The 66,124-nt window shown below is 61.4% G+C and overlaps 1 protein-coding gene across 1 annotated transcript; it reads right to left on the reverse strand.

Annotated features, from left to right (window-relative positions):
* Positions 1 to 16,085: 16,085 nt before the first annotated feature.
* On the reverse strand, positions 16,086 to 60,580 carry PLXNA1 (plexin A1). The gene is made up of 31 exons (XM_032412068.1): positions 59,153 to 60,580; positions 57,088 to 57,270; positions 45,378 to 45,518; positions 44,324 to 44,424; positions 43,865 to 43,988; positions 43,626 to 43,779; positions 43,216 to 43,315; positions 41,631 to 41,745; positions 39,038 to 39,238; positions 37,050 to 37,146; positions 36,775 to 36,968; positions 36,519 to 36,670; positions 36,305 to 36,425; positions 35,876 to 36,012; positions 34,838 to 35,005; positions 34,288 to 34,381; positions 33,905 to 34,144; positions 33,678 to 33,821; positions 33,106 to 33,340; positions 30,454 to 30,596; positions 28,519 to 28,775; positions 28,165 to 28,231; positions 25,347 to 25,493; positions 25,079 to 25,238; positions 24,194 to 24,297; positions 23,827 to 23,923; positions 23,288 to 23,478; positions 22,925 to 23,094; positions 21,170 to 21,382; positions 20,938 to 21,088; positions 16,086 to 19,135 (listed from the first exon to the last, which is right to left on the reverse strand). The coding sequence occupies exons 1-31, from the start codon at positions 60,551 to 60,553 to the stop codon at positions 19,040 to 19,042; spliced, it is 5,898 nt and encodes a 1,965-aa protein (XP_032267959.1). The 5' UTR covers positions 60,554 to 60,580; the 3' UTR covers positions 16,086 to 19,039.
* Between the last annotated feature and the right edge of the window lie 5,544 nt (positions 60,581 to 66,124).

Raw genomic sequence — 66,124 nt, forward strand, 5'->3', positions numbered from 1 at the left:
ACAGAGAGAGACACAGCGAGAGAGGGAACACAAGCAGGGGGAGTGGGAGAGGGAGAAGCAGGCTTCCCACCGAGCAGGGAGCCCGATGTGGGGCTCGATCCCAGGACCCTGGGATCACGACCTGAGCCGAAGGCAGACGCTTAATGGCTGAGCCACCCAGGCGCCCCGTAAATACATACTTTAAAGTATAAATGTAAAATACAATATTTTTGGACACACAGGGTCTCAACAATTTTGCCTCCTCCGTATATAGGTATGAAGGAACCTGCCAGAGAACACATTCAGTCTACACGTGGGCACCAACCAGGGAAGAAAGAGGCATCGGGACCCCCATTATAAGGATTGGGACCCAGGACTGAGGCGAAGGGGATTTCCAGGCCATGAGGAAAGGGAGAGACCACAGCTACAGCGAGACTAACCATCCAGGCTCTAGGGGGATGTCATCAAGAAAAAATTTAAATCAGTGGGTTACTACTATGTTTGGATAATAATAATAATTACTAACTCCCCCCCCTCCAAAAAAATAAGGACGATCCCAGGGAAGAAATGGCATAAGAAAAAAACAGGATTGCGGTATACCATGTGACTGAGCTATGAACAATATTCACACAACCAGAACAATATAAACGCTAGACATTGATTTAACCAAAACTTGTGATATCACCACACAGTGGGCCATGGAGAGGGGAAGGAGGGGGAATGCACAGCCTGATCTCATAAAGATGAAGTTCAGTGGATAATGCCTAATGTTCACATGCATAAAATTTGTAGAAAGTCCTGTTACTGAAGCAGATGATGATGCGGGACAAAAAAGGCATCTAAAAGGGTTGAAATAGTTACCTCAGGGGTGTAGATTTGGGTAGGACAGGGGACAAAATTTCTGTTTCGAGCTTGAGAATGCCACAACCTGAATTTTTAAGCTATACACATTTTATGGCATTAAGAACTAAGTACAGAAAAAAGTCTCTGTTCACAATGCAATAAAACTAGATAATAATATTGAGGCCCTGTGTCTGGGAATTTTAAAGCTCTTTCCTAAGCAACATTTGGATCAAAGGTGAAATCAAAATCCAAATTTGGAATATCCAGCACTAAGAACACTACATGGGGGCTAGTGTTCCTCAAAGGAAAATTCATAGCCTTAAATATTTATATTAATAAACAAGATGCAATGAAAATAATTGAACTCAATACACCCACAATCCTGATACCAATTTCATTGTTGTGTTTTGTTAACACACCACCAAGCAATTGTCATCAGGGCCTTGGAAGGGCAGGAAAAGGCAGACCTTAAACAGGAAGCAGGGCGCGTCTGTACACAGGGCCAGTTTCGCTGGGCATGGGGCAGGAGGAGGGGGCATCATTTCTCTACCTGGGAGTGTACAAAGATGCTCCCCCACTTCCTGCCCCTGGCTGATCCAACGGCAGAGAACAGGCATCCTAAGTGGTGGAGGAAGACGTCTGGTCCAGCAGTGGGCACCAGCCCCGCACTGCCCCCACCCTGCCAGCAGGTGGCCTGGGCCACACGGCTCCTGAGCAGGGGTGTGCCCTGAGCCCTGGCTGTGAAGGCGGGGGCGGGGGGGAGGAGAGGGAACCTCAACCTTTCAGCTCTGAAACGGAAGCCCAGCAGACCAGGAGGGGAGCGGGCCAGCCAGCGGCAGGCAGGTCTGTCCCAGGCAGCCAGGGAAAGGAGAGCAATGAGCACCCCTAGCCATCCCACCCCCACCCCACCCCCGCCGGCCACCATGCAGGCCCGGGAGGACAGCTTTGGGCAGGGACTCGGAAACACTAGAGGAGGGGAGGGTGCCTTTGGACGCCAGCTGTCTCCCACAGCCCCTGACCCAGCTTGGAATGTCCGGCCGCCCTGACCTGGGGCGTCCTGGGGAGACATCCACCTGCTCGCCCCTGGGAAAGCAAGCTTTTAGCACACACGTACATTCATTCGGGGATAGTCTCCCAAACATGAGCAGAAAACAGCCTCTTGATTCTACACGTGCACAATTGGCCACATGGCCCCACAGGCTGGGAAGGATGGGGCGCAGTGTGGACGCCTCGGCTCTGCAAGGCCCAGGGCTGCTCGTCCTGGGGGCGGTCCGGGGACAGAGCAGGGCTGCCTGCCCCAGCCGGCACAGGTGGGCTGAGCGCCCCTGCGCCCAGAGGGGACACAGCCACAGTCCGCACGTAACAAGCACCACAGATGGGGCAACCTGAACAACAGACATCGATTTCCTCTCCGTTCTGGAGGCTGAAGTCTGCGATCAGGTGTCGGCGGGGTTGGTTTCCTCTGAGGCCCCTCTCCTGGACCTGCAGATGGTGGTCTTCTCCCTGCGATCTCACGTGGTCGTCCTTCTGTGTCGTGTCCTGGTCTCCCTCCTTCTAAGGACACCAGTCAGGTTGGACCAGGCCCCACACCCATATGATCTCATTTCAATTTAATGGCCGCTTTAAAATCCTATCTACAAACAGTCACATTCTGAGGTACAAGGCGAGGCGTTAGGACTTCAACAGGTGAATTTGGGGGCCCATTCAGCCCATAACACTGCTGCTCAACCGGGATTGCCAGATGTAGTGAATAAAAACACAGGACACCCCATCACATCTGAATTTCAGATAAGCAACAAAAAATGTCCTGTGGTTTATCTGAAGTTCAAACGTAACTGGGTATCCTATATTTTATCTGATAACCCCGTGCTTAACAAACCACTCAAAACTCCAGGGCTGAAAATCACGAGCATTCATGGCTGCCCACGGGCCCAGAGTCAGCCGTACGGGTCGGCCAGCTCCAGGCGGGGCTTGGGGGGCCCTGGCCGGGGTGGCAGGCCTCTCTCCCACGTGATCTCTCGGGCCCCGGCAGGGTGGCCACGGGTTTTCTCTCCATCCATGAGAAAGTGAACCCTGCAGGGCATCTTGAGGCCCAGGTTCCAAAGTGCACATGGCCACCCAGCAGCCACACTCAGAGGGGCAGACTGAGTCGCCAGGAGGCCCAGGTTTCCAGGGTGGGGAAGCAGACGCCCACATCCTCTCGGGAGGGGCGGCACGGGCATGGCAGGGAGCTGAGAGGTGGGGACGGTTTCACAGTCAGTCTACCTCGGCAGCCTTGGAGCCCCCGCCCCTGGGCCCACGGTGACTTCTGCACAGGCATGGATGGAGTTTGGACTCAGAGCTCTGGGGGCAAGTCAGGGTGGAGAGCCACAGACTCAGGGCAGGGGAGGAATGGCCCCCAGGGTAGGGAAGCACCGGATTTCTTCGCGGCATAGAGATTCTGCGCGAGGATGGGAGAAGTTACCCATCATAACTAACGATGGGGTCCCGCAAAGCCCCGGGAACAGGCGGTGGGAACAGCTCACCCTGCCTCAGAAAGACCGTCCGGCCATGGTGCTGAGGGGAGCAGGCCCGAACACCTGCAGGAGAGGCGATGCCGATGCGCCTGGCTGAGACAGGTGAGGGCATCCACCTGACAGCGGGGGCCGTGCATGTGCAGAGACCAGGAGTTCCTTCCACACCCGTTCGTGTATTCAACTGCTGTGCGCTGCGGCCCCGCTGTGTGCCAGGCACTGTTCAGATGCAGAAGGTGCAGCAGGGACCGAGACAGACAAAATCCCTGCCCTTACAAGGCAGCGAGAAAGGTATATAAATGGTGGTGACACATGCTTTGGAGAAAAAGTAAGCAGAGCAGAGATAGAGACAGCTTTGGGAAAAGGGCCCTGTGCGTGGGGTGGTTGGGAGGGCCTCACTGAGCAGGTGGCACCCAACGACAGGGATGGGCAATGCAGACTAGCCAGCTTTAGAATTACTAGACCATGCTATTCAGTTTCTAGAATTCGGGGGTCGTGAGCAGGGGACCCCCCCACCCGCCAGGGTGACACACTATCCGTTCCTCACACTGGGCCCATCCCAAAGGATCTTTGAGCCCCTCCTGCAAAGAGCTTGGGGAAATTTCTTCTGCTGACTCTAATCCAGCCCTCGGTGGGAAGCATTTCCAGAGTCAGTTGCTATGGGAAGTATTTTAACTGGCAGGAATTGAAAAGTCAAGAGTGACTGCCTATCAGCCTTCAAGGACCCCCCACCCGGGAGGTTTAATGGGCCCTTATGGGGCCTGCCAGGAACTCACCCCTGGAATGAAGGGGCTCTGCAGCTCTGTAGCTGCGTCCTAATCCAGGCTTACCGTCCTTCGTGCCCTTTGCCCTGATGTCTGAGCAGGCTCCCCTAGCTGTCCACTGATCTGGGGGGGTGGAGGCAGAAGGGGACAGTCTCGACTAGTGGGCAATTAAGGGAGGAACACTCTGGCCTCTCACCTGCTCGTGGCCACAGCAGCTCTGGGCAGAGGCCCCTGCCACAGCTATAGGGCCCCGGGCTGCAGACAGAAATAGGGGCTTCTACAGGTGACCCAGAGCCACGGAACTGTTGGAAACGCCCCAAGATTTTCAGAAAGGCCAGCAAGGAGCCCTGATGGTGTGTAAGGAACTGTCAGAGGCTGGGGCAGGGACGGGGGCAGTAACATCACTCGACCACATTCTACACCCTGGTTCAGATCACCCACAGAAGTAACCACGATCTGCCAGATGGCCAGGCTCCAAGGGGGAGCCACTGGGGAGTCCTCTTGCCTCCCCCACAAGGCTCCATGAGTGGGTGGGAGGTTAGCAAGAGCAAGGGAAGGAAGAGTGAACTGGAAACACCTGGGTGGGGTGCAGACCCTCACCCCATGGAAGCATGAGCCCCATCCCCAACAGCTTCATCAGAGGTGTTGGGGTCAGAGTTTATGGGACTCAGGCAAAGGGCAGAATGCAGCTCACAATATGGTGGTCAGTGGCTGGGGGCCCTGTCCCTGAGCCGGCTTGTTGCGCAAAACAGGAACCACTCCAGGGATTTCCAGGGGACGGTGTTGAACAAGGGGAATGAAGCCCTTGCTCCATCCCTAGAAAGGCTGAAATGGGGCCCTCACTGGAAGCGTCATTATCCAGAACATTCTGCTGTAACTGACGCAAGGATCAGGAAGACATTGGATCTAAAAGCCAGAACACCAAAGATGAAAAGCTGATCCTAAAAATAGCCAGAAAGAAAGAACACCACCTTCAAGGAAAGACCAGTGAACTGATGGCCAACCTTCGATGAGTAATGATGGAGGCTATAAAACAATGAGTTAAATCTCCGAAGTGCTGAGAGACAATAACTCAGCAGAATTGTGTACTTGGCAAAACCACCTTTCAAGAAAGAGGGTGGAATGAAATAAAGATAATTTCAGAAGAAAAAAGAGAATTTTTAACGTCATTGCACAGACAGCAAAAGAACAAAAAGACAAATCGTGCCTTATGAAAATTAAAAACTTTTGTGCATCAAAGACCACTATCAACAGAGTAATGGTGATCCACAGAACGGGAGAAAATATCTGCAAATCACATATCTGATAAGGGACTGACTGATATTCAGAACGTACAGAGAACCACTAAAATCAAGAACAAAAATCAAACAACCCACATCAAAAATGCGCAAAGGACCTGAACAGACATTTAAACAGATATACAAATGACCAATTGGCACATGAGAAGATTCTCAACATCACTCATCATCAGGGAAATGCAAATCAACATCCCTGTGAGCGATCACCTCATTGCGAGGCTACTGTCAGAAGGAAGAAACAACACCCCAGAAAACACGAAGTGTGACCAAGGTTATGGAGGAATTGGAATCCTCATGCTTTGATGCTGGGAATGGAAAATGGTGTGGCCGCAGTAGAGAATACTCCGGCAGTTCCTCAAAGAGTTAGACACTGAGTTACCACCTGACTCAGCAGTCGTGACCCTATACTCCCAGGTATATAGTCAAGAGAAATGAAAACATCTGTCCACACGAAAACGGGTACACAAAGGGTCACAGCAGCATGACACACAATACCAAAGAGTGGAAACAAGCCAAGTGTACATCAACTGGGGAATGGATAGTTTGCGGTCTATCCATGCAATGGAATATGATTCAGCCATGAAAAGGAACGAGGGGCAGACCCATGCTACAACACAGATGAACTCTAGAAATGTAATGTGGAGGGAAAACAGCCGGGCACAAAAAGCCACATATTGCACGATTCCACTTATATGAAATGTCTAGAATAGACATCTCTGGAGACAGACAGTAGATGAGTAGTGCCAGAAGCTGGGGAGCAATGCAGGGAGCAGGAGATGGACGCAAAGGGGTGTAGGGTTTCTTCTGAGCTGATGAAAATGTTCTAAAATTGACTACAGTGACGGCCATACAATGGGTGAATATACAAAAAAGCATTGAATTGTACACCCTAAATGGGTGAATTGTACGGTATGTGACTTAAGCTCACTGAAGCCATTTAGAAAACAAAAAATGGAGTGTTTCCTTACTTCCCCAGTTCTCACCCCAAATTCACATGTGCTTCCCCTACACAGGGCCACCTTGTACAGTTGTGCAGGTTGTGCAGTGCACAACTCCATGGGGCACCGTTAGCATAGACTGCATACATAGACTCAAGCCATCCATCACACACTCAGAAAATCAAGAACCGCTCTGGTTAGCAGAAATCATTCTGCTTAGAGAACTCTTTAGAAGCAATTGACATTGGGCGCCTGGGTGGCTCAGTTGGTTGGGCGACTGCCTTCGGCTCAGGTCATGATCCTGGAGTCCCTGGATCGAGTGCCGCATCGGGCTCCCTGCTCGGCAGGGAGTCTGCTTCTCCCTCTGACCCTCCCCCCTCTCATGTGCTCTCTCTCTCTCATTCTCTCTGTCTCAAATAAATAAATAAAATCTTTAAAAAAAAAAAAAAAAAGAAGCAATTGACATTAAGACAGACAACACACACACACACACACAAAGAGCATATTCTTTTATCCCTAGAAAATTAGTCTAATCCCACTCTGTCCAATGGAACTATGATGTGAGCCAGAAATGTAATTTAAAATTCTCTAGTGGCCATATTTTAAAAAGTTAGAAGGCACAAGTAAAATTAAATTTAATAACATATTTTACTTAACCCTGTCTATCCAATATATTATCACTTCAACATATAATCCATGTAAGCAATTTTAATGAGATATTTCACAGCAAGTGTGTACTCTACTCACGGCCCGTCTCCGCTCTGACTATAGCCACGTTTAGAGCCCTCGGTAGCCACATGTGACCAGGGGCTATCACATCAAACCGCACAGCTCTAAATTGCAATAGCAGATGGATTTGAGCAAAACCAGGAAAAAAGAATTTGTTGGCTAATGTCACCAAAGGCCAGAGTAGATTAGTCTTCAGGCATAGCTGGATCAGGAATTTCATCTCTCTCTCCCTTCTCGTCCCTGCCCTCTGTCCTCTGCCCTCACCCCCTCTTCCTCTCTCCTCTCCATCTCTATCTCTTCCACCTCTACCTCTCTCTCCTGTGTCTATCATGTCTTGTCTCTACACTCCTCTGAGTTGGCTTCACATTTAGGCAGGCTCATGAAGTGCCCTCCCCACACACCCCTAACCCGCTCTTGGTTAACCTCCTCACCCCATGTCAAAGAGCACTTTCTCTTTTCAACAGTTTCAGGGGGGGGGGAAATGGTCCCTGCTCAGGTGACATGCTTAGCCTGACAGGAGGAAGGAGATGCCCTGATTGGCTGATAGGTGTCATGTGTCAGTTGGGGGGCTGTGGCCAGGCCCACTGATATATCTGCACTGAGGATGAAGCACTTCCCGAGACTAAGGACTGGAGGCGACGGGCAAAGCCCTCACATCTCCGCTCTGCATGCCAGCCTGGCGTGGTCTCTAGGGTTGAAAATGCACACAGCTCTGCTCAGGTATTTTTGTTAATGTAGCTTCTTCATTGTCTGTATCTTATCTAATCTTTCTCCCAAGCTTCCACCCTACTGGGAAGCAGGAACAAAACCTTAAATTAAAAAAAAAAATCTCAATTTAATGATATTTAAACAATCTCTTTTGTTTTAATACAGTCTCTTTTGGAAAAGTGTTAAATCTGGGTCCCAGTTCACCTTCCCAACAGGGCTCTTCCTCCCTTTTCTTCCTTCTCCCCAAGATGGCACTGGGGTCTAAGGCAAAGCTTATAGGGCTTCCTGACACTAGGGAAGGGAAGTCAGTTCTTCTGCCGGCCTCCAGTGGAAGTGCTTCGCCCATGCAGGGCCACCTCGGGCAGTTGTACAGGTTGTGCACTGCACAACTCCATGAGCACCATTAGCATAGACTACAGTGTATGCAATTATTTCTGGAGTTGTGTGGGCAGCAGCCCTGCTCCCACTCACCTCTGCTTCTCAGCCTCAGTCCTCAATGAATGCCTCAGCTTTTGGACATGAGCTGCTCCTCTGTGGAGACTCTGGATGCTACTCTGCTTCCCCACCCCACCCCAGCAGCTTTCTCTTCCTGACTCCTGATTTCCCGGCTTCCAATGCTGCCCATGGTGGCAGGAGTAACTGAGTCCTCTCTGCATCACGACTTTGCTTGTGGCCCGTGAGGCAGCTGAAGGGGCTTTGGAATGACCCTTCCCTGATGCCCATTGCCTCACGATGGCCTCGTACAGTAAGTGGGTACTGCGGCCGCACGTAATGTGAGATTCCTTTGTTCGGGGTGAGGAGGTTCACAGGATATGAAAACACGCCTGCGTGTATCTCCAACACACTCCCTGTGACTCTTACACAAGCTTCATGATACAATCCTGCTGCCACCCTGGCAGGGCCCGAGGGACGTGTTCTCCCATTGTACGGATGAGGAACCTGAGGCTGCCCTGATCACGCACGTGGCATCAAGGCCAGACCCAGGATTCCAGGCCAGGAAGAGCTCTTCCCCTCTCGCAGACTGATCATTTAAAGAGGAATTTGTGCTTGAAACCTGTTTTCAGGTCATTTGTTCCAGCAAGAGAAGAGCGGCCTTTCCAGCTCTCTTCCTTGGACTAAGTACTGCTTGTGTGTTCTACCCTCCATTGTTTCAGGCCCTGAGAATATGCAAAGAATGACAGGAATGCCACACACCTGCCTTTGTAATGTCAGAGAGACCAGGCCCCCTGGGAGCTATCGTCCTACTCAGGAGCAGGTACCCGGGGTGGGCATGCTCCTCGTCCCTGGGAGAGCCCTGGGGGGGTCCTGGTGGGGGGGTAGCATGGAAGCCAGAGGAAGGAGGGGGAAAAGCTCTCGGGCCACTGAGTGGAGCCGCTGCAGGAGCAGGGACACCCTGGCACCGGGCCAGCCTGCAGGTCTGCTAAGGCTGGGCATCTAAACGGTGTGGGACGGGCACCCTAGGTGCTATGGGACAGTTTCGGGCAGGGCAGACCTGACATTCGATGAGCCTGAGGCGTCCTCCCAGGCAACGTTCAGTCGGGACAAGGAGCAGGGCCAGAGAGGGAACTTCGTACAAGGGGCGAGGCGGAGGGCGCAGGAGGCAGAATCCCCTGGCTGGAGGGGTTGCGGGCTGGGGGCTGAGCTGCTGGTGGTGCCCAGCTGGGGGGCGCCCACCCTGGGGAGAAGCAGAGTCTTCCCTGCTCCTACCCCAGCCCCGGCCAGGGCAGCCGGCCAGGGACCTGGGAAGCAGAATTCGCAGGCTCCCCGAGGAGCTGGGGCGGGGCTCGGTCCTGGAGGCTCCCAGAGCTGCACCTGCACCTGCGGGAGGCCTGGCTTGCACTTACTAGCTTCTCAGTTGGGGCTTTCTGTGGACAGCTACTACTCTAGGAGTTCATATTATTTTTACTCTCATTGTATTACTTTTACAGTCACCTTCTACTTATGGCAAGCGACCTTGGTCATCCACTTAGGATTGTGCCATCAAGTTTCGATTTCAACAACTTCTTCAGGTTAAAACAGGAAGAGCGTATTTAAAGAAAATTTCCAGGGATGCCTGGGTGGCTCAGTTGGTTAAGCGTCTACATTTGGCTCAGATCATGATCTCAGGGTCCTGGAATCGAGTCCGCACAGGGCTCCCTGCTCAGTGGGGAGTCTGCTTCTCCTTCTCCCTCTGCCCCTCCCTCCGCTACTGCTTGCTCTCCCTCTCTCTCTCTCTCTCAAATAAATGAAATCTTTAAAAAAAAAATTCCAGGTGGATGGAAGGACTGAGCACACAGCCAAGGTGAAGGGAGCCCCTGAGGCAGTGGGACGCCTGGGGGCCACGACAGGAGAGGGCAGGCTGAGGCTGGGCTCCTGATCAACGCCAGTGTCACTGTACCCTCCCGGCAGGTGCTCTGGGAAGCGAGGGGCCCTGCTGGCCTGGAACCCCAACCCTGACCTATCAAGCTTCCAGATCAAGAACTGGTTTATGGCCACAAGGGGCAAGGGAGCGTGGCACACCTGCCCCACACCCACACTGCCTCAAAGGCCCCGCTTCTCCCCAAGAAATGGCTTTAAGACAGACGGAGCGCCTGTCGACAGAGCTGAAGGGGATGTGAAACCAAGCGGGTTCCTGGAGGTCCTCATTCAAACAAACCATCTGTGAAGACGCAGCTTTGAGACAATTGAGGAAATTTGAATATGCAAATACTAATTTTGTTAGTGTGATAATGACACGATGGTTATATAAAGAAAAAAATGTATATTTTTTTAACATTCCTTTATTTATTTCAGAGAGAGAGGGAGCATGAGCAGGAGGGGCAGAGGGAGAGAGCGAATCCCAAGCAGGCTCCCCACAGCCCGGAGCCTGACGCAGGGCTCTGGGGCTCCGTCTCATAACCCTGAGACCATGACCTGAGCCAAAACCAAGAGGCAGGGCGCCTGGGTGGCTCAGTTGGTTGAGCGACTGCCTTCAGCTCAGGTCATGGTCCTGGAGTCCCGGGATCGAGGCCAGCACTGCAGGCTCCCTGCTCGGCGGGGAGTCTGCTTCTCCCTCTGACCCTCCCCCACCTTGTGCTCTCTTTCTCATTCTCTCTCAAATAAATACATAAAATCTCCAAAAAAAAAGAAAAAACAAGAGGCAGACGCTTAACCGACTTCGCCACCCGGGTGCCCCTATCTTCATCTATTAAAAAAGCAAAGAAAGGCTCATGAACAAAGAAGAGAGAGGTTTTGAAAGCTGGGCTGGGAGAGGCTTCACCTGCCAGTGAGGAAGTGGAGCTGGGGCTGGAGGAACTGGCCGCGTCCCAGCGCTGGCCTGCGGGACCCAGAGACGCGGGGCCTAACCTCCCGAGTCCTGCGCTGTGCCTGGGCCAGGCGGCTGGGGGCAGAGGCCTTGGAGCTGCCCCCCAGCCCGGCCTGCCTGCCGTCGGAGACCCGGCTCAGCGGGGCAGACTTGCCCACAGACGGCAGTGTGCTGCGGGGCAGGAGCTGGGGCCTCTGCAGGTGGAGGTAAGGCAGGCTGCGGGACATCTGCGGGGAGGTGAGAGGTTCTGCCATGGCAGCTGTGAGCGGCCCCAGGGGGAGGTGTCCAGAGGGCAGTCAGATGAGGACAGAGGTGTGAGGCCACCAGCACTGCCACTGAGGGAGCAGATGGGACCACCAAGCCCCAAAGACAGAGTTCTCCAGCTCCAGAACATTCTGTGGCCCTCCTAGCCACACAGTAAACCTCAGACTCTTTTTAAAAATTGTTTTCTATAAATAAAATCTTAAAAAAAGAAAACAAAGGGACACCCGGGTGGCTCAGTCAGTTAAGCGTCTGCCTTCGGCTCAGGTCATGATCCCAGAGTCCTGGTATCGAGTCCCACATCGGGCTCCTTGCTCAGCGGGAAGCCTGCTTCTTCCTCTGCCTGCCACACCCCCTGCTTGTGCTCCCTCTCTCTCTCCAACAAATAAATTAATTAATTAAATTGTTTTCTATTATTTTTAAATATGGACAAATACACATAACATAAAATTTACCGTAACCATTTTAAGTGCACAGTTCAGCGGCACTAAGTACATTCACACTGCTGTGCAACCATCCCCACCGTCTGTCTCCAGAACGTTCTCATCTCCTCAGACAGAAACTCTGCCCCCATTGAACAGCTCCCCACTGCCCTCCAGCCACCCCCCCCCCCAGCCACCATGCTATCTTCTGTGTCTGCACACTTGACGGCTCGCCGCACCTCGTAGAACGGGAAGGACACAGTACGTCGATGGCCACCTGGGCAGCTTCCCCTTTTAGCTGCTGTGAGTGTGTGTGCAAATACCTCTTCGAGTCCCTGCTTTCAGTTCACCTGCGTGTCTACCCAGAAGTGGAACGCTGGATTCTACGGTAGCTTATGTTTAACTTTTTAAGGACGCTCCAGAACATTCTCTACCATGGCTGCACCACCTTCCCTTCCCACCAGCACAGCACTAGAGTTCCCATTTCTCCACACCCTCGCCAACACTTGGAGGCTCAGATTCTTCTAAGCTCCTGCTTCAACTTCACGTGATGGACCTGTGGACAGATGATTGGACAGCTGTAGAAAAAGGAGGGGTGGATTGCCACTGGAAGGGGATGGATGGAGACGGATGGTGTCAATGGGGTAGACTGGTAGGTGGGTAGGATGGGGGGGCAGAGGTGGACCTGTAGAGGGTGTGTGTATGGGTGAGTGGGGGGGAAGATTGGGTGGAAGGGGGTCGATGGGGTGGAGGAGAGATGACATCACTCAGGCTGGAGTAGCCCAGGATGGGCCACCCCCATCCCCAGCCCCGGGGGCCCGCACTCCAGCCCTCTTTCAAAAGTACTTCTGAGTTAGGGACTAGAATGCACTATCATCCAATGTGTGATTGGGGTAGATCACCCCTCATGGCCAGAGATGTGTAACTGCCTCCCTGTCACTCCCCCCAGGCCTGGCCCCATCTGTCACCTGGCAGGGTTCCCTGGTATCATGGGCAGCCTCAGGCCAGATGTCCCCCTCAACCAAGGTCACATGGGCAGCAGAAGCTGGGGGGCAGGCAGGACTCAGGCATTTTTAAGTGCATTTCAAGTGGGCAGTCAGCAGTTAATTATGGGCCCCCTGGGAAGAGACTGGATAATCATAGAAATGCCCTAGGCACTTCTGACAATCCATCCCCTCAGGTGTCCTGCACACAGACATAGCCGGAACTTACAAACTACATGAGACTTCCTCCTTCTCAAATGCACAGTTCTCTACAGTTTGCTAACCCCTGAGGTGCAAAGGGACTGACTCCTCTTCCCACTGGGCATGGGACCTGAGTCTGGCCAATCAGAGCACCTCGTCCTTTAGGCCAGAATGATCAGTTCAAGTAGAGACATGTGTGCTAAAGTTGGCTAATGAAATCCTTACCTGGACATGTGCTGACCAAAGGTGTTGCTAGGTTGGTAAGTCTACAGCTGCTGGCAGCCATTGGTGCCTCCCACTTGGGAAGAGCCTGCCTGAGAATGAAGCCATACAGATGATAGAGAAGAAAGACAGATGCCTCAAGACCTCATGGAGCTCCTGGATCCAGCCGTGCCTGAAGCCAGACACACCTTTGGAGTTTTCTATTACATGAGCCAACCAGTTCCCTTTCATTGCTCAAGCCAGTTTAGGTTAGGTTAAGTTTAGGTTAAATTATTTATAATGGAGAGGGCCACCCAGAAGAAAAATATGCTGTGTTATTTGAGTGGTTTTCAGCTGGAAGCAGCAATGATGGCTGGAAAGTTGATTTCTCAAACTAACTAATAAGACCCCAAGTGAGTTGATAGTCTGAGTTTGAATTCTGGCTCTGGCACTGACAGCTCCGTGTCCGCGGGCGAGTGATTGATCTCACCTCTCTTTGTCCCCAGGTCCTCCTCTGGGTAGCAATGCTACCGGTTTATATCAGCCAGTGTAGTCTGGGCTGTCCTGCAGAAACAGCAGTTTCCCCAGATGCCCAGCTCCAGCACAACTGAGCTTGTTTTGTGCTCAAGCCCTGCACCCAATGCAGGCTGGCTAGAGGTTCTGCTCTCCAGAATCCTCACTGCAGGACAACTAGATGCCCAACCTAGAAGTGCCCCAAGCCACTTCACTGACCATCCAATGATCTCCACAAGCCACACGGCCCCACCCTGTCCATTTTCAGGAAGGCCACACATCCCCATGAAGCAAAACCATCTGATATGCTCCTGGGTGTCCAGGAAGGCCCCAAAGGGGCACAATGGGGCCAAGGCCCCTTGGGGACATCTGCAGGAACCTCCCAAGTGGACTCTGGCCTCCTCCAGCTTCTGATTCTCTAGCCCAGTGCCTGCCAAGTGCAAACCAGAGCTTCACCCTTCTGCCATCCACAGACAGCCCCATTGACATGCCCTGCTCAGTGCAGCCGGCAAGCCCTGGTATTAATAGCTGATGGTTTTAATACCCTGGATGAGCCAATGTGTGCGGCAATCAGAAGGCCCTTGCCTCCCCCCCCCCCCGGCACCGTGCTCACTGTGTAATTACGTGTGATCATGGCGCAGTGAGCGCTGATTGCAACTCAGAGGCCATCGCCTACTTTCGGGCTGGTGGGGCTGGAGCCCCCGGCGGCCTAACGAGGGTAATTGAGGCAGGGATGATTGTGCCGGAAAGCTGGAGGGGACTGAGCCATGAGAACAGGCCACGTCACACCCCAAACGGGACGCATTTGCTAAATTTGTTTCCGATGCAATTTCATGGTGATTACACTGATTTCTCTTTAGTAATTGAGCCTGGCGCTGAGCTCAGTGCCTGCAGCCCGGCTGTCAGGACAGGCCCATTTTGGAGCAGGAGGTATTGATTATGATTTATGGACCACTGTCAGAGCCCTCAGAAAGGAAAGACAGTGCAGGAAGGCAGGCGGAGAGAGCTGCCGGGGCTCTCTGGGAAACTCCCTCCTGATATGCTGTGGCCGGATTTCGATCTGGCTCTGTCACTTCCCACTGTGTGGCTTTGGGCAGCACCTGTGTGCCCCCCAGCTCTCCAACTGTTGGGGATAAGAACCCCTACCCATAGAGGTCCAAACCAGTCCATCCACCAGCCACGCTTGGACAGTGGCTGAGCTACAAGTGGTCCATCGGCAGGTATGTCCTTTGGGGACGTGTCCCACCTGTCCCACCCAGAGACAGGCCTGCCGCATCCAAAATCACCACCGCTGATGCCATGCCTACCCTCTGGGTCAGCAACAGCCATCCCTATTGGCTCTGGAGGAGACGGGCCTCGAGACGGGGCCGCTGGGCAGAGCCACGCGCCAACAGAGACTGCACAACACCGTTTTCGTCGGAAGAGTACTGGCCCAGATCTTCCTGGGATGGGAGAGCGTGTCTGGGCTGCAAAGGCCAACATTCCCCACTGGGTTCCTCAGCTGCGGGGCTCCCAACAAAAAGAACGCTCCTGGCTGAGAGAGTCTGGTAAACGCGGCTCTGGGCCCTCGCTGTCCAAGGTGGCCCGAAGGCCCTGGGGCGGCCAGGCCCCTCCTGGCTCTCTGGAGCACGATCTGCATTTTGACAAGCCCCCCCCCCCCCCCGGAACCAGCACTCCAAGCCGGGTGTTCCTGACCCTGCTGCCCAGGAGAACCTCTGACAAGTAGCGTGTGGGGTCCCTGAGAGGCTCACGCCTTGGTGGCTTTCAGTCTCACTGACGGTTCCTGAGTGCCTCCAAGGTCCCCAGACCCCCTAGCACAGCGCTCCCGCCCCAGGGCAGCAAACCCCCGGGGCCTGGCGAAGCGGCGGTGGCCAAGAGCCTGCTCTTGCAGGCAGTTCTGGGGTGACGCGGCTGTGCTGGTGTGAACCCCACTGGGAGCCGTCAGCACCCAGCTCGGCAGGCAAGGGGCCCGGTGCCAAGCAGGAGACGCGCTGGAGTGTAGGGTGCACCTGCCGGGCTGTGGGCCCTGCCCCAGACCCCTCCCAGCAACGAACACTCAGAGCCAAGAGATTTAGCAAAAATGTTTAATCTCTCTTTAATGTGTGTGTGTATTTACAAGTACTAAATCTGAAGAACAGTAAAATAGGAAATAGCCGTGTATTTACATGATCCGCGGGCCGAGCACCCGTCAGCCACGCTGCTCCTGCGGGAGAGCGACCTCCGGGCGGGCGGCTCGGGCCGGCCGAGTGATCACTCTTCTTTTGGGTGGGGGCTCTGTGGCGTTAAAGGACAGCTAATTGTGGGCTTCGTCTTAAAAATATCTTTCTCTCTCTCTAAATATATCTATTCTAGTTTGTGTAGCACCAACGACGTGAGCCATCAGATCCAGAACTGGGGAACCGGGGGGGGGGGGGGGGCCCCCCCAAGGGCAAACCAGGGGGGGGGGGGGGGAGGTTTGGGGCCCTCCGTCTGGGGCACCCCAGGTCCCTCTTCCACAGCCCCCAGCCCCGGCTCCTCGGGCCCTGGGTCAGGGAATACAGGGCAAGCTCGAGGTATATGGAGAGACCAGGCTCCCAGAGCAAGGTGTGAGCTGTCTGGGGGCACTCCTGAGACCGTGCGGATGGGGGCAGGGCGGGGAGGGGCGGGAAGGCCGGGCAGGGGGGTGGGGAGGAGTGGCCTGTAGCAGGGCAGGCAATAGCAGCAGTGTCTGGGACAGGCTGGGAGCCCTTGCAGCCCACACTGAGGCCTGGATTCCCCAAGCCCTGGGATGGCAGAGGGGCGCCCACCGCCGTTGCTCAGAGCAGGGCTTCAGTTCCAGGCTCCTGCCAGGCCGCCGTGCCAGTGTTGGAGCTTGGGGTGGGAGCCCCTGGCAGGAGGGTGCGCAGAGGCGTCAGTAGGGTGCTACAGGGTTGGGAGGGCCGTGGGAAGTAGTGACGAGGGGGCAGAGCCTGACTGCACGACCCAGCAGGAAGGCAGGCGCGCGGGATCTGCTGCAGGGGTGAGGCAGGCCGAAGACCAGCTCCACAGGCTTGCATGTAAACAGGTACTGCTAAAGTGCTTGGCCTCCCTCTGCCACCACTGCCCTGCCCGCCCACCATCCAAGTGACAAGGGCATGGGGAGGGCCCCGCCCTGGAACCTGTCGCCTCGCAGAGGCAGGCACAGGGGGCTCGGCTCTGCAGGGACCAGGGAGGGCAGAGGAAGGGGCCGGAACTAGATTCTGAAGAGGAGGGACACAGGGGCCGAGGAACCCCAACCTGACCTCACAGAACTGGAAGAACAGGGGCTTCACATAGAAGCCGGCATCCTGGGAAGACTTTCAGGGAGAATGAGGCTTGCCCCCAGGCGCGGCCAGACATCAGAGGGGAGGCAGGGGTGCACCCGGGGACGAGAATCCAGGCCAAGGCGAGCCGTTACCAAAAGACAGCCAGATTTCTAGCCAGACCGGCCTCAGCTGGGCTGCCCAGGGACGAGTCTACAGGGGCTGCGCTGGGGCCGGGGGCGGCCTGAGCTCCAGCGGGGCACCCACAGCCGCAGGAGGCCCGAGCCCTGCCCGGTGCCCATGGGTCCCCCGTCCGGCCCGTGCCAGGAGCTTCCTGCACCAGGAGTGCTCCGACTTCACGGAGCTCCCTCACGGGAGGAAGCGGCCCCTGACCTCATCTCCAGGGTGTGGCTCACGCTGCTTAGGAGGGGGGACCCCAAGACGGGCAGGCCGTGGGCGCAGGGCCGGCCACAGTTAGCTGTCCCTTAAAGTCCGTGGGAATCTTGAGTACCGTCGAAAAAGTGAACTTGAAAAGGGGCCGGGCCGCTTGTTTGTTCTCACAAGTGACTGATTAATTTAAAAACATAAAAAAAGGGGTCTAACAACCTCTAGTATTCAACACTTGCAGTTTTAAAAAGATCAAGTCAGACTAAACGCTAGCACGGTCATGCAGGAATCCACGGCCCCGCGCCCTGGACACTCTCGAGGGGCCAGCGAGAAGGTTTCTCCTTTGTACGTCAACAAACGAAAACAGGATGACCCGCAGGTCGAGGGGCAGAGGCCTTGGGGGAGCGCCACCGGGGGAAGCCCTGGCCACTTCCTCCACGACCATTTGGTATTGCTTTCCCACTGCCTTAATTTCCTTATTCTACATTGTAAAATTTCTCCTCTTCCAGTTAACTATACAGGACCCCACTGGGGCTGGAGACTGAGGCTAGAGCCACATATATATATATATATGTACAGAGTTCTTTTAATTAAAAATGTGTTCTTTCTTGCTCACTGAGGGCGGATGGGCAGAGCCAACCTCCAGGCCCTCTGGTCACTGCGTCCTACTCCCAGGGGCCCTGCCACAGCCCCAGCTGCCCACCAGAGTGCTCCCCTAAAACAACCAAAACAAGTCCCCCAGATGTCCCACCGCGCTGCAGAGATGCCAGACCAGAAGCCGCTGAAGGTGGATGTGGAGAGCAGGGGACACAGAGGGGGGACGAGGGAGGAGGGTGGCCGGGGGCTGCTTCCAAGACCCGCGCGGCCCGAGAGCACAGCCCGCCCAGGGGCTGGTGCCGGGAGCGGCACTGTGGGGGAATAAATAACGGGAACGTGCGCTCATGACCCGGAGCCCCAGGCCCCAGTGGCTCCCAGAGGCGCAGCCCTGAGGACAGGAAAGGAGTCACCGAGTCCTTCTGGAAGTCACGTGGGGGTGTTGGGCGAACCGTTCTGCAGCCCCTCCACAGGAGGGAGCTGGGGCCTGTCTGGGCGAGGTTGACGTGGCGCTCCGGCCTCGGCCGCGGCCGCGGAGAGCACGCGGTGAATCGGAGGATGGTGGTGGTGGTGCAGCAGCGAGCGTGGGGGTGCCAGACGCGGCGGGCGGGCAGCGGCAGGCGGGCCGGCTTCAGCTCCCCTCGGCTGGGCCCGGGGCATTCGGCCTCCCCCGCCCAGGGCTGCCATCCAGGGCCCGGGCCTCACACTCCGCCCAGGACGCCGGGAACGGCTGGTGCCCTCCTAGCCCCTCGTCCTGGCCCTTCTGACCCTGGCATCACAGCCTCAAGGAGACGGACCAGGCCGGCCACCCCTTTCCCGGAGGGCTCCAGCCTTACCCGCAGGTCCTCAGCGGCACCGTCTCCTCCCCAGGAGCCCCTGGTCACAGCCGGGCTCCCCCCGCGCCATGGTGAGCAGCTCTGGGCACGGGCGGCACTGCAGGCACGGTCCCCCACACCAAGAAGAACCGGGACCCCCGCCAGGCAGGAAGAGGAGGGGGAGGGCCGGGAGGACGCTGGACCGCACGCTGGCCCCCAAGCGCCCTGGCACGAGGCACAGTTGGGGCGAGGCTGCCTCCGGGGCCTCCCAGCTCCGGCTGCCAGACGGAGGCCGCGCCTGCGGGCCCTGTCGCTCAGCTCCCGCTGGGCGGTGACGGCCGAGTGTCTCAGCTGCTCAGGGCCATTGTGTCCACCACCTGCTCCAGCTTGCTCCGGAGCCGCTGCCGCCGCGCCTGCTCATCCTTCTCCAGGGCAGTCAGGATCTACGGGGGTAGGCGGGGGCGTCAGTGGGCCTGGCCAGGGCCACCTGCTCCCGTGGGGCGGGTACAAGAAAGCTCGGGGTGGGGAGCGGGAGGGGTGCCCAGGGAGCATGTCACACGGCCACCACCAGCGGGGACTCCGGAGTCTGCACTAGGCTCCACTCCTTCCATTTCAGCTGAGGAGCCTGGGTTGAGCCTGGACCCCCAAGACCCCAGTGTAGAGAATGAGTCCCCCAGGTCACCATGCCTACCCTGTCCCCCAAACCGGGCTTTCATCACAGCCAGCCCTTGGGGCCCTCTCAGCGCAGGTCTGTCAGAGCGGGGCCTGGCCTCACGGGGCACAGACACCACCCCCTCACAGCCTGCTCTGCACCCCAGCTCTGCCTGAGGCACCGAGCACTCGCTGGGCCCTCTGCTTGCCCACACTCCTGTGTCCTACTGGCCGTCAGCCCACCAGAGCGCAGCCCCGCCGCCACCTCCCTGCACCCAAGCCCCCCCCCAACCACCGCCCGTTTCTCTGCACCCAATTACAGCAGAGCTCCTCAGAAAGGACTGCTAGCTCCCCTCTGCTTTCCCTCGGGGGCCTAAAGAAGGCGGGCTTCAGTCCCCACCCTGTAGGTCACTCATCCTCCTCCACACTCGGCCATCTACCGTGGCCTGTCCCTGGCTCTCAGTCCCAAGGCTCTGCCTGTCCCCTCCCGGCTCTGGACTCACCTCTGGGGCTGCCTCCTCCATTCATGGATGCCTCCTTCTCTTGGCTGCCAACCCCACACTCGGGCCTAGAGCCTGAGACTCTCCTGCTCTCAGATCTGTCCCCTCACACTTGAAGAGCTGGACCCCTCACCCCTCAGACCCCTGCCTCCTGCAGCCTGCCTCACACTTCCTGTCACTCAGCCACAGGTCTGGAGTCAGGCCCACAGCCAATCCGATAGGCAAGACCCAGCCCCTGAACCCACGTCCCAGCAGCACGGCCGCAGCCTTGCTGGTCTCTGCCTCCCTCTTGTCCCCTGCTATCTGGCAGTCCAATCACGGCTCTAAACCTTGAAGGCCCATCTCACTCAGGGAACAGCCCAAGTTCCCCGAGGCCTGCACACCGAGGGATGAACCCTGCCTCAGCCTTTCCTACTCCTCCCCCATGGCCGGCTGATTCAGCCTCCCCGCCTCCGCCGTCCTGCAACAGGGCCCACTCTGGCCTCAGGGCCCTGGCACTGGCCAGGCCCATTCTGCTGCTCCAGCCCTTTGTGCCCTATCCAATCCAGCCTGTAAGTCCATCCTCCCTCCCCGGACAGCTCAGGGAGCGCCAGCTCGGCACAGACACCTGGGAGGCCTCCTGAAGCCTCACTCCAAGTCAGCAGGGGAAGGTGCTAAAGGTTGAGGAAAGGCCTGGTACTCTGCCCTGGAGACATCCACCCAGGCTAATAAACACTGTAATGGGCCCTCAGGGCACAGGCACTCACTGACCCACAGTCTCCACCTTGGAAAGACACTGCCGTCCACTCCCCCACGCCCCACAATGACCAGAAGCACAATCCCTGACCTAGTGCAGCCCAGCCCGACCCTGCCAGGCCTGGCAGGGAGTCAAGACAGCATTCCCTCCCTGTCCCAGTGAGCAAGGTGGCCAGTCGGGGTGCAGAGTGGAAAAGGCAAGAGCCCCGCCAGCCCTGAGATGTGGGGAGGGGCTGGTGGGACAGGGGTAGCTGAAGGGGCTTTAACGGAGGATGCCTGCTTGGCAGCATCTGGCAGGGGTCTGAGCTGGGCAGGTGTGGGACAAGGGGCTCTGGGTGAGGGCCAGCACACATGCTCACCTCATCCTTGTACTTGGTGATGTAGGAGTAGATCTCGTGCAAGGCGCTCATGCTGTTGAACTGGCTCAGGTGCAGCCGCGACTGCTCGGCCAGGTAGGCGCTCATGTCCTGGTCGCTGATGGCAGGCATCTTGGCGATGTCAGCATAGTACCTGCAGACGGCGGCAGGTGGGCCGTGAGTGGCGTCCTGGCCCCTCGCCTGCCTGCCCGCCCGCCCCCCTGGCGCTGCCTACCTCTCCACCCAGCTCTTGTAGTTGGGGATGTCCTTGGCATAGAGCAGCTTGTTGGAGGGTGAGTCCTTGCCCAGCTTGTGCTCAGACGTGGAGCAGGAGTCCATGAAGGTCTGGGCCACCACTGACAAGCAAGCGTCCGTGATGCTGCTCTTGTGTATGTCGAACACAAACTGCGGGTTCTTGATCACGTTCACCCAGAAGCGCAGGGGTAAGCTGCGGGCGGGTGGGCCCAGGTGCACGGTCAGACAGGGCCTCAGCATCCCTTCCCGATGGTGTGGGAAGGGGCCGGCCAGAAGGCCTCCAGCCCTCCTGGCTCTGACCTTCACATTGGTCACGGATTTCCACGGAGGTGGGGAAACTGAGGCCCAGAGAGAGCCAGGACTCTTGGTGAGTGCATCCCACCCCCCAGTGCCTCCAGGAGGGCAGCCCTCCCCTCAGAGGCACACATGGGTGAGACGTACAGACCCAGAAGTGCTCCCTCACCTTTGGGTGCCCAATGCACATGGCCACAGTCCTCCTAGGCCTGCATGCCTGCTCACATCAAGGGTCACACACACCCGGGTTGGCTCACCCCCACGGAAGGCACACACTCATGCAGGCACACCAGGGGGCTGGCTCACACCTAAGCAGGCTCCCCTCCAGGGGAAGGCTCACCCCCAAGACAGGGCACACCTGGCCTGGCTCACCCCTTCTCCTACCCAGATGGGCCCTGGAAGCAAGACCAGGAAGGGGTCTAGGAGACACAGCCCCACAGATAGCTGACTTCTTCATCCAAGATGCCACCTCTAGGACAGCCCTCAGCTAGGGTATGCACTAGCCACTAGCCATGTGTGCCACTTTACAGAATTAAATGAAGGTAAAAATCCAGATTTTGGGTTGTACCAGTCCTCTGTCAAATGCTCAGTAGTCATACATGGCTGCCAGCCACTGCTCTGAACAGCACAGATCTAGAACATTCCGCCATCACAGAAAATTCCCCTGGACGATGCAAACCTGCATGGCGCTGCCCTCTCTCCACTGCCCCATGGAACCCTCTTAAGGAGCACAGGTGGAGCTGGAGGCCCAGGGTGGGTCCCAGCCAGGGCCAGGGCTGCATCCCAGGCTTGGGAAGCTTGTAGAGGTCAAAGTCCTAGGAGGGCTAAGGTCACCAGGGAACAAGGGAGGAAGATGCCAGAGGCCAAAGGCACAGGAGCTTCTGTAAGAGGGCGAATGGTGCCGAGGGCCCAGGGTCAGGCTCAGAGAGACAAAAGCCAGACTGGGTGGTGGCTGCTGGCCCCGTAGGGGGAGGGGGGAGGGCTTCAGGAGCACTGGCTCTCACTGTCCTCACTGCAGCCGGCGAGAATGGGCCCATCCCACTGAGCCGACTGCTCACACGCAAGCCCACACTCACACACTTGCACACAGCCACGCACACCCAAAGACACTCATGAATCCACAGGCACGGGCACACACACGTATTCACCTCCCACACCTAAGGCAGGTCCCACAGGTTGGAGCAGAGGACAGGCCCACACCCTGGGCGGGGAGGCATCAGATGCCCCCGAGATGGGTGAGTCAGGGAGGCGCACCCGCCGAGGGGCTGGCCTCAGCTCGGAGGCAGTGAACCCAGGGGGGCCTCTCTCCTCACCCGGGCAAACCCGTCCCTGGGGGCCAGCCTCCCGTGGCCCCACAGCCCCCAGCCCTCCGCGGCTGGGCCCCTAGTGCCCTTGTTCCCTTCCCTGGGGCACCCGCCACGCCCCATCCTCCCGAACCCACCAGTTGCTCTTCCACGTGTGGCGCACGTCTGAGTCGTGTATCTGGTGCTGGTCAGCCTGCTCATCCAGGAAGTCAAACATGTACTTAATGGCCAACGGCAGGGCTGAGCCCCGGTGCGCCGTGCTGAAGATGGTCTCGAACAAATCATCCACAAACTTCTGCAGTGTACCCTGCAGGCAGGCGAGGGCAGAGGTCCAGGGGGGCCGCCAGGCTGCCCCCCTCGCCTCCTGGGTGGCCTGGGCAGCTAGTTGCCACAGGATAAGGGTGAGGATGAGGGGTTTGCTCTGAGCTCTGCTTTCTGAGGCCCAGGCCTGGCCGTCCCCCCCGCCCCCACATGCATACCACCTGCCCACCAGCGCCTACTTTGGTGGCCAGCAGCCGCGTCAGATAGATCTCGGAGACCATCTTGCTGCCTCGGTCGCCCTCCCGCTGGTCCAGGTGGTCATGATTCTTCACCAGGTGCCACAGCTTGGTGCCACTCTCCAGGTCGGGCGTGATCATGGGGGTGCGTGAGCGCAGGCTGTCGGGGCTGCTGGCTGTGCGCAGCATGCTCTCTGTGGGCACCCTGCTCGTCAGTGGGGGGCCCTCCATGCCTAGCACCCAATGCCCACCCTGGTGCTGGCCAGGTGGCCTTGGCAGCTCCCGTCTGAGGCTGTTTCCTCATCGGAAAACTGGAATCAACAGCCCCGCCACCCTGGGTTGTTGGGGACAGACAGACATCCGGGAGATGGCAGAAAGGACTACTACATAATGTCTGGGGAAAGGGAGCCTCCACATTTGAGGGAAAAGCCATTTCCAAGTGACAAGCCACGAAGAAGCCCCCTCCCAGCCTGCAGCAGGGAGCACCGGGGAGGCGTCCCATCCAGGCCTGTGGGCCCTGCCGTCCCCATCTAGCCCCTCACCGTATCTGCTGAGAGACTTGGTGAAGGTGGATGAGTTGGAGATGTTGTAGGCGGACGTCTGCTTGGGCACCAGGGCCACCGAGGACCCGTCCGTCACCTGCGGGCAGAGGGCCAGGAGATGTGTGACCCATCATCAGGGGCCCAAAGGACACCCCCTCCTGGTCTGAGCCTGGAGGCCAGTCATCTCACCACTCTGAGCCTCAGTTTCCCCAGCAGTGCCCCTGCAGAGCTGTGTGGGGCCCCTGTATCCTCTTCTCCTTGAGATCCGCTGCTCAGAGCCCAAGGGGCCTGGACACTGGCACTGCCCTGGGGCCCCAAGAGGAGAGGCCCAAGCTGTGGCCGGAGGGTCAGGAAGTCTGGGGGTTACCTGGTAGTGAGCCAGCGTGTTCAGCCTCTTCCAGTCGTTGTCAATCTTGGTGGTAACATCCTCATCCTGCAGAATGATGCGCGCCATGCGGCCCTGGCGCCACTCTAGGGGAAAGGGGAGTGCTGGAGGGGCGGGCCACCCAGGCAGGTGCCACCCACCCACCGCTCCCTCCCCCTGATCCTGGCCTCTCATAGCAGGAGGGAAAGGACAGGCCCCAAGGGGGCAGGGCATCCTGTGGACACTTAGTGAGAGGCCCGGAACAGCAGGATAAAGGAGAGACAAGGCTCCTCCCCTCCTCGAAGCTCCCATCCTGGCTCTGAGCAGGACGCATGCACCCCTGCAGGTAAGCCCCGCGTCCCTGCTGCTGCCCACGCCCCCTCCGGCAGCCCTCCACCTGTTGCAGCTGCTCCACCGGGGGCAGCCCGGCCCTCCCGCAGTATGCCCTGCCTTCCAGAGCTCTAGGCCCTCCTCCTCAGGCTGGCATTTGAGGCCAGCATGGTGCCCCACCCCGCTTCTCCAGCCCAGCTACCACACAAGCCCCGGGCCCTATACCTCCCCCGCCTGCTCGGGCCCTTCTAGCTCTGCAGCCGCCCCTGTCTGGCTCATGAGCCAGAGCGGCCCCCTGCCCCAGCTCCGACAAGCCTACCCCCTCCTCGGTGCCCGGGCACCCACCACCTGAAGGGCAGCAGCCTCTGAGTGGACTTCACGCTTCTTCCCCCCGCCCTGGCCGGGAGCAGCTTTCCAGAGCCCAGCCCAGACCACATCCCTTCCCACAGACCCCCACATGGCCTGCAGCACCCTCAGACCAGCACCGTGTCCAGCTCACTGCCTGTGGCCTCAGGCCCCTGGCACACGCAGCCCACTTCCCCGAGCGGTCAGGCTCACCCAGGTCCATGTCCCCAGCCTTCGGCCGCTGGGAGTAGGGCACACCCTTGTACACGGCATCCAGCAGCTTCTCCTTAACCTGCGTCACCGTGTCACAGTTCAGCCCCTTCACTGGCACCTCGGGTGCATTCTCGTTCTCGGGGTTCACACAGTTCAGCGTCTGCAGGCAGGGCGGGGTGCGGCGTCAAGCCCCACCTCTCCAGGCGCGCGCTGTGCAGGGGTGCACGGAGAGGGCGGGGCTGCACGGGACCGCTGTGCTTGCGCTCACCAGTGTCTTATAGTCGATCTGCTGCCGGATGAGCTTGTCCTCACTCAGGGAGTAGCGGGCCTCGCCCGTGATGGCGTCGATGGGGCCCTTCTCCATCTGCTGCTTGATGGCGCAGTAGAGCATGAAGAGGGGCTCCCCCGCGCACTCCTGCAGCAGGCAGGTGGGCGTCAGCTGTGTCCAGGACACCCAGGGGCTGCCGCCTCCACCCTCCGCAACCCGCTTCTGGTGCAGCCGTGTGCACGCTTCTCACAACGAGAGAGAAGCAACTTTTCCAAATTCTTTTTAGCAAACAAGCAGAACCCTGGTTCTAGAGCCCCAAGAAGACGGTGCAAGAAAATAAATAGGTTAAACAACAGACCAGCTGCCCCTGTGAACTTCGAAGTGAAAATCCTAGTGTGGCCTCAACCAGGAGCACACAGAGAAAAATGCCATGTGGCCAAGCCGGGTTTATGCCAAATAAGACCAAGGCCGGTGGACTCCTCCCTGAAGCCTCCCCCAGGTCAGGCCTCAGCGGGCCCACCACCCCAGCCCCCAGCCCCCAGCCCCCTGCCTGTGCTCCAGCACCCCGCTCTCCAGAGTCTGACCTGAGCAGCCAGCATGGCACCCAGGCTCCCGGGCCCACCCCACGGCCCGAGGCACGGCGGACCCGGTGCCGCACAGCACTGTGTCTGACGGTAATGGGCTGGATGTCAGAGGCCCACCCAGCTGGGACCCAGCCCTGCAGGCAGAGGACCGCCCCTCCTTCCAACACCTGAGAGCACAAGGCCAATGCAACCATGGGTGCAGACACACTGACCCGGAGCAGCGACTCTCCAGCACCGTGGGACACAGGAGCCCGTGGCCAAGACAACGTGAGGTGGGCCCCCGGCACTCAGCAAGTCTGCTTTGCCCCTGCCTCTGACCACTTGCCCTCTGGCTCCCCACACTGCAGCCACCAAGGCCATCTCCTACTCCTCCACCAACCAAGCATGTCCCCACCTCAGGGCCTTTGCACCTGCTTGTCCCTACAACCAGAAATTTCTCCCTCAGGTCCCAACTGTGGATAGAAACAGCCCAGGCCAGTCTCTGGTATCCCCCCTCACAGCGGGTATGGGCAGGTAGTCCCAGCATGGCCACCTCCCCCCCTCGTGGCCCTGGGCCATCTCCTCCTGCCCAGCATGTTCCCTCACGTGCACGGTGAGGGGGCAAATAAGAATTGGAAGGAGTGCTCTGAGTAAATGCGGCCTCCCTCTGCCTCTCCCTCTGCTCACTACCCCCCATGTCACCACCCTTCACAAAGCAGGCCCCACCCGAGAGCCCACAGCACAGCCCTCAGACAGCACCATACCCACACAGCCTGTCCACCTGCCGTGTCCTGTGTTGCGCTCACACCGTGCACACACCCAACCCAGGTTCTCAGACCAGGCATCAAAATGAGTCCTCTTTCTCTGGGCGTGCAGAATCAGGGCCAGACAGGGAGGAACAGAGACAGGGCTTGACACCAGTCCTCGCTTCTCTTGGCTTATGGAACACCGTTTTATGAGCACGTACGTGCCCCCTGCACGGTCTGCACAGAATTGCATTTCTACAAGAAAGGCTCGAGTCTGTCACTGGCCACCAGTTTTGTGCAATGACAATGTTGTTTACGGGGCATTTGTCATGTGCCCAGGATTCTGAGACTCTGCCACTGCTCCCTCCCGCTGCGGCCCCCACCGGACCAGCCCCGCCCGGCTCCCCCGGGACCCCTTGCTGGAGCTTGCACACACCTCAGGGGCCTGTTTCCCTCGGGCTGGCTAACTCCTTCCCTTCCCTCACACCTCTGCTCAAGTCCCTCATCCCCTTGATTCCCTGCCCCTTCTCACCTGCCCTCGCATCCCAGCATCCCATCCACGCCTCTCTCCCCAGTCAGGGCGAGACTCTGCCCTAGGCACCTCCAAGAGTCCACCGCTATCCCCAACTCAGTGAGGACTCCGGCAACTAAGGTCCATGACCAAGAAGCAACCACAGTAAAACTGAGCCCCAGGCCACCTGCGCCAGCCCCCACCCATGGCCACTGGGCTCCACTGCCTATGACCTTGGCCATCTGTAGGGCATCAACCAGATGCCAGAGACCAGGTGGGAGCACACTCGAACCATACACACTGGGTTATGCTGCCCAGCCCCCCCAGCTGGACTGCGGGCTTATCTGCCAAGCCTTCAGATCTTAAGGGAAGCAGACGTTTGGCTCTGAATCATCTCATTTCTAAAGGGCAAGTAACCAGTCTCACTACTTACACCCCCCAAAAAATCCACCTGGACCCGTATCTAGCGTCCACCCTATTCTGAAGCTGGCCATGGGTCTCCAGGGCTCATCTTCTGAGGGTGGAGGCCTGTCCAGACAATAGAGGAGGCCCAGGCAGCCACCATCTCCCCACAACAGGGGCCAGCAGCAGCTCCCAAGAGCCTCCCCAGGCTGGCCAGCACTGGGTGCTGGACACAGAGAAGTCCCTGCCCAGATGTCCCCTCCATCCCTGGCTCTGGGCCATGGGCTCAGCTACTGAGACGTGGGCCTGGGTCCAAACTCCAGCTTAGCCAGATGCTCACTGCCGCGCTGGGGTGTCCACCCCTGCCTCGGGGCTGGGTGAGGCATGGTCAGCCTCCAGGAAGAGGAAGAGGAAAGAGGTTAACGGCACACATGTCCTAGGGGAGTTCCTGCTGAGACCCAGTCCCCAGCCGAGCCCCTCTGGGCTGAAACCCCCCCCCCCCACCTGCCCGTGCCTCTCTCTTCTATTTCCCTTGAGCCCATCCACCTGCCTGATACCCCACCTCCGATGTTCCCTCCTCCTCAGCAGCCACCTACCTTCAGGAATTTATACAAAAGGAAGGTGAACCAGTTGGTCAGCATCTTCTCCGCCACTGACTCGGTCCTGGGGGCACGACACGAGGGGGGTGGCTTGACTCCACCGCCATGCCTGCCCACTGTGCCCACCCCACTCCCACCTGGGGCGCTGAAGGTCAGGCCCTGCAAGGCACCGCAGCCATCAGGCGGCTGGGGGCTGCCATGGAGACCCCAGCCCTTGGCCCCAGAGCCAGGCCTCTGAGCGGGACAACTCTGGCTTGGCATCAATGGGCGCCAGGTGCGGCATGCCCTGGGGTGGGGGCCCTCGTGCCCGATGTGCCAGCTAGGGTCTGCAGGTCGGAAGTCCAGGCTCACCGCCGCAGCAGCAGCTTGGGGTGGTTCTTGCTCTCTAGGTTCTTCTCGATGAGGTCAGACAGCAGCTGCTTGAGCACCCCCGTGGCATACTCCATCTCGCCCTGCAGCGCCGTCATGATGAGCGAGGCCACATTCCCACGGTCTCGCATGGAGAAGCTGCGCTGGGCCTCCAGCGTGCGGATGAAGGTCAGCAGGAAGTGCTTCTTGGTGAGCAGCTGCCCAAACAGCGTCAGTGACTTCTCCACGTTGGCCTGCACCTGGGGGAGGGGCAGCCCACAGGCGCACTCAGACCCAGAGGGGCACCCAGCCCCCACATGAGAGGCAGGAGGGGAAGGCTGAGGGCAGGGCCAGAGAGGAGGCCTTGAAGGCAGGGGACATGTTGCCCTAACAGGTCCCTGGGCCTCAACTGTCCTTGGTAGAATGGATGTGTCCAGGCAGCTACTTGAGAAGCCCACCACAGGCAGGGATGGGGCAGACCAGTGTCACTGGGAGGTGCAGAACGAGAGCCACCCTCTTTGCAGCCAGACCCTGGGACCACCACCTCCTGAAGCCTTACTCTGGTAGCTAGAAGGAAGCCAAACTCAATGCCCCATCTGCTGGGCACCAGCACAGAACGTCCATGGTCTCACTCTGTACTCACAACAGAAATCACCTTCCCCACTCCACAGAGAACAATAAAGTATCCCCCCTCACAGTGGGTATGGGCAGGTAGTCCCAGCATGGCCACCTCCCTCCTCGTGGCCCTGGGCCATCTCCTCCTGCCCAGCATGTTCCCTCACGTGCACGGTGAGGGGGCAAACAAAAATCAGAAGGAGGAGTGCTCTGAGTAAATGTGGCCTCCTGCTCCCTCTGCTCACTACCACATGACATGGAAGTGGGGAGAAGGAGTGGAATGCAGGCATGGCTGGCTCCAGGGCCCCTACTCTCTCTCTTATGCACACCAAGGCTTGTCAAAACAAGAGATTCCCCACCAGGCCATGCCAGAGGCTGCCAGTTCCACTGCTCCCAGCCCAGGCAGACAGGTGACAAGACCCAAGTAGAACACAGTCACAATTAAGAGAGCAGTCAGATGGGCATAGCAGACGGCCACATCAGGAAAGAGATGTGATAAAGCATGTGGAGCCCTTGACGTGGCAGCCATCCCCAGGATGAGGAGCTGATGAGCAGCCCAAGGCAGCCGTGGGCCTGAGCCAGAGTGACAGGAAGGCCCATTCCAGCAGAGTTCAAGAGGGACTGTCCCACTGAGAGAGCTGCAACAGGGAGGGGCCCCCCCCCCCACATCCAAAGTGTGCAAAGATGGGATGCCCTCAGCTGGACGGCATGAACGAACTGACTTGCTGAGCCCCTGTCTGTTTCTAGCTAGGCACTGGGCTCCTGGCCTGCCGCTGGGGGCTCCTAGAGGACTTCAAGGCCGGCCCTCTTCCTCTCAGCAAGCTCATGCCAATAGCCTGAGGATGGCCAACACCTCCACAAAACCAAAGCCCAGCTCCATGAGGGCCACCATGCTGCATCAGCCACACACTCACCCCAAACAGCCATGCAAACTCCAGCTGAGCCCCACACCTCCCAGTCTGCACGGCAGTAGCCCACTGCCCAGTGAGGCTCAGCATCCAGAGCCAGCCAGGAGACAGGCCAGGCGAACGTGCACAGGCGGTAAACGACGCACGCGGGGCCTCAGTAAAATAGAGGCAGGCCCCAATGAGCCCAGGCTCCAGCCCAGGTGGCTGGCTGGGATGAAGCCCAGCCCCGACCCCAGGCCCCCACCAGGCCCATCTCCCTGCCACTGCAGAAGCACTACAGGGAGCCGAGGGCCCTGCCTCCCAGGGCCCCTCCCAACATGTCTGGGCCATCCCCCAGGGGCCTCAGGCTGCCCGACAGTAACCAGGAGCCCCAGCAGTGGGCAGAGGTCCCAGTGAGCCCCAGCCGACAGCCCACCTCCATCTCCTTGAGCACTGGATGGTCCTCGATCCCGGGGAAGAGCACCCGCATGGCGTACGTCCGGTAGTCGAGGAATGGGATGCCGGCACCATCCAGGTCATTGGTCAGCTCATGGATGTCCGTCTGCAGCTCTGCAAAGGCTGCAGCCAGACGAGGTGTCAAGACAGGTGCCCCCCCAGCCCCCAGTCCCAGCACCCCCAGCCCTCCCACCCTCAGGGCCAGGCTCCAACTCTGGCTCTGCAGCTCGCTGGCTGGGTAACCTTAAGGAAACTGCTCAGTTCTCCCAGTGCTAACACATGGACAAAAACTCTGTCCCTCTGATGTGTCCCAGGATGCACCAGACAACAGCAAAGAGGGTTCTGCGCCCGAGGCCGGGCTGAGAGGGGCTTCCTGCATCTAACGCTGGCACCGGGGGGCAAGGAAACTACGGGTGCCGGCTCCCTCCACCACCCTGGGGCGCACACTGCCCGCCCCGGCTCCCCTGAACCCTCCACTGTGACAACCACCACACGCAGAGCTCAGACCAGCGGGCCCTCTCCACTGCCCACCCTGCTCAGGGCAGCTCTGCTTCTTTCGGAAACAAAGCCAGGCAGGGAAGGGGCAGGCCTCAACGGAACATTCCAGAGCTGGGAGGTGTCCGCCCTGCAGCGGCCCGAGGGAGGCACTATGTGATCAGGAGCCAGAGGAACGCGAGGCGGGCTCTGGGGGATGGCTGGCAGGTTTAATTAAGAGCAGGAGCCTTTGCCTCCTGGGCACCGCTGCCAGGCGTCTGGTTATCGCCGCCTGGCCGGCCCCGCAGCACCCGCCGGCCTCTGCCCCCCACACTGCGCTGGCAGATAAAGGCACCCTGTGTGCTGGCCGCGGCACACGGCTGTCCTCATCCCGAGGTTCTCCCTGCCCACGGAGCTCCCCATCTAGGCCACCTGACTCCCACCCAAGCCTCACACACCTGCCTGTGTCCCATGGGGTGGGTGGGTCGGTCCAGGACCTTTCAGTTCTCAGACCGGCAAGGGTCCTGACTAAACGGGACACTGTAGTCCCGGTGGAGTCACCAACAGCCCAACGCCCGGCCTGCTGCAGGCACGAGGCCCCCATGCAGCAGTCACCCCCAGGGCCTCACACCCCGCCTCCCCCTCAGCTCCCTTTCCTCATGCCCCAAACAGGAACACTCCCACCACCTGCCTCCCAGAGCTGTGGCCAGCATTCGCAAAACGTCTGAGGTTGCTCTTGGCACCTAAGACAGGTCCTTCACCTGTCAACTACCACTAGTGTGGCTCCGTCCACCCCTTGCGACCGCCCCCATTTCCCCAATGAGGCCGTAAGCCGGGGGCCACGAGGAGACGGGGGCCATCCCAGGCTGGCCCCGTGCCCGGGTCACCCAGCCCTGCAGTACCACCTCACACCAGCCAGAGAAGTTAACCAGGTCAGAGGATGGCCATCACAGGCCAAGGCTGCTGTCTGCCGCCTAGAGCCTGCAGCACACACGGCAGCTGAACCCACCCCCTCAAGTGGCCAGCGTGCAGCCCAGGGCCTCCATCCTAGGCCACCAGGGCTCCACGCGGGCCCTGACCTGTGCGCCCACCTCTCCGCTGCCCACCCTGCAGCAGTACCCTTGGCGCCTGGGCAGGTCGGGCAGTATCTGCTCTGCCGGGGATGAGCCTGGACCTTGCGCACACTGGCCTCTCTGGGACACGAGGGACAGAGACGGGGTGGCCTCTGTTCCAACTTGGGGCCCACCCCCCTCACCCTTCCTGCAGACACCCAAGCCCACTGCTCACATTTTTCTGACACCTGTGGCCCCTGCCTGTCAGAACCCATCCCATTCTCTGGGGTACCCCCCTCCTGCCCTTGGAGTCTGCCCACTCTCACTCGGGGGCTTCCAGGGGAGCAGGTTTCAGGGAAGGGGGTGCATGACCAGGCGTGGCATCAGTAGTTGGGCAGGGCTGGGCCCAGTGGGAAAGCTGAGCTTGCCCCCTGTGCTGGTCCTGGCACCACAGGGAGGGATCGCTGAAGACGCAGCTGAGGGTCTGGCCCGGCCATGCTGGAAGCCAGCTGTGCCCCAGACTTTCCCTGCACAAAAGCCCACACGTCTCCCTAATGACCTGAGCTGATTTCCTCCACTCACACAGCAAAATCCTAAGGGACACAAGCCCGTCCTAGGAGGCTGGGCTGTGGCCTCATTCCCGAGACAGCCCCTCGAAGACAAACACCAGTAGCAGCCAAGGTCTGTACATACTCAGGGCCTAAAGAAAGGGCCCCCGCTCCTTGGTGCCATGCCTGGCCCTGGGGACGGAATCACCGCGCCCATCCTACAGATGAGGAATCTGAGACACCAGAAGGTCGTGTGCCTGTCCAAGGTCCTGCAGCCAAGCAGGGTCACAGACACAAGCTCTCTGGCTCCAGAGTCTGTGTCTCAAGTAACACCCACAGAGGCTGTGCTCGCCCAGGGTCCAGCTGCAGGCCTTGGTCAGGGCCTCGCCCGTCTGCCCGAGCCTGAGCATGGCACAGCAAAGGCGTCGGGAAGGTGGAACACCGAGCAGAATCGTGGGGAGGACAAGGCCTGGCTCACACGTGGCGACGACCAAGCAAGCCCCGCTCCCTGTGCTCCCCACTCCCCCACACAGCGTGCCTGCAGCTCTGACGACGCACCTTCCTTGCACTCCAGGGCCACGCGGGACTCCAGGTTGTCCATCTGCAGCTGCAGTCGCTTGAGCGTGCGGTCGGCGTCCCGAGACTTGCGCTTGTAGGCAATGAGCACGGCTACGATGACCAGTAGCAGGAGGCCTCCGCCCCCGCCAATGCCGACGATGGCGGGCAGGGTCAGTAAGCTGTCTGAGTACACCTGCAGCATCCCTGGCGAGAATTCGAAGCCGCCAGCCCGGACCTGTGGGTGGGGGTGCAGGCCAATCAGGAGGCCCCTTGCCCACTGGGAGCTCTGGAGGCCCCTGGTACCATGCCCCTTGAGAATCCCACAGCACTGCCCCTGGCCTGGAGTGGGCAGAGGGTGGGGATGTGGGGACTCAGCAGGTGTCAGGCCCACCAGGGGGCACCAGGGCCGGGCGAGGGCTGAGCTCGGCTCCCTCTGGGCCAGAGGCAAGTCTAGGGCTCAGCCACAGAGTTGGGATTGCCCTGGGTGGGGTAGGGTCAGTGGGTCAAAGGCAGGTGGGGCCAAGGAGACCAGAGCTGGGGCCAGAACATGGATGGGTGGGCCATGGACGCACCGTGACCTTGTGCTGCCCTGTGAGGTTGGGTGACTCGCAGAGCAGCTGGGTCTCCGACACAGTGAGGGCGCAGGGTGTGGAGCCGATGAGCACCGTGTAGTTGAGCCGCGAGTTGCCAGGCGCAGGTGGCAGGAGGTTCCGGCCCTGTGGGGGTGGGGTGAGCCAGAGAGTCCGACTGCCCCACAAGCCCCCCATCCTGTGCCCCCACCCAGATCACAGTGGCCCACCTTGAGGATGAGCGGGGAGCTAGGCTTCAGCTCCAAGAGGCCCGTGGGGCTGAGCGGCTCCAGCACAGGGTCCGGGTAATAGAGGAAAGAGGAGGCGTTGAGCACCAGCAGGGCACGCACGTCATCCATGACAAAGCCCAGCTCATCTGGCCGCTCCCCCAGCTCTGGCGGGCTGCGTGTAGGGTTGTCCACCGACGGGGCCCGGCACACCATTGTGGTGTCGTTGTACACCAGGCAGCTCTGGGGATGGAGGCGTGGATGCTGGGCCGGCTTCTCCCCACACGGAGTCAGGCCCCAACACCTGGGGGCCCCCATCTTCCTTCCCCGGGGGCCACGTCCCCCCTGCAGTGGCACAAGCTGCTGGGGGTCCCACAAGGACTCACGTTCTCCCTCTCGACACCTCCATACTTGGCCCTGATGCGGGGTTCGCGGACGGTGGCCAGGTTGGTGCCCGTGACCGTTAGGAGGGTCCCTCCGCTAGAAGATGGGGTAGGAGGTCATGGGGGGAAGCTCTGCCCGAGCCCAGCACACAGGTTGGGCCAGACATGCCAGTCGGCCCCCCCAAAGACAGCTGACAGGTTAAAATCCCCATGCACCGGACCTCCAATGGCACCAACCACGTCTCAAGGTGGACACGGTCCATCGTCCTGAGAGCCGTGGCTCTGGGCACCTTAATGTGTTCCTTTGATCTTCCTGAGGAGCTCAGCATCCCAGAGTTTAGAGAGCAATCTGTTTCCGTGATTGACACGAAAACCGGGTTGTTGCATCCAGGGCACGGTAGCGCTCTGGATCTTCTTCATACACCCGTTCAGATTCTACTCCCAACCCCTGCCCAGTGTTGAGAAGCAGAAAGAGAGGCGGGTGCAGGAGCGCCACCCTCGGCAGGGCAGATGGGGTCGCTGGGGCTCAGGGCAGGCTGGAGGGGGCACCCACCTGTTGATGCTCCACTCGGGGTCAATCTTCAGGATGGTGGGGTCCTCCGTATAGTTGTACTTCACCTCCGGGTTGGTGAGCTGAGCACGGTTGATGTTGATGACGATGGGGGCGCTGCCAGGGCTCTGCCCAGGGGGCGTCAGACACCGGATCTCTCTGGAATTCCTCCTAGAGAGGCCAGGGGGGACAGTGAGGACACAGGTGGTAGGGCTCGCTTACAAGGTGGGCTACGCGTCTAGGCTCCATCACAGACAGGTGTGTGGGCGAGTTACTGGACCTCCCCAGGCCTCACCTGCCCACCTGTGTGTCTCCCAGCGGGCCACGCTAGCACCAACTCTCACTAAGGCGAGTGAGGCGCACGCTCTCCTTCCCCCTCCCCGCTTCTGTCTCCTGATCTGAAAATGGAGCCAACCCAAGCCTGGGCCATGACGAGGCAGAATGAAGTGGCCAGGGTGGAGAGGGCACTTGGTCGCCCCCAGCGAGCAGCAGCCAGCCACTGCCTGCACCTGGGTCCCTGTCCCCTCAGCTCCTTCAGCACAGCGGGGCTCCCCAGCCGCCAGGCCCGCTCCTGCAGCAAGGCTGCAAACACCAATAATTAGTCTGATAGCGGATAATTACCGCAGGAAAATATTTAAAGGGCCGTTCCATTATCATCCCTAATCTAAAATTATCCACTTCAAGCCTCAGGGCTTTTGTCAAGATTTCTTTTTTCTCTCTTAAGATTTTTTTTTTAAAATACTTGTGTTCCCAAGGGATCTCCCTCACACCGAAACAGGGCAGTTGTGCCCGCCCCTCAGGTCTAGGCCCCGCCCACCCACCAACCCTGCCTGCCCTGCCCTGCCCACTCTAGGAGATAGCCTGTCTCCATGGTAACACTCTCCGCCTCTGGTTTCCATAGTGATCACCCCAGCCGGGCTCTCCACAAACCCCCCCTTGTTTCCTGGGCAACAGGAGGGGGCATGCAGTCATGTGAACCAACCACCACCCAGGGAAGGCAGGCCCTGCCCTGGCCCCCCACTCCCCATCTGCACCCCATACCAGGAGAAGGAGCAGGGCCGGCCACCAACAGACACAGCCACGTCGCTGCCCGCATTCAGGTGGCTGCCCTCGATGCCAATCCAGGTGCCGCCCGAAAGAGGTCCTCGCGCAGGGCTCACCCGGTAGAAGGTTGGCGTCTATGGGAGGAAAGGGTTTGCTTGAGCGGCAGGGAAGACCTGCCCTTCAGGCCAGAGGCCTACTTGCACCTCCAGCCGGGCCCCAGGCCCTGTGTGCACACGGGCTCTCATACGCAGCCCACAGGCAGGGCCCAAAGTGTGCAGGAGGGACCTGGAGTTGGGCCTGGAGACAAGGAGGGGAGGGGAGACCAGAACAGAGGTGTTGCAGGATGAGGGGACCCACGGAGGACCAGCAGCTCAATCCAGTCCCTGCACAGCTCCCCCTTAGCCACCGGGGGGGAGGGGGGCTTACCACGAAAGTGAAGCGCTTGGGTGACAAGGCCCGGTAGTGGGGGGAACAGTCTCGCACGCACACCTCCACCAGAGCATCGTGAGCCCGCACTGTGCTGGCGTCCCCAATCTCACAGACGATCCTGCGGGGTGCCAAGGGGCCTCAGCGGGCTGCGGGGTCCAGCCCGGGGGGTCGGGGCGCCCCTGCCCGCCCGCACGGCCCGGGCTGCACTCACTGCTCGGCACTGATGTACTCGCTCTCCACGGGGCTGCACAGCACCTTGCCCACACGCACGCCCAGCCGCACGTCCTCGAAGCGCAGGCCCAGGTTCTCGCCTGTGATGGTGAGCCGCGTGCCCCCCTGCCGTGGGCCCGTCTCAGGGAACAGCTGCGGAGAGGCCGGGGCTGGGACACCCGTGCAGTCCACCGCGGGCTGAGCCGGGCAGGGAGTGGGAGGCGGCCAGGGGCAGGGGGGCCAGGGGGGCTGCCTACCTTAAGGATCTTGGGGTCGGTGCAGCGGCTGGTGCCATGGCGGGCATGCATCCAGGCGGCGGGCGAGTCGGCGGGGCAGTGGGGGCGCAGGGAGCAGCGGCGCTCGGCCACGCACCAGCCGCACTCGAAGCGTGGGTCGGCCTTGAGGCAGAGGCCACAGCTCTCCCGCAGGGCTGGGCACTTGTACAGGTGGGCTATGGGGAGGGGCGCGGTCAGCTCAGCCCGCCCTCGGCGCCCCCTGCCCCCGCAAACCCCAGGCACCCTGCCCAGCTCACCCTGGATGTTCTGAGGGTTGTCGATGACGAAGTTGCCGTTCCATACCACCGACAGGTTCACGGGCAGGTCGCTGACATCATTGCCCTCGTAGGAATACTGTGGGCAGTGGGCGGGCGGGTGGTCACATGCACAGCCTAGACTCGGGGGTCGCAGGCCACTGCCCAGGGCAGTGGGTCAGGGCCTGCCTGCCCCTCCTGGCACCTCTGGGACTGGCCCCTGGGAGCGGGCTCGGCAGGACAGAGTCCAGGGGCTCTGCCTGTCCAAAATGGCATTTCCAATCTGGAGCCGGAAATCCCACAGAGCCACCCACCTGCCAGCCAGCCAAGATGGCTAAGCTGTCACACCCAGTTCTGCCTTGGTCTATCACCCCCCAAACACACATACACACCACACACACACACACCACACACCACACATACCACACACACAGGGCTTCCTTTCTGGTGGCCGGAATCCCTGCTCTCCAGCCAAGCCTGTCCCCAGCAGTCCCATGAGGCACACCCTCCAAGGTGACCCCCCACCTCCCTCTGCAGTCTGCCCCACCAGGGAACCAAAACTTCCCAACCGGCCCCCTTGGCTATTTCTCAGGGATTCTCTAGGAACCTGTTTCTTTGTCTGCTGAATGGATTCAGTAATCCCAACACCAGGACTGCCCTGAGGTGTAAGACGTGTGCCCCTGAGCCCTGGGCTCAGGCTGCAGGAAGCAGCATCAGGGAAAGCTCTGCCCTCCAACCCCCCAGGCTGGGCTGGGCTCGGGGACCATACCCCTCCCCCGGGGAGCCCGGGCCCAGCACTCCCAGCTGTGTCCCACTTTCGGCAGCTGAGGACCTCCACTCCATCCCAGAGCAATTCATCACTATTTTATCTGCAGGAATTTAATTGGATCCTATCAAATTCCCTGGTACTCCCTTTTCCCTTTCAACATAGTCACAGGAAAGACAAATGTGGGCTGGTGGGCGGGGGAAGTGCAGCATGGAGGGGACAGAGGCTTGGGGATGGCAGAGAAACAGGGAATAGAGGCACGGACAGAGAGCCAGAGAGCAAGGAGAGTGGAAGTGGCTGGGCCGTGGGAGCCAGAGAGAGGCAGCTGGAGGGCGTGACAGATGAGGAGACAGGATGGGAAGGGCAGGACAGGCGGGAAGATGTAGGGGCCTCTCCAGCCAGGTGCAGGCCACGGGGGCCTGGCCAAGTGGCTGACCTGCCCCCAGGAGGCTGCTGGGACCCCCAACCCACCCCACTGGACACACAAGGTGCTGGCCAAGGAGCCGCCACCACTGGCAGGAGGCCACACCTCTGACGAGAGGCCTCTTCCCTGGGATTCTCTCCTGAGGACTCTCTTCTGGAACAGTGGGGAAACCAAGGCCTGTCAGCTGCCACAGAGCCCGCCGGGGAGAGCTCGAGGCCAGTCTTAGGACCAACAGCTCGACACCACTCCCCGCACCCGCCAGCAAAGGATGTGGGTCTGTAAGATCGCCATCACTGAACTCACTGGACTTGACTAAAGGCTTTGGAACTGTTACCCTATCAGATTCCACACTCCAAACATGACTGCTCCCCGGCCCTTGGGCAACACCCCCGGCTACGGTGCACCACGCCACTGTTCACCCAGTGAACAGTTTCTGGGTCTGGCCGCCAGATGCAGAAAAGGAGCTGAGTGCCTGGGCCCTGTGGCCCTGACTTTGGCCTTCCCGGAAGGACGGGCAAGGCTGGCCCCTGGGCGTCCCGCACACCAGCCTGGCCTCCTCGCCATATCCCACCCCATCTGTCTAAGTAAGTCACCCTTTCCCCCGTCTACAATGTGCTCCTGCCAGACGTCTGGGTGGCTCTCGGCGTGTCACCCCTGCGGCCGTCTCACCCACACACCCCGGCCCAGCCGAGGGTGCCTTCTGAGCCGTCCCGGGCACACCTGCCCGTGTGCTGTCTCTGTGCTAAGAGCCACGAGGGTGACCAGACATGGGATGCCCAGCACCACCCCCCGCCACCTCACCGAGGAGTTCTGGCACTGCAGGCTGGAGCTGTTGAAGCGCAGGGCAGTGACACGCGCCGGGCTCCCTGGGATGTGGAAGAGGCACTCGTACCCGCGCTGGCCCGACTGTGGCTGCGGCAAGTTGCGGGCGGCCAGGGTGATGGGCTTCACCACGCCCACCGGCACGTAGATCTGGGTGGAGGGCAGGATCTGCGGACAGTCCTGGGGGCGACAAGGCTTCGGCTGAAGGGCTGGGCGCCACGAGCACAGTGCACCCTCCCCGTGGCCCCGACCCCTGTCTGTGCACAGAGCCTTCGAGCATCATTGTGCTCGTTTCACACACTGGCCGACTGACGACCTCAGAAAGAGCCAGCTGGGCTGGAGGTGGGAGGCCTGGATTCTGCACCTGCAGGGCTGTGGCCTCTCCCCTGTGCACCCAAGTGCCCTCCCGGCACTCTAGGACCCCGCCGTTCGGCCACTGAGGGGACCCCATCTGGCCCACAGCTGAAAAGGCCCTTGAGGCAGAAGCAGCCACGAGGGGTGCTGGGGCTGGGAGCTCTCAGCTGGGGGCCCAGGGAGCATGTAAAAATAGCCAGAGCTGGGCAGGAAAACAGCCCGGGCCCCCAGGGCCAGCCTCTCGGCAACAATGACTGATGCAACGGCCCAGCTCCCTTGCAGCACGGCCCCGCAGCAGTGGCGGGAGGAGAAGGCCCCGCGGGAACTACGCTAAGCTGGGCTTTAAATAGAGATGCTGAAAACAGGCCGTAATCCCTAAACCCTGCGGCAGCTCCCCAGGCGGGCCTGGGCCCAGGCTGGCTCTACCGAGGTTGTGGGGGCCTGAGGAGGGAGCCCAGGCTGTGGCAGGGCACAGCCGGGCAGGCTGACCGCTAGCTGCTGGGTCTGCAGGGATGCTCCCACCGGGGAGAGGCGGGTGATGAGGAGACATGTACGTAGGGCCACCTTCCACACGTTCAGGGGCTCACACCTACACCAGCGCTTCCCTGGCCTTTGAAGAGGTGCCCCGGCTAGCCCCCAAGCCCGGGGATCCTCCTGCTGCCTCCCCAGCCCCTGGCTGCCCCTCCTGGACCCCCAGCAGCCCTGGCTCTTTCTGGCCACCAGGACTTGGCTCCTCTCACCCCCCAGCCTCATACCTCCCTCTACAGATACCATCTCTGCTGCCCAGGAGGCCCCGGTCTCTCTCAGGGTGGGGCCTCTGCACCCGCATCAGGCTGGAGTCTGGCTGAGGCTATGCCTTGGCACCAAGCTGCTCAGGGGCCACCCCACAAGATCCAAACCAAAACCAGAGATGGAAAGAAGGGAACCTGAGGGTGAGGAGTCAAGGCCTTCTGAGCAATGGGACTGGTCAAGTTTGGGCCTGTGTCACACTCCTTAGTAAAGTCCCCATTAAAACCTGGGACTACAGCTGAAGAAAGCAGATCCGTGGGATGGGTCCCTTCCCCAAGTGACCTCTCTGGACCCCAGGACCACCTGCAGCCCAGCCCTGAACGTGCAAACTCCGAGGAGGGTCTTCCCATGCTGCCCCACTGAGGCCCACAACAGCCCTCCCTGAGGTCCCCAGATCCTGGGGTCGCTAAGCAGCTTCCTGCTGCCCCAGGGCCCCTGCCCACCCTCACGACACCTTTGGCAGGTCCTCCTGTGAGCCACACTCCCGGGGAAGCCCACTGTCCGTCCCCACACCCTGGCTCTCACACCACCTGCTCACACAGACACCACCCCCCACCCAAACACCCAAGGTCCCTGCCTACCCCTGGTCTGCCCCCGACTGCTCTCTTGTCCCCTGATGTGCGATGTTACATCAGGGAGTGGACAAAGGTCCAGAGGGAACGGTGGAGGCTGGCCAGGGGAGGCTCTGTGAGGAACAGCCCGAGGCAGGCTGCATGTCCTCGGCTTCCCCCACACCCCATAGCCAGCAGGACCCACACCCTCCTGCCCTGTCCAACCAACAGGCCTGCTGTCCACTGCAAAAGCAAGGGCCCTGGCTTCCAGGCCAGGCTCTGGACCCTCAGGCTGTACATGGGGAACCCTGCATCCCCACTCCCTGCCTGGCAGGTGCCCCGGTCGGCCTGTCCTGGTTCTAAGAGCCTCGGGTTCTAGGAACGGTAGCCTGGCTGTTCATAAATAAAGTCAGCGCCTTGCCCAAGCTCTAAAATAATTACTACCTAATTACTATCAATTACTACGGAGTACCCTCAAATGATTCCAAGAACCCACCAGCCGCCCTGCCAATCAGTCGGAGGGTTCCCTCATCTGCACGATGCTGGGCACCGGGACTCCCACGCCGGCCCAGCCAGACACCCCAGGCTCCAGGCTCCCAGCATACGGGGTGGACAGCCCCCCACCCCCCCACCGCATCATCCCTCACGCGTCCCTCTGGTCTACAGCCCCCAACGAGAGGCCCCGGTCTGAGGCCTTCCCTGAGGGCTACAGAGCAGATCCCGTGACCACCAGCAAACACCACTGGCTGGCCTCAGCTCCACACGGCCTCGGAGGACGTCCCTCACAGCACAGGCCATTAGGTCAGCATCCCAGCCACCCGTGGGAGCTCTCGGTGCTGCTGCAGCTCGGCAGCCCGAGCGCTCCGGGACGGCCGTACCTCAGACATGTTGACGCGGCCCTCTAGAAAGGCGCAGTCGGCGGCGTCGTGGGTGCACACGTGCCGGTACTTGCACCAGTGGCAGGGGAAGGAGCCGTTGACACAGGACAGGCAGCTGCAGGGAGAGGGCAGAGTGGTCAAACGGGGGCCGCCTGTGCCTGCACCCCGTGGCCACCCGGGGCCGCGCTAGCTCCCTGCTAGTTCTTCCGCCGCGGAGGACAGTGCCACGGCAAGGCCTTTGCGCTGGCTGCTGCTCTGCCTGCTCAGAGGGGCCTGCCCGGTGCTTCCCTCCCTCCTCACTGCCTTTCTTCCAGACCCCGAACACCTGACGGCCCACACCAGTGTCCGCTGATCGAACCCTCCCAATAACAAACGTCTAAAACCTATGGTGTCCACTGGCCACGCCAAGCCACACGTGACAATTAGTGCTGGGCGGTGTGTCGGCGCGGACGTGGAACTGCATTTCAAGTTCTGATCTCAGTGAACTTCGGCTTCCACTTAGGAGGCAAGCCATCGCTGCAGGGCCCCGCAGAGCGGCTGCACACAGCCGCCTCCCGACCAGAATTCAAGCTCAGTGGCTTGGCCGTTCACTCCCCCATGTCCCCAGGGCCTGAACAGGGCCTTTGCTGCGCTCTGGCCTGTGCAACCTCCTGTGGCTGGCACCCTGTCGCCTCTCTCCAGTGCCCGCGGCCCCCACTTCCCCTGCAGAAAACCACCTCTGACTTCGCAAGGACCTCCCAGCCTGCCGGCCACCCTGCTTCTCCAGAGACCTTCCGTCCCCTCCGGCTCTGAAGAGCTGCCCCCTGCTCCAAAAACCCCAGCCCGCCCTGGGCAGAGCGGTGAAGCCGGCTAATACCGACACCCCGGCCCTCCGTGGGCACCACAAAGAGCCAGGACAGAGGCAGTCTGCAGGTCAACCAACGAAGGCACAGCTGAAAACCAGCTGCCTTCAGCTCTGCAGCTGGACCATACCGCCTGTGTGGGCCTCCCCACCGCCCCCCACACCCCTTGCTGGCCTTCCAGCCGGGGTCCCCTCCAGGTCAGGCTTGGGGCCAGGCACAGGGCCCCAGCTTAGGGCGGGACACACAGCAGGTCCCCGGCTTCCCCCGTTCTTCCTCTGAGGCCCCAAGACAAGCACACCAGGGCAGTGGCAGGGACAGCTCCGGCCCCCAGCTCTCTCTGCCCCCAGCGCCCCCCTCCACCACCAGAGAGGACCTGCACTGCTCTCTGTCCCTGGGCGGCAGGTACCTGTCCTGAGCGGCCCGCCCTGGCCCACGGCTTGGCCATCTCCCACTCCGGTGACAAAGCAGCTTCCCTCAGAGCTCCCTGCCTCACTCTGGGGCCCGCAGGCCACTGCCCACACCTCGGCAGCTTGTGGGAGGCTGGGGAGACTCTCCTCGTTTGAATCGTGCCCCTCACTCCCTTAGCCTGCCCTGACAGCCCCAGCCCGGGCTTCTCTCCGCCTGGCCCGTCTGCTGGGGAGCGGTTCTTACACAGGCCTCCCCTCCCGCTCTGAGCACGAGGCCACACAGCGCCACACCCTGTCCTGCTGCGAGTGTCGGGGCAGGAGGGCCAGGACACTCACGACTGGTGGACACTGCAGTTGTAGAAGACAAAGTCCACAGACGCGAACTTCTTGCCCGTCTCCTTGGACTTCAGGTAAAGCTTGACCACCCGCTGGTCTCCTGAAAAAGCAGCACGGGCCCAAGTCACCAGGGCCACCCGGGGCCACAGAACCCAGGACTGCCAGCCAAGAGCAGGGACGGGCCTCGCCAAGGACCTTCCCTGCCACCACGTGCACAGCCCCTCGCCGTACCCGTGCCCCTCAGACCCCACGGGCCTCTAAGCACTCTGGGCAGGCACCTGCGGTCCCCGCCCCCAGGGCAGGCATCTGCTCCTTCCCCTGCCACCCCACAGGAAACGTGTGACGCCCCTTCCCTGACCAACAGGATGGCTCCAGGGGCTGCCCCGGCCCCAGCCCATGGCGGGACTCACCCTGGCCTCGCGTGATGGGTGCCACCTCCCGCGCGGAGGGTGAGCGGCAGTGGATCCGACCGTCCTCCAGGATGCTCTCAGACTCGGTAAAGTCCTCGAAGGAGCAGTTGACGCCGGCCGAGAGGTCGGGCACGTTCCAGGCCTGCAGCACAAGCTGGGGTCCCCAAGGCAGGAGGTGAGCAGGCACCCCCCCGCGCCGGGCCGATCACCTGCCCCCGCCCCCGGGCAGCCGTGCTCACCGGGACCTGAGACATGGTGACCGACACATTGCGAGGCTGCACCGTCAGCTGCACACACTGCAGCAGGTCCGAGGCGAAGCGCTGGGGCTCGTCAGCCCGCTCGCAGGCGTCCTGCCGGGAGCAGCTGCGGGCGGAGGGCGCTGCGGCTGGGCGTGGGGGAGGCGGCCAGGGGGACAACCCGAGCCCACCAGCCCCTGCTCAGCGGGGTTGTCACCCGCACTTGGGGGAGCCCAGCAGCTTTACCCTGTACCCCGTCTTTACCGGGGTGAAGGTGGGCAGGCCATCACTTAGCCAGTCCTGGGCAACTGCCAAACGCGGAGCACCTCATCCAGGGGAGACCCGGAGGTGCTCCAAGGGGAGCTGTGACTGCCCAACGTGCACAGGGCGGCCACGTGGGGCTCTCTCAGGTCCAAGACTGCCAGGGCCCTCCGGCCCACCCTGCACCCCACCCAGACTCACATGCTGTGCAGGACGCACCAGCCGCAGTGGGGGTCCCGTGACCCCAGGCACAGCTCACATGACGCATACTGCACACAGCTCTCCACAGGCACCCGAGTCACCTGGCAGGATGGGCACCTCAGCATCAGGCCCCCACAAGGCCCATTCCAGAGACCCCGGCCAGCCTCACCTCCCCACTGCCACCGTGTGTCCCCTGAACCCAGTCCTGTTCCCATACATGAGGGGAGCCCCCATCTCGGGCCTTTCTCCAGCATGGTCCTGTGACCCTGACTTGGCCACGTCAGGCCAAACAGGCCGGGTCTCTCCCCTGGGAAGCAGTGGCCAGGAGGCAGTAAGCTGGTGCAGGGGAGCTACCCAGAGGAGAACTGACAGCTCCAGCCAGAGTCACTCTTCCATCTGTCTGGACTCTGAGTTCCCCACGGGAACATGGGCTCATCAGCCCCAATCCTAAGCACAGAGGCAGGCTGGGCCCTGCTTACCCTGACCTCGCCTGCTTGGCCCTGAGATCCCCTGAGAGGTGGAATAACCTGACGGCTGGGAGAGGGGCAGAGGAGAAACAACAGCTGGCCTAGAAGGGAGGCCTGGCCTCCCCAAGCCCATCCTGGCCTGCCCCACCTGCCCCGCGTTCTTGGCTATCATGGGGTCACCAGCTTGAGAAGGGAAGAGGCTGGCTCCAAGCAGGTAGGCCAGGAACACAAATGGATGGCCTTGACGAGGGGGGCCAGGCCAGGCACCAACCCCATGGAGACAGCTGCCTGAAGCCGCCATTGGGCAGATGGGGCCAGGGCCGTGCAGGGCCTCAGCCCAAGAACTCAGGGCCCCAGATGTATACTCTCAGCCCTCGAATGACATCAACACTCTGATAAAATTTACTCAAGTATCTATTCCTGAGAACATGCAACTGTTCAGGGAGGGGGTGGGAATTCCAAGTCTGACCAGGGAAAATCTGGAGCCAGTATGGACAGACTGGACCAATGACAGCCATGCCCAGCTTCCTGAGGGTAGCATCCCACCCCCCAAACCCACCCCACGTGTCCAGCAGTGGGTCACCCACCTGCTTCTCCGTCATAGCATAGAGATACTGGCGGTCGGGGCTGAGGACCAGGTCACGCAGGATGGGGCTGCTCTCTTGGGCCACCACACTCTCATAGGCCAGGGCCGGCCGGCCGCCGGGGTTTGCCAGGTCCACCAGGATCTGTGGCAGCGAGGGGCCTAAGTGGGCTGTGCCAATGCCTTTCTGCCCCAGCCCCACACCTACTTAAGGGCAGGGGTCTGGAGCCCCTCCCCTGGCTGACGCTCCCCAGCCTAGCAAGAACAAGGCCGAGGCCTCCACCCACCACAAGGAGGTTGCGTAGGACAAACTGTGGCCCACTAGGTGGGTCCTGACTTAGCCCCTTCACCAGTCAACAGAGGCCATGGGGACGACCACAAGAACCACCACCCATCACCCGCTGTACAGCCAAACCCAGCACAAAGGCGGCGGGAGCCCCTGGCAGGTGCCCCACCTTCCCTGGGGCCAGGCTGGGTGCCCCAGAGGAAGGGATATTTATGCAGAGGTTGGGAAGGAATGATGAGGCAGCAGGGGCCTTCGGGGAAAGGGAGACGTCCAGCATGGCTGAGAAGTGAAACCGGGAGACTCTGGGGCAGGGAAGCAGCATGGGAGTGAAGGGCCAAGCCAAGGTCCTGGAGTGGGGTACACCCCCGCAAGAAGGCAGGAGGGCAGGCGTCTCATCGGCATGGAAATATATTCCAGATCCCAAACAAACCGGGCGTTAATTAGCCAGCTCTTCTCTGCAGCTTGCAATGCTGCAAGTATTTTTAGTTGCTTTTACCAAACAAATGTATTTAATTAACAGAGAGACCCAGGGGGCTTTCCAGAGATGGGACTCATGGGGCGGCGTCTGCCCAGCTCAGCCAGTCCTGGGCAAGCTCCCGGGGCACAAGGTAGCGGGGCCCTGCTCAGTCAGGCCCACCCTCACCGGCTGTAACCCAGGGGCCGGTCCCACCTCTCCCCATCCACGTGGGGCCAGGGCTCAGGCCGGGCTCGGCCCAGCACCCCTCCTTTGCGCCCCCACACTGACAGGACGGGGCAGGTCTCACTGGCTGGGGTGGGCCACGAGGCAGCAAGGGCGGCCAGCCAGGGTGGGGCGCTGTGTCTCTGGGCCAGAGGCTGCCGGCCGCAGGAGAGGGGGAGGGCCGCATTCCTGAGAGCCCGAGGCCACCCCCCACATCCGCTCAGCTGCCTCCCGGCCGGGCAGCCAGGCTTAAGTCAAACCAGACCCGGAAGAGCGGAGCCCTGAGCCGGGCAGGGGGAGGCAGCCACGGGCTGGGCCTGGAGCTGCCCAAGTGGCTTGGGCCCACGGCCTACAGAAGAAGGGGTGCCAGGTGAGGGGCCACAGCAGCCCAGGCTCAGCGCCCCCGCAGGTGGGTGTGCACAGGACCCCGACCTGTACCCAGCCAGCTCCACAGAAATCCTGCCCTGCTGGGCTGAGCAGCCAGAGGGCAGCTGTTGCTCGCAGGGGGCCCTCAGTCAGCTCCTCAAGCTGGCAGGCCAGGCCAATATCAGCCACGGGAGAGGTCAGCGAGGCCAGGGGTACAGCCTCTGGACCCACGCTGCCTGGGCCCAAGCCCCGGCTCAGACAACCCCAGCTGTGCAACCGAGGTGCGGCACTGACCTGCTCTCTGCCTCAGTTTCCCTAGCTGTGAAATGGAGATGACAGAAACCACTCCCCACACCAGAGCTACTCTGAAAATTAAATAAGGACCTAGCCAGTGAGCCAAGAAGAGGGGACACAGGGTGGCTGAGCCCCAAGGCAATCCCCAAACCCCAGGAGCCACCCACCAGGCCTGGCAAGGCTAGCCTGGACTATGGCCAGGAAGCAGGGGACAAGAAGGTCAGGAGGGCAGGGCAGGGCCAGGGTGCAGGCCAGGACACCAGCGGGACCCAAATCTCCAGACCCAGTCTCAACTCAACTGATTCAAATCAGGACTCTGGATTTCTCCCAGAGCTCTGCCCTACGCCCATGCCCCCCGCCTGCGGGTGCCTCTAGCAGTCGCCTAGAAGCCCAGGCCCAACCCCAGCCCTCGCAGGACCAGACCCCCTCCCCCAGTGCCCCAACATAGCCCCTCACAACCAGATACCTGGGACTTTTGCCCCCGAGGCCTTGACAGCCAGGCCTGACCAGACCTCAGCCCCTTGCACGCACGGGGCGCTCAGGAAGTGTCTGCTCAACAGGGACACTTGAGGGGCCCCAGACTCTCCCACCCTGACCACCAGGGGTCATGTGGTACTCAATCTGACCACCCCCCTCAGCCAGGCCTGCCTTCCGCCTCCCTGCTGAGGGCTGAGGGCACGGGCTGGGCCGTGGATACCACATCAAGGGCCACCCACAACCCCGGAGGGCCCAAGGGAGATATTCTAGGGAAGGGCGCATCCAGGGGGCATACTAGCTCTGAGGCACGGAAGGGGGCAGGCAGAGAGCAGATCCTCTCCCCAGGGTCCTGGGGAAAGCAGGAGGGGAGGCAGGCCAGACGCAGACTCTGAAATGCCCCGCCCCCAGGCCGGCAGCGTGCCGACTCCAACAGGTGGCCCCCAACAGCTGTGGTGGGGAGCAGGCACGTCCAGCTGTCTGTCCACCATGCATCCATCTGTCCACCCACCTGCCTGGCCCTGGGCAGCCCTGGCCCTTACACACGCATAGGCAGGCCCCAAGGAGACAGGGCATTTCTGGAGGGCACAGAGTGGGTGGGGGTGTCAGGGAGGCAGGGCCAGCAGGCCAGTGGGTGGAGGTGATGTGGATGACAGGCCCCATGCTGTGCACTGAGCAGCCACGGTCCAGGCTCAGCAGGGCTCCTGCGTGCACACATGTGACTGTCAGATGGGGTGGAAGGTGTCCAACCCGCGGAGGGCTAGTACTCAGGATACGCCTACTAGCTCCCAGCTGGTTTTCGGGCTGCAGGGCCTGTGTCGCACAGACAGGTAAACTGAGACTTGCGAGGACCTGCCAGAGGAACCCAGGGCCCTGGGCTGCCACCTGCACCTGCGGACGCAGAGTCTGCTCCCAAAGTGGGAGGGACGCGGCACGCCGCCAGGATGGCATTCCAGGGAGAAGGGGCGTGCAGGGCGGGCACAGAGCCAGGCGGCTGGCAGGATGGCGGGACACATGCCGCCAGCAGCACACGCGCCGCCGCCACTCGCCGGCGCACAGCTGTCCGGTCAAGGGCCACCCACCTGGGGATGGCCCACCCTGGGGCAGCTGGGCTTACAGAGCACGCAGGAGACTTCCGGCATCCCCTGGTATCTGCCCTCCCACCTCCAGCTGTCACCTCTGTGCTCTGCAAACCTTGTCCCAAAGACCACGAGAACTTTCCACAGCTAGCCACGACCACCTCCCCTCCCCCATCACACCACAGAGAAACCTCGGGACTCAAACCCAGATCTGTCCCTCTGCTGTGGTGCCCTTCCCAACACCTGCCGAGAAAGGACCCCTCCCCCCCCTGCCCAGATGGCTGCAGTGGAGGTGTCCAGTCTCCCAGGACATGCCTGCTGGGCTGCACCAGGCCCAGGCACCCACCCACCCCTGGCTCTGACCCAGAGGGAAACAGCCACCCCCACCCAGCCTCTGCCCCAGCCCTCCGGCTCCACCCACTTCTCCAACCCGGGGGTTTTCCCTGCCCCTCTGCACATGAGGGAGTCCCCTGCATTCTGAGCTGTCAGCGCCCCCAGCAAACTCTTGGTGCCAGGGCCCAAACGCTGTGGTCCACACACCTACCACCACCATGAGGCACCACCTGCCCCTGCCCACAGATAGGCCAGGGAGCAGGTTCATCCCTTCACCCCAGGCCAGCAGGTCCTGGGGACCCAGGACACACCGGGGGGGGGGGGGTGGTCCTGCAAAGAGAGGCCTGTGCAGGGCCAAGGGGAGGCACCCAGCCGGCTGCCCCCGCACCCATCACCGCGTGGCTCTCGCCAACTGCTGCGGCCCGGCCAGGTCAGCTGTCCGTCCAGCCCAGAGCCAACAAAGAGCCCATTCTCTGGGCTGAGGGCGGGCAGGGGCACCGGGAGGATGTCTGGGCCATGCAGGCTGCTTGCCAAGGCCGGCACGCGCCCTAGCCGCCCAGAGGCAGGGGGCTGCTCAGCTTGGCCCTGGCCAGGGTGGGGAGAGAGTTCCCTCCACTGCGCACCCCAAGATAACAGCCCTCATGTCCCTATCTGTGGAATGGGGGTTCACTGACAGCAGGAGGACAGGACCCGAAGTGGTGCAAGAGGCTGAAGCCGGCTACGGGGCTGGGACCCCGGGGGGGGGGGTTCCCTCCTCCAGTACGTACAGCTGCCAAGCCTGTTCCCAGCCCCCTAGGCAGCAAAGCTGTACTGGGAGGAGCTGCGTGAGGGGCAGGAGCCTCTTTCACTCTCTCCTTGAAGGAGCCCATCCTCTCCTCTCCTTCCTGGTCAGGGGCCTGTGGCTGAGGCCCTGGTGAACCCAGCTCCTGGGTCCCTCCTCACCCCCTCACAAGCTGCCACAGGATTTCCCCCTCCTCTGGCTGGGGGCAGGTTCCAGGCCCCTTCCTGGGACCGTTCTCAGAAAGGCCAGGAGGAATTTGATACTGGAAAAGCAATTAACAATTTCCTCTTGGCAGTACTTGGGTAATTAAAACATAATTTGCAGGAGGCCCAATGGCTGTAATTGGGCCAAACACACCTGGCGAGATTGGGGGGGAGGGTCCCAGGAATCTTGTCTTTTCCAAGCGTAGCCCTCAACACAGAGAAAAGCAGACACCAACCAACATAAACAATGGTCCTCCTTGACCTTCGGTCCCCCCCTCTGCCAATAGAAATCCATGTCACAGGGCTGTGTGAGAGTTCAGAAGCTCAGGGTTCCAATAGTAGGGGAGGGAAGACTGTTTGGAAGCTGCTTGGAAACTGGGCCCCCAAGGCTAGATGTTGCCGTGGGGAGCTGGGCATGGACGGGGGATCTGCCTCACTGCCGTGAAGGCCACACAAAGCTGGGCACAAGGCAACACAGATCGCACAGCCTTCCCTCACACGTCTCTGACCGGGACTGTCCTCAGCGGGGACGTGGCCAGAGAGCCCACTACAGCCTGAGACTTAACAAGCCCCGGGCCAGACCCTGTGGCGGGCAGCAGTGACCATCCAGCTGATGCCCTTGTCTCAAACCCAAGAAGCATCCACTGCCCACCTTCCCATCCATGACCCATGTCAGCCATGCGACTCCCACCCGCTCGGTCCCCAACGTGAGCAGGTAGATGTAAGCCCCTTTGACTTTCCTGAAGCCACCACAGTCCTCTGGCTCCCTGCCCCTAGCCAGGCCAGACCTCTGCAGCTTCTCCCAGAATCCTGCCCCCACGATGCTGAACACCACCGGGTCACCAGTGAACAGTCCACCACAGGCGTGTCCACCGCAGGATAAGGGGTGGTCAGTGCAGTACAGGCAGCTTCTGCTACCTCAGTAAGCACGAGAGCGCCTCTGAGCTTTGGCCCTGCTGTTCCTTCCTTCCACAAAGCCCTTCCTGGCAGACTCCCCAGCTGGGCTGTTCTGTTCTAGTCTCTGTACCCATCTTGCTGTGATGCCAGGAGCTCTCACACCCTGACCCCCGAGAGGGCGGGTCCTGGAGGTCGGGGTCCTGTCTGCCCATGGGGAGGGGAACTATGCATTGCGGACAATAATCTTGGGCCCTCAGGAGGCCACCCCCAAACCTAGGCATACACGGGACTGGCCACAGGGCGGCCCACTGCCAGCCCGCACCTGACAGCATCATTCTTGTTCAAGTTGCCTAGGTGCCCCTGCTCGGGCTAAGGCCTGATGAGCCAGACCCCGCAGGGAGGCGGGACCCTCCATGCCTGCCTCCGGGCCACCGCTGGCTGCCATCGGATGCGAAGAAGCAATGCTCGTGTGGCATGGCTCTGGGACAAAGGGCTGGGATGTCAACAGACAGACCCATGGGGGAATGAGACGTCCCTGTGCCCTTCTGGCACCACCTACCACGGCCAGCCATGCCCAGGAGAACCAGAAAAAGTGTAACAAGTCCTCTGTAGGACACCCGGACATCCCTGAGACACCACGCGATACCACCCACAGGTTCCAGGGACCAAGTCTTTGGCAGGCAGGGGTAGTGCACCCACGGGGCCCCTCAGGCACGGCAACTAAGATACACAGGAAGCAGGCAGCACGGACCCCTCCGCTCTCCACCAACAACTCTCTCGGGGTCGGAACCCCACCAGCGCCCAGTAGCCTGCCATAAACACGGCCGGATGCGGATCAACCACTCTGCCAGGTGCGACCACACTCGATCCTGGAGATGGCAACACAGGCAGCCCTCGAGATTCAGGACAGAAAGGTCAGAGGGGCCCAGCCGCCCCCCTCCCAGGGAGAAAGCCAGCAGAAACACAGCCCTGCGCGCACCGGAAGTGTGCACAGCACGCGCGTGGCAGCCCCGCCCACCACAGACCCGCGGGAAGCACGGCCGCACCTGCCCACAGCGGAAGGACGCCGCGCATGCATGTCTGCGACACACACCGTCATCATGACCAGCTGCCCACCGCAGCAGGGCCGAGCCTCACAAATAGCAATGAGAAAGAAAGACACAGACGACATGCTGCATGCCCCACGAAAGGCCCCCACCCGGCAAAACAGCCCTGGAGATGGACGTCACCCACTGAAGTGATCCTTAGGGGAGGGGGGCCTCCCAGGGGCCAGGGGGCCTGCTGCACACTATGTGACAGGCCCCGGGCTGCACGGCCACAGCTGTGTAGTGTCCTGTGGGCACGGCCCATTTCAGAATGGACGTCGGTCATACACCAGCTGCATGCAGGATGCTGGGGACCCCGCTGCCCCCACCCCTGCCGTGCTCAGGGGCCACGGCTCAGCGTGACGAGAACGTCTGCAGACACACAACCACCCATGGTGCAGGCTGCCCCTCGGAGCCTCTGCGGGTCTCTAGAGAGCAGGTCACTAGGAGTCAAGGGCATCCCCCCTCCCCCCGACACATACACAAGATGCAAATCCACGGGACCATGGACAGTAAAATGGGAGGTGGTGACACTCCTTGGCTCAGGGGTCGGGGGGCAAGGGGCCTGGTCCTGCCCAGCATCTCTCTCAAGGCCCCTATCTTGCCCCAGCCCCACAGGGGCTCCCCAGCCCACCTCCCGCACAGACCTGGGCTCGCGGAGCAGGGACCCCTGCTGGATGCATGGAGCAGGCTTTCGCCCAGGACAACGAGGCCCTGGTGCAGGGACCCTGAGAAGAGGCCACCAGCCGCTCTCAACAGGTCTTGGAAACACTACCGGTCTCTGAATTTCGACATCCTATGAGGAATGGGAGTGCTGGGGGGAATGGGAAAATCGTCCAAAGGGAAGCTTCTAGAGCCGTGAGGGCCAGTGGAGAGTAAGAGCTCTCCCCGTCCCTGGCAGCCCAGGCCCAGAGCAGCACCCAGCACGTGCTCAGCCACCACCACACAGCTGGGATGCCACAGGGTCAGGTAAGAGCAGGTAGCTCCGAGGGCCCGGACGCAGCCAAGGCCTGAGGACACAGGGACCATGGCCCGGCCAGGCCCCAGCGCCAGGGCACAGATGTCGCGGCCACGGCCCTGTTTCTCCTCCATACAAGGATCACCACGCAGGAAGGAATGTCAACCTCCCTTGGGCCTCCCAACAGCCCCCAGGAGGCACAGTCCACCCAATGTGGAGGGATGAAAACCAAGCCCCCCACCCCAGGAAGGAGCTTCACCACGGCAGGCCTCCCTGCTAGCCACACTCCCAAACAGCCCAGCCCAGCCCCAGAGCCCAGCTAGGCAGCTAGCTGTCCCTTGGGTCCTACCCCAAGGCCCAGCATCCTGCAAGCCAGTGATGCCACAGCCCAGATCCCCATGGTCATAAACTGGTAGCCCACAGCAACCTTGGGTTGGCCCATAATGCTTTCTAAAAATGTATCATTAGCTGCCAATGCTTAACAGTAAGAGATCTCACACAAAATATGGATTTCCAGATTCTCTTGAAAAACCGGATGCTGAGGCAGACGGGGCCCGCTTTCCCCCTGGCACAGCCACCAGAGAGACAGGGCTGTGTTGCTCAGCCTAGCCCTGAGCCCTGTAGCAGGCACAGTACCAGGGCCAGGCTGGCCTGGGGTGTCCCTCACCAGGCCCAGAGGGCAGGGACTGTCCCCACCTCTGCTTTGCAGAAAGGGAGAGTCCAAGGAGGCCTCCAGGCTAGGGTGGGGCAGGGAGGGCACCCACTGGCAGGAGTCCAGGACAGGTCCTCTCCACACCCACTGTGAGTATCTGAGAGGACTCAAAAGAGCTCAAACCAGGGGCCACCCGTGGGAACTCCTGCTAAGGTCCAGGGGTCCCTGGTGGCCACGGGGGGGGGGGGGGGGGTGGTACGTGGGGGGGGGGGGGCGGGGGGGGGGGTCAGGCCAGGAGGATGGGCTGCCTCTGTTGGCAGAGAGGGCGGCAGGTGGCGGGCAGGGCCTCTAGGGAAGGCCAGGGGAGTCGGGGAGCACCCCCAGCCAGCCCTGAACAGCTGAAGTTGGCAGGTTTAAATTAATTGGCTACAACTTTACACAACGTTCTCGTTCTCGGTGGGGACTGGCAGAGGGCCAGACGGGTCCCTAGAGCTCACCAGTTACTTCTTAAAGCTCAAGAAAAACCAGGCCTGGGGAAGATAGGGGCCTGTCAGCACAGCAGGCCTGCCCCTGGGTCAGCAGTGGGCAGGGGTCCCCAGGGCCCAGAACCCAGCACGTGACCAGGATAAAGGATGAGAGGCAGCAAGGGAACACAGCGCTGGACTGGGCTGGGCCAGAGCTGCTCCCACCCTCAGCCTGGGTCAGGATGACACACGGGGAGGGTGAGGACGAGGCAGGAGAGGACATTCTGCTGTAGGCTGGGCCCCATGCACAGCAGGGAGCAGGCGTCCTGCACAGTGGGTCAAGGCTAGAGGCCTAGTGTGGGGGCTGGGGGAGGTTATGGAGGTGGGGCAAGCAGAGTGGGACTGAAACCCCTGCCCCCAGCCCCTACGCTGCTTCAGGCCTCCAACTGCAGACATGCCCCAGGGTGTGATGTGGGGTTCAAGGGCACCACGGGTCCTTAGGAAACGGGCAGGCAGAGAGAACAGGAAAGCTGTGCTACCCATGGGAGCTGGATGGAGCCAGGCCTGGTCGGAGCTGATGTGCTGGGCAGTGGGAAGAAAGACCCCCGAAAGCTAGCAGCTCAGGGCAGGCGTGGGCAGTGAGGAGCTCCTGGACTCCGGGCTTCCTCGGAGAAAGGACACTGAAATAGGAGTCCTGTTTCTTTCCCTCCAGGGACCCACAGGACAAGGAGGGAGTCTGCAGTTATAAGCGAGGACCCTGGAGCCAGTAAGCCTGGGCACATGCTGCTGCCATTATGTGCCTCAGTTTCCCCGTCTGTCAAATGGACAACAGAGTTGTTGTGAGGACTCGGAGAAGCACGACGACAACAGAGAGCTAACTGCACTCCTGAATGGGACCAAGTGCACGTCAGGCTCTGGGCCCTCCTGGCACATCCTCTCATCCTTCTTTGTACTATGCTTGGGGAAACAGGCTCAGAGAGGCTAGACAGCCAGCTCCAGGACCACAGAGCTGGCGAGGGGGAGAGCTGAGACCACACCTGATCTCAGCCACTTGCACGGGATTAGGGTGCGAACAACTGGCCATAGAACATGAACAGCCACGTGACAGCTTCCTGAAACCGCGCCCCCGCCTTGAGCAGGTGGGTGCAGGTGACCGGTCCAGGGGACGAGGCCCGCCTCTATGGAAAAGCCTCAAAACTATTATACATCTAATTCCCCAATGAGGGCGCGCTCCCACCACCAGGCCATCAGCTCCTGGGCATGGCTCACCCCCACATGCCCCAGAAAGGCACAATCCACTCCCTTGCAGTGCCCAGCCCAGACGGGTCCAGGGGTGGAAGGAGCCAGTGCCTAGGACAGGGCTCTGGGAGGTAGGTGCAGGGGCTGGAGGGGGAGGGACAAGCAGAGGTTTCCTTACAGATGGGCCTAAGCCCAGCTCCCACTCCACACAACGGGCCTCCGTTTCCCCTCTGTGGGCCTAGGGCAGAGCTGGAGGAGAGCAGGACCAGCTAGACTTACAGAGCTCCCACCCGGACCGTGGCCCTGGGGCAGGGGAGTGAGGCTGGAGCCAGGGAGGCAGCGGGGGAGGCAGGGCTGGACTGACCCGTTCTCCCAACCTCACAGGGTGGCCTGTGGGCCCAGACAGCGCCTTAGCAGCTGCCTGCCAGCCCACCAGCCTTCAAATGGGTCACTCCCAGCCCCAGGCCTGGGGTGCCCTGCGGAGTGTCTCCAAGCAGCCTTCACCCTGCAGCTCTGCCCCAGGGGAGGCTCTGGCCCCTGGCAGGCCCACCCCATCTGACATAAGCCCCTCCCCAGGGGGTTCCGTGGTTCTTCTCCCCGGCTCTCCCAGCCCCAAGTACCCTCCCCTGGGGTGGAGAGCCCACCCCTGGGAAGGGAAAGAGCCTACGCCCGGGCTGCCAACAGTACCGCTCACACTAGGGTAAGGAAAGGTGGGCCACACCAGAGGACCAGCTCAGGGCACGGGGGCTTGCCCACCCCCACTGGCCAGCAGAGTGCCTGAGTTGGACAGAACCCCACAGCACCCCAGGGTGCCCCATCCTGGGATGACCTTCAGTCAGCATGGGGACCACCCCAGCCTACAGCCCACACATCCGGGTTCGCTTCACAGATGGGAAAGCTGAGGTGGTCACAGAGCCAGGGAACAGTGGGACATGATTGCCAGGGCACCCACCACTGCAAAGACAGGGAGAGCCCCCTCCCGCACAACCCAGCACAGAAGCTGAGAGCAGGCAAGGCCCTTGCTGGCCCCGGGCCCAGCCCCCACCCACGGGTACACGCTGGGCGGGGAGCTGTGTCAGCACCCGGCCTGGGGACAGCTGTTATTTCATCTACCAGGCCCCGCCCCTGGCCTGGCTCTGGGGCTCCCAGGCACCCTCGCCCCATGGTCACCCCAGGAACTTCCTCCCCAGCAGGCCAGCCCTACCCTGGTCTGGTCCCACCCACCCACCAAGTTGGGACTGAGCCACAGGCAGCTGCCCTCAGGGCCCCCTCCGGGAAGTCCTCCCGTGGCTGCTCCCTGGCAGCCCTGTGCAGCTCAATGCTTGCTAGTGAGGGACGGAAGGCAGCCACCACGCAGGCCCTGCCCCCACAGCACCCCACCTCTCACCCTAAGGAGTCCTCACGTCTCTGGAGCCACAGTGCTCCCCTTGCACCCGCCAGTGGCAGGTGGGGGTGGGGGGTGCTACCCTTGCCCTGCCCTTGGCCTTGCTGTCTCTGTGCAGGGCGGGGGCCTCTCGCCAGGGCAGAGTGCTGCCTCAGCAGACACTGGATCCCCCGAAGGGGATGGGGGCCGCACAGGCGTGCCCTGCCCCCACCCCCGCGCAGCCTTCCTAGGAGGTCACTGTGCGCCCTCAGAGATCAGCGACAGCATCTCCAGGGCCCCTGGGGATGGTAGGGTGACCAGACCCCTTACGTCCCTGACCCAGCCCCGGAGCCGCGGACACCCTGCCAGGGCCTTTACACCTGCCAAACACCGAGGCAGCCCCAGAGAAGGGGCACAGACAGGGAGGCACAGGGGACTGGGGGCCTACTGAGGCCCCTCGTGGTGGCCAGGCTTGGCACTGGACCCGGGCCTCCCAGTCTCCGGGCAATGCTGTCCGCCCCGGGCTCCGCCCGCCCCATCCGCCCAGCCCCGGGGCCTGACCTTGCGGATGCGGCCGCTGCGCGTGCCGGCGAACACCACGGTGCGGCCCCGGTAGTCGTAGGCAGCCACAGCCGTCAGGCCATCATCCTTGTCCACGAACAGGGGCGTGCCCTCAATCGTGACCGTGCCCCCCAGAGGCTGGTTGAAGTCCTGCCCACAGAAATCGTCGTCGATCTGCAGTGGCTGTGGGAAGGGAGAGGGTGAGCCTCTGGGCCCCTGCGCCCAGCCCCGGGAGCCTTCTGCCTGCGGACGGGAGGCCTTGCAGCCAGGTCGGCCAGTGGCCCCGGCTAACTGGGGGGTAGGCATGGAGGGGGCAGGGGTTCACAGAGGGTCCTCAGAGGGGCTGGGCTCCAGCATGGCCCCGACAGATGTGGGGGATCGAGGATTCCTGGACCCATTCGACAGAGAAGCCAACGCTTGCAAAGGCCCTGAGGCCCAGTGCACATGCCCAGAGCGGGGGGAGGCATCTCCCACACAGCCACTGGGCAAGGGCCCCCCACCCAACCTGTGGGTGGGAGGGGGAGAGCCAGAAAGGAAGCAGCCTAGGGGAGACCAAGGAAGGAGAGCAGCCACCTTGCGGACCAGGCCCACAGCATGGACGATGGCTGCACAGGGAGGGGGCCAACCACCGGAGGGCTGTGGGTACAGGGAGGGCTCATTCGAGACAGGAAACAGGGGTCACACCTAAAAGGCAAAGGCAGGGGCGGGCTATGAAGTGGTAATTGAAGGGACGAGACACAATCAATACGTGAGGTTCCAGAGAAGGGAGAAAGGGCCTGGAGGAGGGCAGGTTCCGGGGGAAAAGGGGCCAGCTAGCTCCCGTGAAGCAGGCTCAGGGCCTGAGGTTTGCAGGGAAGAGATCACTAATGTAGACGGAGCAAAGGACGCCGAGATGCAGCAGGGCTGAGGGTCCCCGAGTGGCCCCAGTAACTGGGACCCAGCCAGGGGGAGGGAATGACCGCAGCCATGCACACGGAGCCTGCAGAGCATCCAGTGTGACCTTGGAGGGGCTGTCCTTCCAGGCCTCAGTTTCTCCAGCTGTACGGCAGAGATCATATGCCTTCCCTGAGAGGCCAAGGGAGGGTGGACAACGCATCAGCCTGGCACACCCGGGCCTCACAGTAGAGGACGGCCCCATCCTGATGGGTGCCCCACCCCACCCAGCGGTAGACATGACAGAGAAGGAGTGAAGGGACCCTTGCCCTGCCCCCCTGCCCTGAAGACAAACCAGTGTCACTCCCAGGATAGAGCTGGGACAACTGAGGCCAGACGGGCCAAGCTTTCCCTGGGCCAACCAGGTAGTCCTGGGCAGCAAGAGCAGAGGGGTCGAAGCCTGGCTCCCACCTGGGCAGGTCACCTCAAGGTGCCCCTGAACAAGTCCTTTACCCTCTCTGAGCCTGTAGTCTTCCTCAGAAAAACAGATCCTACTGCTTGGGGGCATACATAAGATGCTCCCCAAAAAGCAGCTGACCCCAGGCTGGCTTCTTCCGGGCCTAGAGACAAGAGCTGTGGCTGTCGGCCACCCAGCACCCAGCACCCAGGCCCTCAGGCTGCCCCGGTGTCAGGGCTGGTGCCATCACCTGGTACCAGCTGAGGCCACAGGCCCAGAGAGCAAGTGCACGGCCCGGCACCCAGGGCAAGGATGAGCAGGGCTTCTCGACAATGGACTAAGTGGGGAGATAGGTCTGGGCCCCACGCTCCCCCTGTCTGGCCCAGCTCTGCCTCTTACTGGCTATGTGATGCTGGGCAAGTCACCTCACCTCACTGAGCCTCCGTGAGCTCTCCGTAAGAAGGAGACAAGACAGGGTGGTGAGCGCCTGGTACGGTGCCAGGCCCGCTGCCTACAGGGGCTCATGGACTGCTGGACACGGGCCCGTCACCGTCTTCAAAGCGGGACGGCTGCGGGCATGGGCACAGGCTCCCAGGCCGACACCCCAGGAGCAGCCCTGACCCTCCAGGAGGCGCCCAGTGGTAGCCCCAGGCACAGGGCGAGCGCCGCAGGGTGTTGAGCACGGGGGGGGGGGGGGGGGGGGGCCGGGGCAGCGCCCACACGGCACCTACTCACCGAGTTGATGCAGCCCAGCTCCTTGTTGAGCAGCCAGGGCAGCGAGAGCTTGCCCTCACCACGGTAGCAGGACTGGATGCGCTCCTTGATCTTCTCCTTGATGGCCCTGAGCGTGAACAGGCACAGCACAGACTCCTTGGGGGGCTTCACGCGGTTCTTCTGGCCCTGCGCGAACACGGTGAACAGCACGTCCTCGTCCTCTGCCAGGCCCAGCTGGCGGGCCAGGGCACGGCCGGGCCGGCTCAGGTAGGCGTCCTGCACCAGGCGGTACTCCACACCCGCCTGCTCGCAGCCGATGGGGAACTCGACATAGGAGTAGAACTTGGGGTCGTCCACGCACAGCCGCACGATCTTGGAAGTGAAGAAGTGCTCGCCGGCGGCGTCGGGCGAGGTGAGCTGCGTGTCCAGCTGCAGGGTGAGGTAGTAGACGAACTGCTCGCTGCGGAAGCTGTACACGTAGTAGATGTCGAATGCCGGGAACTTGGACAGCGTGTCCGAGGGGATCTTGAGCTGTGACGACACGAACTCGTCCTGGTACACGAAGCCGAACATGTCGGCGTCCTCCTCGTTGGCCATGAGCCGGCGGCTGGACAGCGTGGGGAAGTACTCAGACTTGCCGTCGATGGGCGTGCCCACGAAGAGCTTGGCCTGGCCCTGGCCCGGCGGCCCGGCAATCAGGACACCGGCCATGCTGCCCGCCTCGCGCACGCTGGACAGGTAGTGCTCCTTGCGGTGGTGCGGCTCGCCCAGCTTGAAGAGGTCGTCCAGCCGCAGGAACTGGCAGATGCCCTGGGAGGCGCTGCCACAGGCCAGCAGGCGGTTGGCGGCGTAGTCCAGGAGCAGCAGCTTGTTGACGTTGTCGGTGCTGCCCAGGCCGTGCGGGCACGACTGCACGCTGGGGGGCGGGTAGCACTTCTCGTTGTCCTCCACGGGCCCCGTCACGTGGGCCCGCAGCAGCGTCAGGTTCCCTGACAGCTTGTAGATGCGGTTCACCGCGCCCACGTACACCTCGCCGGTCTGCTCGTGCACCACCAGGTGGGTCAGGCCCCAGTCGCTGGCCGAGAAGGTGCGGAAGGCAGGCTGCGGCCCCCCGCCCGCCCGGGGTGCCCCCGCCGCGCCCCCCAGCAGCAGCAGCAGCAGCAGCAGCAGCCCCGGGAGCACCCGCGGGCTCGGGCGTGGCAGTGGCATGGCGGGCCGGGGCCTCAGGCCGAGGCGCTCGGGTCCTGCAGAGGCGTGCATCATGGGGCCGGGAGCCTCAGCCCTGCGGAGGAGAACGGGCGGGAGAGGGGGCGTGCGTGTGGGTACAGCCCCTGGTTGTGGGAGGGCACACACACGCACCCAAGTGCACATGGCCATCTCACGAGCTCCGCGCACTACCCAGCCGGTGTTGGGACATCCCATGCTCTACCTCCAGGGGCACGCCTTAACTGCCAGGAGAAGCCCGAGGTGGACAGAGGACCCCCTACCCAAACTGAGGACCTGCAAGCAGGGAGAGGAACACCAGGGGTCACCAAGACCAAGCCCGTGAGCACCATGGGCAGCACGGGACGGCCAACAATGCCTGGGCCTGCCATTCCTAGGCAGAGGAGAGAAACGGACCCAGGAACAGGGAGGCAGGTGATGAAGGTCCAGGGTCCAGACTGGGAGCCCAGCTAACACCCCAGCCTGGAGGCTGTAACCTCCTGACTCAGAGCCTCCCCATGCCTAGGGAACAAACCCCCTCCCCCAGCTCCAAGCTCCTAGGGTAAGTGACCACCTCTCTGCCCAAGGCTCTGGGGACACGTGCTCCCTTGCAGGGCCCTACTCACAGGCAAACCCCCTCCTCCCACCCTGCCAGCAGATGAAGATTCTCGGACCCATCACCACACAGGCAGCAATTCTCAGAGGGGCCGGGAGGCAGTCTGGCTCATCTTGGCTCTGGGGCCACTTGCTGGCTGACCCTGGCCCAGCCCCTTTCTGGACCTTGAGCCCTGTATTCCAAAGAATGATCCAGAAGCCAAGCCTTGTACACCTCCCACCCACTATCCCCATCCCCAGCCAACCAGGCCCCCCATGCTGTCGCTGCAGCACTGCCCCCTCCCAGGCTCCTCCTGCCTGCCTCTCAGCTCCCCTTCCACACCCTCACCCCAACTCGGAGGAAACAGAAAGCCCTCCGGGGGGGGGGGCTCCCTGAAACCTGCGCCCCCAGCAGTGGTTCTCTCTCCCCAGTATGAAAAGCCCAGAGGCTGTCTTCTACCTGCCCGCGGCCCCTCCCCTCCTGTCAGATCGGCCCCCAGCATCTTTCACCACCACACCAGGCTCCCGGCATCCCCACCTGCACCTCCCGGGTCACACTCTCCACTAAGGGCAGCGTCCCCCACTAAGTCTCCCCCGAACTGCCTACCCCTCTCCCACCTGGACAACCACAGCACCTGGCCTCACCCACCATGCCCAAGAACAGTCCAGGCCCCACAGAGTAGCCTGGGCCACTTTTCTGAACCGCACACAAGGTCACCGGCCCCCAAATCCTGCCATGGATCCCCCCTTCCTCTGGAAAAGTCTCGTCTCCTCCCAGCCCAGCAGCGGGCAGTCAGATGCTCGGTTATATCGAGGCTCTGTAGCCAGGTGGCCCTGATGGGAGTCACTCCTCTTTCCCAGCCTTGGTTTCTGCGTCTATAAAACAAGAATGACAAGAGCTCCTCTCTCGTGCCCAAAAGCCCACAAGGGGCCATCAGCAGGAGTACCCTCTTGGTGTCAGGAGTGGCCCTGCCCTGGTGCTGCCAGATGCTGAGGCCTCGCCCCACCCTGGGCTGGAGACCGACCACAGCCATGCTGGATCGGGACGCAGGCCGGCGCCAGCCAGGGCTGTGCACGCTCTCTGCTCCCAGTGTCCCTCACATAGACTGGCAGCCCCATTTTACAGGTGGGGGAGGTGGAGGCCCACAAGACAGGTGCCTTCTGCCAAGTCCAGGCTGGGAGCTGGCCACAGGGCAACAGGCTGCCAGACAGGGCCCACGGGTCTCTGGGCTCCCACGTCTGCCCCTGTAGCACAGCGCTCCTCTGCCCTTGGCCAGGCCTTTGGCCGTGCTGTTCCCTCTACTGGGATGCTCTTCCCTTCCCTGCCCACAGCCCTGCTCAGGTCTCGGCTGCCTGCCCTGACCTGCCAGCTGAAGCTGGCAGTCTCTTCCTCTCAGCTTCTTACCCCGTTTTAATTTGGGGCACAGGACTTGCAAATGGTTTTGTTACTTATTGTTCCCAAACCTGTGCTCTCCCCACAAGAATGGCAGTTCCACAGAAGCAGGGCCTGGCTCTCTGCATTCTCCCAAAGCCGACTCCAGGGCCCAATACTTGTGAATAAAGGAGTAAATGAATAGATCCTGGGCAGAGCAAGGCCTGCTCCGTCACCTTGTCTCACTCTCCACCCACCCTCTGCCGAGTGAAGGCCCACACCCACTGCTCAGGTGGGGACACTGAGGCTCAGGGAAGCAAGGAGCTTTAGCTAGGATCCCACAGCAAGAGGACCCGGTTGTGCTGCCCTGCAGGACCCTCCCGGCTGGCTGTCATCTGCCTCTCCTTGAGGATCTCCGCCCAGACACCACCCCAAGAGCCACAAGCCACCTATGCTGGCAGCCAGGAGAGGAGTCCCCAGCCCCTCCCCCCCCATCCCTGTCCCCAGCTCAGGAGCCAGAGAACAGGTTCCTCACAGTGTCAGCAGGGCCTGGGCTGAAAGCTGAGTGCATGTGAACTCCAAAGAAAACATGAATCACTCACCGTTTATCAGTTCAAAGCAGGCCTGCAATTACCAGGGGCTGGGCTCTCCCCTCCTCCGGGATAATTATACACGTCTTAATGCAATTATGGGCCGTACTTTTTATATTAAACAGGAGAGACCCGGCTGGAGAAGCCACTGTCCAAACTCCAGCCTGGCCCTGGGCCCACTCCCTCTCTCCCCCAACAGTGGCTGCTGGCAAGGGACTGCCACAGCAAGCGGGATGGCCAGCCAGGGAAGGGGGGATCCCAAGTCCAGGGCTGGGTCCCTCGTGCCCACCATCTCACAAAGGCCAGTGAAGACGTTTCAGTCACTTCCCCTATCTTAGAGTTATGGAGCCCAGGGCTTAGACAGACCCAAGGTCACCGAGCAGGACAGGATGAAATCCCACACTCCTACAGAAACATGGATGGCCAGCTGACCGGCTGGGGCTCATGGCCCACAGAGGTCCGGCCTGCCCCGGAAAAAATGCATTTGTGCCAAAGCCAGGCCTGGGTGCTGGGGAGGACCACGCTGGGTTGGGGGACAGGAGCACTGACAGATGCTGGGAGGACATCTGGGAGGAGAGCAGAACTGGCCACTGTGGTCTGGGGAGGCTCCTCTAGGGGGCCTTTCCACCTGTCCTAAGAGAACCAGGCACACTGGGAGCTGGTGGGGAGGAGCAGAGAAGCAAGGGCCCAAGCTAGGGACTGGAACCTGCTGGACCATGCAGAGGGGCAGTGAGAATGACTGCAGCTTCCTGGCATGGGCAGTGGGCTGTACCGGGGGGCCCAATCTGAACCAGACTGGGAAGGGAGAAGCTAAACTGGTGTTGGGTGTGCCAACTAGGGGTTGGCCAGGGACAGAGAGGCCAGGACAGAGGCAGATGGGGCCACAGCACAGCCGGCTCCACTCCTGGACGGGATGGGCTTGACCGCCCAGCAGAGCGTAGAGAGAGCAACATCGCCTTTCCTTCTCCAGGGCCCGGCAGCCACCACCACTCCTTATCCTCAGAAACAAAGACCCTCAGAGCCCTCTTCACAGAGGAAGAGCCCCAATCTCCACGCCTTTGCACTCTGGATCATTCTGGGACTTGGGCAGGTTGGGGCTTGGGGGGACAGGGGGGACAGGATGGGACAGCCATCCTGCCCAGAGGTACCCCATTAGCAACCAGGGCAGAGAGCTGCACTGTCACCCACCTCCCCCCCCAACACAGGCCCTAGGAAGAAATGGTCCCAAGCCATCCTGCTCTCCCACCAGACAAGTCCTATGAGACCAGGATCTGGAAGCACTGGAGTCTTACTCAGAAAAAGTGCCCACCACTCGGGCCTTCCCTGAGGTGCCCTTCCCTCCTGGCCAGCGGCTCTAGACACGGGGACCTTCCTGAGGGATCAGAACATAGAGGCAACAATCTGGGGGTGCAGAAGCCCAGCAAAGGGCTGCCTGCTTTGTCCACAGCACCTCATTTGTCCCCCACCCCAAACACACACCTCAGCCGCACAGACACTGCCAGACCTCCGCCTATACGGTCCCCTCTGCCTGAAACGCCCTTTCTGGGCCTCCCCGGCCACCCTCCCAGGCTGATTTGCATCCTGGCTCTGAAAGGGAATTACTGGTGTTCTCATCTGCCTCTGGCGTGAGACTGGATGCTCCTCAAGGGCTGGGCAGAATCTTGGCTGCTTGGTGCCGCACCTGGTCTCTCCTGCACACCCCAAACCAGCAAGGAGTGGGGAAGACCTGGGGCTTGCTCCCCAAGGGCCCGAGGAGCAAAGACTGAGCCCCACCCCCCCACCACAGCCCCAGAGAACCGGTCCCGGCATGGAAAGAGGTGGAGCAGCAGTGAGCTGCTGAAGCCCTGGCTTAGGGAGCAGAGGCCCGGTCCACATCCCCCCCAATACACACACCCCTTTCTTTCAAGGGGCGTGGCCCCGGAACCCCAAAGATGAGCCAGGGCCAGTTCTCAGCTCTAAGCAGCCACTGGAGCCCCTTTCACCCCCCTTTCCCGGGCTGCACCTGGGATCTCACAGCGGCCAGGGGCCTCCCCGGAGCCCCGCTCCCCCTTCCCCAAGGCAGCCCCGAATCAGCCCCGCCGCCCCCAGCTACGCCGCACACCAGGCCCGGGACTGTCCGGGAAGCAATCCGAAGCCTCCGAGAGAAGCGGGCTGACCCTGGAGAGGCCCTGAGAGGGAGAGGCTCAAGAGGCCCGATCGAGCGGGGCGGCCTCCCGGGCGGCACCCGCACCGCCCCCTCCCAAGCCCGGGTGAGCGGCCCTGCGGGCCAGGGGCGGACACAGCGCCCATCTCCCGGCACCCTGGGCCAGAGGGGGCGGGGGCGGGCGTCGGTCCCGAGGAAGCGGCTCCAACTTCCACCCCAGCGCCCTGAGGGCCAGCGGAGGATGCAGCCCCGCACGACCTCCTCCGGCTCCCGCGGCCCTGCCCAGGCAGCCGCGCAGCCCGGTCCGGGCCTGCCCAGCCCAGCCCAGCCCGGCCCTGCCGGCAGCCGGAGGTCGGAGTCCGCGGTCCAGCCCCGGGGTTCGGCCTGGGCATCCCCAGGGCCCTCCCTCTGGGGCCGCCGCAAACTTTCTCTCCTGCCTTTGAGGAGGGGGCAGCGGCGGCCCCCGCCCCCCGCCGCGCCACCCGGAGCTCTGCCCCGCGGAGCTCGGCGGGCCGGGCCGGGCCGTGCGGGCGGGGAGAGGCCGGCGACGCGGGGCCTGGGGCCGCGGTCCGATCCCGGCCGGGCGGGGACACGAAGAGCTCAGCGCCGGCGCCACGGCCGCGCCCGGACACACGCGGGCGCCGGGCCGGAGCCGCAGGGACACGCGGACCCGCGGACACGCGCGCCGCAGTCCCCCGCGCACACCCCCTGCCCGCTCGGCCGCACGCCCCGCGCCCCGGCCGGAGGCCGCCCCGCTCCGGTCCGAAGGCACCTCCCACCCCGGCGCGCCCCCCGTCCGGGACCCCCGCCCGGCCAGGCTCCGCGCCGCGGGGGAAAGTTGCGCCCCTACTCACGAGCTGCCCCGGGGCGCGCCCCGCCGCCGGCCATCGCCGCGCCCCGTCGCCCGCGCCGCCGCCGGCAGAGCGCCCTCTGGAGGCTGCCAGCAGCCCCGCCCCCTGCGCCCGCCCCGCCCCCGCAGACCCCGCCCCCCCGGCCTTGGGCAGCGCATGCGCCCAGCGCGGCGCTCCCCAGGCGGCGAGAGCGAGGCCGGTCCGCAGCCGCGCGGCGCTCGGCGCCCCATTCATGCTGGG

This window comes from Phoca vitulina, unplaced genomic scaffold (genome assembly GCF_004348235.1).
Source record: "Phoca vitulina isolate PV1807 unplaced genomic scaffold, GSC_HSeal_1.0 scaffold13, whole genome shotgun sequence".
Taxonomy (NCBI): Eukaryota; Metazoa; Chordata; class Mammalia; order Carnivora; family Phocidae; genus Phoca; species Phoca vitulina.

Coding starts and splice junctions, on each gene's coding strand:
- PLXNA1 (XM_032412068.1), bottom strand. CDS start 60,553: ATGGGATGTCCCAACACCGGCTGGGTAGTGCGCGGAGCTCGTGAGATG. Junction 45,519..57,087: donor GCAGCGGCCGCATCCGCAAG/GTCAGGCCCCGG, acceptor TCGCTGCCACAG/ATCCTGGTGGACCTGGCAAA. Junction 25,239..25,346: donor AGATCGACTATAAGACACTG/GTGAGCGCAAGC, acceptor CCCTGCCTGCAG/ACGCTGAACTGTGTGAACCC.